The following is a 72,089-nucleotide window of genomic DNA, read 5'->3' as shown; positions in this document are numbered from 1 at the left end:
TTCATAGCGAAATTTTTAAATTCTAATTTTAAATTTGAAATCGTACTTCTTAGATATTAAAAATCAATTGATCAAATAAATATAGTGTGTTTATTGGGGCAGAAGTCATGAAGTTAACTGTGCATCCACCCGTGTTGAGTAGAGAACGTTTAATCGATAATAAAACACCTTATAAAGCAGTTAAATACAGTTTGACTTAAGAAAATTTTAGTGAATATTTAAAAAAACATTTTTGCAAGATTTTTGCAACATGCAAGATCGTTTGACACACATGAAATTTTCACAAAAAATTTACATTTTTTTATACTAAAATTTGAACATAACAAACCTTTACCAATACTTATTTCTACCTATATTATTACAACTGTGCTAACTTTTATGTATATGTTTGATTTTTTAAGTTGGATGCGGTACTCAAGCCCACAGAGTCGAGTTCTTTTAATGTCGTTACAAGTAGACTTTATTATAATTCCGATACCAAGTGACTTCCTTTCAATGTTAAGTCTATTGAAATTTATCTTTGATCTGCTTCACTTTGATGTGTGTACAAAACGCACATTTTGATGACTTATTTTGTGGCTATAATAATGTAGGTAAATTATAAATACCGATATTAATTTATTATTGGTTCATTTTTACTTATTATGTTGGCAATTAAAGAAGCTAATGAAATGTTTGTCTAAAAATATATGGACCTGTACTTTAACCACAAGTAAGATTGCGTTACAAAATGATATTTGTGAACACAATTAAGAAAGTTTTTGTTAAATATAAAAAACTGTATATGAAAACATATTTACGCATAAGCCGAGAAACCTACTTTGTACGATAAAACATTATTATTTCCTAAAGATACGGATTTTTTTAATATATTGTATTCATACTTAAGTTTCTAAAGAACGAGGTACACATTTTTGCTTCTTGTAAAACGTTTTTTCTTGCCTATGGCTTTTTATAGACTTCCATGACACCTACAACATAAAAGATCATTAAAAACCCCTGTATAAGCAGATGGTGTATTGTAAGCTTTAATTACTACGTCCCTTCAAGGGAGCTTGTTCGGAATACTGTTTAAAAATTTACCGTTTCGAGTGATTGTATGGTTTTTGATGAATACCTTTGAAGAAGTCTTGTCTAGTAGAGTATATTAATGCATTCGGGAACTCTGGTTTTCTAGTATTAAGTTCATCCCGGGTTTTTAGATTGGAAGAGATTATTTTAGTAGATAATATAATGTAAATATCTGAAGTCACGTAATTAAACAGCCTATTATATTTTTTCGTGTATGATAACCATAAGAATGAATTGAATGAAAAATATGATGAGAGAATAATATTATTTGTATATTTTAGGTACCTAAGCAACGTAAGGCGTAAAGGCGTAAAGGGTACAAAGACAATGTTAAAAACAAAACTGTGTTACCATCATCCATACATACACATAAATACATGTAAAATATATAAAAAAATACGCATAAATCTTGTTTATCTACTCGTATATTGCTCGCTTGCACGTTTTCAAATTAAACAATAACAACGGCAACCCATTTTGACGTAAAAATATTACGTGTTGATAGCCACTTTGTATTTTTATACCAAAACAAATGCCTGCAACCGTTGTCCATCGATACATCAATGGGAATAAAACCGAACAAGTGCGATTCAGACTCTCTACACAGGGTTCCGTAAGTTCTGCAAAAAATGTTCATCCATGCAATATAATTATGCCGCGCCAACCATTGCTCATTTTTTGATTATTAATTATTATAGAATAGAGGTAACAGTACACGTCATTTCTGAGAATTTCTTGCGATACTGCTTACAGACGGACAGATAGACAGCAAGACAGCGAAGTCTCAGTAAAATGGTCCCGTTTTGCCTTTGGGTACGGAACCCTAAAAGTATATTCACCGGTAAAAGTTTTGGTAACAACAAAAATTCTATTTTAATCTCAAAACGTGTGCACTACGCAGTAACCCTTGGTGTCGTATTTCACATGAAACCTATCGATGCATTGACACGATTAATTTATCATGTAACAACTGGCGACGGTTCATGCGATATTGAAAAAAATTGTTAAATTGTGTTTGATAAAAAATAGATAGGTACATAAAAAAAGGTCTCTATATTAGACATTGGGAACCTTAATTTAGTGCAGTTATCAGTATCGTATTATTAGTATACCAAGTATCAACTAATATAATTAAAATATGAGAAATATTATAGAGAATAAATTATTCATCTTTGTAAGGAAATTGATATAAGGATTAATATGGGCATCGTTAAAATGTTAGACTAATCGTCTCATCATCGTCTTAACTTCGCAAGCACCTGAGTTTATTAAACAAATGATATTACTTACTCATTTTCACAAAGTTAGGTCTAATTAGGCAAAAGGCACATCACGAATACTATAATATTATGTTTTTGTGCAGGGAACTTGTTCCCTGTGTGGTGTAAGGAAAATGACGGTTTAAAGTTAGTGTATTTTTTATATAACTGAAAATTAAATTTCGTTAAAAGAACACATTTTTAGATGAAAGTTTTATAGATACTCAGGATTTTACGCAGCGTTAGCGTAAAATAAATTCAGATTTTGTTTAATTATACCTTGTGTTCTTGTGTTGTATTTTCCGAACATTGTACGTTTATTTTTCATTTATATAAATCCCGAACATTTTTGTTTAATTCCGATGTGAAGTAATTCGAGAATATAGAAGAATATTCAATAAAGAATGCATTTCATACTAGCTTGAAAATCTTTTCATGTGGCAGGAATAAATTATTCCACGTCATTAGGTAGGAATACAATATATTTCCGTATTCTTGCTTGTCATCCAGATTGTCTATACTAGGTTTTATAAAAGGATAAATCCCTCATATTGTTTTCTTAAGCGAATGCATGAATGCAAATTCAGATGATTGGCTCCGTTTTTATTGGACTTTCTCTTGAATGCTGAACACTAATCGTTAAGATATAAATTATGACATGGATATCTCTACTAATATGATGATTGGGAAAGTAGGTACCTCTATATGTTTATATGTACGTAAATCTTCTAAAAACAAAGGCACTTTTTGCCAAGGAAACAATGTAAGAAAAGTTGGTACTCATAAATATGCCGATTAGAATGTTGTTATAGGTCATAGATCTTCTTCAAGACACAACAATGAATAAATAGTGTTTTTGGTTCACACATAAACGTGTCCCGAGGTGAAAAATCACATCATTATTTACACAAGCATGAAAAGAAATAGCCTTGATAAGAGGAAAAATACCCAAATGTCGAAGTACAAATAGCTTCGTTACTTTGATTTACAGGTTTTGTGCGTCGAAATACAACGTATCTCGAATAAATATATTTCGGACTGTGCTATTTTTATGAGAATAGCCGCCTGATGTACAATAAAATATTTTTATTTTACTAGTTATTGTGATTTTGAGACTTAACGGCCTAGTGGGCTTTCGTGTTTTATATTCCTGCTAAAACAATTTAATGGTACGTTGGAAATATTTTTTAGAACTATGAAATTTGAGCTTTTAACTGATTGGTTAGGCATAACAAAGCAGACATTTGGAAAAGTATAAATATATTTGTTTAGACGTTAACTCAGTGATGCAAAAATTGTAAGAACTATCCATACTAATATTATAAATGCGAAAGTAACTCTGTCTGTCTGTCTGTCTGTTACTCAATCACGCCTAAACTACTGAACCAATTTGCATGAAATTTGGTATGGAGATATTTTGATACCCGAGAAAGGACATAGGCTACCTTTTATTGCGAAATATGTACCACGGGCGAAGCCGGGGCAGATCTCTAGTTTATAATAAAACTAGCGGTCCGCCCCGGCTTCGCCCGTGGTACATATGAAAAATAGATGTTGGCCGATTCTCAGACTTACCCGATATGCACAGAAAATTTCATGAGAATCGGTCCACCCGTTTCGGAGGAGTATGCAGACTAACATTGTGACACGAGAATTTTATATATAAGATAAAATACCAACGTAAAGTAAAGAATGAGAAGCGAAATAGATTAAGATCGATACATTGATATAATAATATTATACTCATACTTGATGATATGGCTTAACTATTAAATGCTTCAATAAAAATGTTCGTCATACAGTTTCCATAATTCTCCCGTCGCGTCCCACAAAATTATCGGTTGTTAAAAGCCGGCCAAAATACGCCGGAAAAAAATCACGCATAAATAGTCGTTATTTATTACAGCTCAATGAATCGTTGTGTTTTATATGATAAATGATGAACAGCGACTGGTCTCGTCTGATCCCATCCCTGCCGCGTCATTTGTAATGATAAATTGTATATGGAAAGCTGGGAATAATGTAATATGTATTAACGTTATTTACCGTTGCGTCTCTAAGGGTTAAGATAACAAATGGTTGTAGTGTTGTGAGTTAGAATTTTGTTTTATCCTCTGTTCTGTGTGGACGAGGGTTATTAAGTAGCCGGTATGATTATATTGCGAGCTAATTCAAGTCTTATCTGGTTCTATTTAAATGATTCGGTGAAAACGGTCGCAGGTTTCAAGTGAGCTAGCAGAAAATATGTAGGACAAACGAATAAGCTGGGAAATATAGTGTTCTATTATTTGATAAGCTTTTCTGTGTAAGTGTAATTTGTGTTCAAAAAAATACACGCGTTTTGAAAATATTTTAAGGATTTAGAAATGTTTTTTTTCTTAGCCGTATGGGCTAAAAGATGTTCAAGTGCGTACATTAGCAGTATAGCAGCCAATAATGTTTTTTGCATAACGATGGGATCGCGAAGTACTTATGTAACTGAGACTGTAGGATAAAAAACTACACAAACTATTTTATATATGTATTTTATAATGAAATATCAACCTTTACAAACGCACAAATACTGAGGGTATACATATACTATGTACTTCATTTAGCCTAATGAATATAACTTCATAGTCCGACAACTTAAAACACACTAAAATAACTTGTATCATCCAGAGTACATTAACGTCACACATTACTTACGTAAGTAACATTACATTACATTCAACCGTACTTAGCCCAGCCGTTTACGCACACGCGTAAAATAAATCTCCAAGTCAATAAAAACCCTTGCCACAGTAAATTAGCCGAAATAGTCATTAGACAGTCTACACTGCTCACAATTTCGCAAACTCCACCTAACCGAGGTTTGACGACTGACGAGTGTAGGACAAAGTTAAATGGAAAAGTTTTGTAGGCGTTACGCCCTTTGGGAATTAACCTTCTGGTGGCTTTTTAAAAGTTTCTCTCTATATAAGAAATCATGGGTAATACGAGCACGGAAGCTAGCGTGGTTGCTGAGTGGATTTTTAAGCCATTTCTATTTATTACTTTAAGTAGTACTTGAGAGTAAATACGGTTGGATTTAAGAACTGGTTTACGTGCATTTCTTTAGTTTAAAATAATTAAAGGGATAATTTGCTTTGACTCATATTTATAAAATTAAAACATACATTTAATGGCACTGACCTGGACACGACATATTATGACGATATCCTCCCAAAGTTGTGGTATATGTTCAGAATAATTAGGTACTTACCTACTTAATAACTTTTCATGATTTGAATAAATTTCACTCCGTTTTTTTGAAAAATAGCATGTATATTTATAATTTAATTTGGAGAACGTATAATTCACCTACTCTGAGATCTGAATCGTCGATGAGGCGCAGCGGCTTCAGTTTGACAATCAGAGTGAACTATAGACATGACACGTGTTTTATTTTCATTCTACCCTCAATTTTTTTGTGAAAAAAAACAAGGTCATTCCTTGTTTTCTTTCACCCATAGATAATAATTAATAATAATTACAAAATCGTGAAGAATCATAATAATATATTGATGCCATAATCGTAACAGAATTAAAAAAAAATCCTAAATTAATTTTAACCAAAATAGATGTCATCTATAAACGATGTAGGTATATGATGCCAAATATAAAAAGCATGAAATGAATCCCTGATTATTTTTATTTACTTGTGATAAATAATAGAATAAAGACGAGAAAAAAGGAATACAATAGGTATAAACATTAATATGAAAACATGTGAGAGACAGATAAGTTTGACTCAAAGTGGCTTATTCGAGCTGAAGTGGTTGTTACGTATATTTTCTAAGAAACACATCCTTTGATAAAATGTAATACCAATATAACACATTCTGTCCAAGTCGTTGAGCAAGATAAATCTTAAACAGTATTACAATGTGGATCACGTATGAATCTAAGATCGACCAAAAAGCAATGTGACAGGGAAAAATATTGTACTCCAGTCTCCAGCCAGTATACGAGTATATTAAAATTCACTTGACTCCCACATATGAGAATATTTCGTGACTTTTGTGACATTTAAATATACAATGAAGTCTATTTTATTAATAAGCTCCTATTTCTAATAACAGTGATTTATCCTTGTTAAAAGGCAATTATAAATTTAGTCTGTCTTTTAAATGTTTATTTTGAGTTATTTATTTATTTATTTATTTATTTGGTAATCCAACAGCTTTACATTTAACAAAACCACTATTTTGCTGATTTACTGAACAAATAGCCAATAAGGATTACAACATAATATCATTCTCAAGAATAGACTATAAACTAGTAACAATAATATTAATAAAAAACATAACATACTGAGTGTGTGTGTGTGAGAGTATGTGTGTGTGAGTGTGTGTGAGGGTGTGTGTATGTGTACGTGTGCGTGCGTGTAGGTGTGTGCGTGTGTGCTAGTGCTTGTTTAAAAAACCATTTATTTTAGATATTTCATTAGCAAAGCGTTGTTTAGAGAGTAGGAAAATGTCAGCACTTGTGTACTCTGCGTTGTATACACGCATAATGCGATTTAACACACCGTTTCGTGCATAATTAGTATTAACTTTAGGGATGTAAAATAAGTTAGTCTGGCGCGTACGAAAACCGGGTACATTCAATTGCATCGATTCAAGCAATTCTGAGCAGTCAATGTGGTTATTCCATAATGCGTGAAGCAACATTAGATCACTTCGTTTACGTCGTATTTCTAGCGGTTCTATTTCGTAGCGGACACAAGCTTCGTCATAGCTGTCAAAATAAGTAAAGTTTTTAAAGCTTAAAAACCTGAGAAACCTTTTTTGTATTGATTCTATTCTATCTATGTATACGGCGTAGCTGGGAGACCAAATACTCGACGCGTAGTCGAGTATGCTTCGAATATAGGCCGAATATAGAGATTTTATACAATTTATGCTATTAAAATCTTTACATGATCGCTTTATGAAACCAAGTTGTTTATAGGCTTTATTTACAATGATGTCAATATGTTCCGACATAATCAATTTTGAATCTAGCGATACGCCTAGATCACGTACACAGTTCACTTCTTTTATCAAAACATCGTTTATTTTATATTCAAAGTTTATTGGATATTTTTTCCTACTAAAAGTGATTTTTTGGCATTTATTAACATTTACACTTATACGATTCTTAATATAATATGCTGCCAGTCTATCTAAGTCACCTTGAATTAGGCGGCAGTGTTCGACGGATTCAATTCCGTAGTAAATTTTTTTGTCATCAGCGTACATTAAGTAGCGCACGTGTTGTATGCAGGTAAATATGTCAAATAAGTAGGCATTGTACAGCAATGGCCCGAGAATAGATCCTTGGGGTACCCCAGATACTATGCCCACAAAGTCACTCCTAGCAGAACCCAAAACTACCGCCTGTGTTCTGTTTATTATGTAAGAACAAATCCATCTGTGTAGGTCACCTCTTATACCAAGTGCGTAAAGTTTATTTTGAAGAATAATGTGATCGACACAATCGAAAGCTTTTTCAAAGTCCGTGTAGATTACGTCTACTTGCCGTCCATTGTTCATTTCATCAAAAGTATAATTAATTAAAACGGATAAGTTAGTGACAGTGGAACGTTTTTTCATAAAGCCATGCTGCTGAGGTGGTATAAATTTATAGACAAGTGGTGAGATGCGTTTATGAATAACGATCTCGAAAATTTTACCTAACGAATTCAGGATAGATATAGGCCTGTAGTTTACAATCTGGTTTCTTGGTCCACTCTTATGTATTGGAACTATAAGTGCCTCTTTCCACTTGGCGGGAAACTCTCCATACCGGTTGACAGACAAATTAAAAATAATAGACAAAGGAAAGCATAAAGAATCAGCACATTTTTTTAAGAACACTGGGGGTATTCCATCACTACCAGCGCCTTTATTTGTTTTGAGACTTTTTAAAATATGTTTAATTTCAGTTGCGTCTATATTAATTTGAGAAATCAATTCATTGTTCAAGCAAGACGATGGAAGGAGGTAATTTTCATATGAGTTAGCAGGGTTTTTAAAAACGCTTTCGAAATGCTGGCTAAAAGCAGAACATACTTCAGTCGCGTTGTTGTAGCTGCTATTCATATAGGTCATAGTATTGGGGTAACCTTTATTATTCTGTCTAAGTGATTTTATGTGCGTCCAGAAGCTTTTTGGGTCTTTACTAATATACTCTTGCATGCGGTCTACATAATGTTTGTAGCATTTCTTTTGCAACATTTTTTGCCTAGAACGAAGCAAACAAAATTCATCAAAATCTAAAGGGTTCCCGTGCTGTTTCCATTTTTTGTGAGCCTTTAATTTATCCCGCACAACATGAATAAGTGGCTTACTGTACCAGTTAGGGAATTTAAGTGCTGTTTTTCCCTTGGTCTTAGGTGTAAAAAGGGTGATTTGAGCATAAAGTCTCTGATAAAATACATCTACTATTTCGTTTATATTATTACCAACCAAAATTTTAGACCAGTCAGTTTTAGACAAATTAACGTTTATCATAGTAAAATTAGACCGATAGAAGTTGTACCGCGGCTTGCAGGCTTTCTTCATGCATTTTAAGGTTAAATCTTTAGTGTCGATTTCTAAGCACGGATGATATGAGTCCTCAGGTACGAGTGGTTGTGAAGCTCTAAGGACCTCGACTTGAAAATTGCAAAATATTAGATCAAGAGTATTGTGCGCGATATTGGTAAAAAAATTAAACTGTTTCAGTCCGGATAGGTTACATAAGTCTAAAAAATCGCTACAAGCCATTTGTAAGTCTACTGAACCCCTTTTCAATTGAGTACAACCGTGTTCGGACCATTTTACATGCGGAAAGTTAAAATCCCCAAGTAATAATACATTATCATTCGGGTTATCAAGTAAGAAGTTGGAGAGTAATGAGGTGAAAGCCGCGACAGTTCTAGCTTGGTTTTTATCAGGAGGTATGTAAACGGCACCAATATGAAGGCATCGACGATTTTCAGATCCCAAAATGTTTGAGGGTATAGTAATCCATAGCGATTCACAATCGTCGGTAGACTTCACAGACTTTTCTTGAGCGAACATAGATTTTTTACAGCAGATCATAACGCCACCTCCAGTTTTTTTGCCAGAAAGATTCAGGTCACGATCATATCTAAAAATGTCATAGCGATCATCACATAACTCTCCATTATAAATACTGCGTATTTTTATACACCAATAATTAACAACTAAACAAAGAAGATTTGAATCGCAAATAAAGCTGATTGTGATGATCATTATAACAACTATCCTAGTCAATAAAATGCAAAAAATACGTCTAGTGTCTACATTAGGTAACCCATACTCTCGAAATCTTTTTTTCTGTGTTCTTTAATAAGCACGGTATAATTGTAGAATAGAAAAAAAAACATAGTAATTGAAATTATTTATTTATAATAATTATATTGAAAGCATATTTATTGTATCTATAATATCCATAAATTCATACTAATTTGCTTTTAAATGGTACAAATCAAATTATTGAAATCATCCCCAAGACATTTTCTAATTTAAATAACTCCTCGCAAAAGAAATATTTAATTTGCGAAGGTAGAAATAAATTATTCCGTTATCGATTCGTGTTTAATAAAGGAACCGACGTGGGCAGAGATTGCAAACCATATTTAGAATAAAAATTTCGCAGAGGAGTCGGTATTAAGGTGTTATTAAATGTGACACATATCAAACGTAATAAGTACGATACTTTTGCGTTCACAACAAAGAATACGAAGAATTATAGGTAAGTAATTGGGTACTGATTTGTTTTTGTTAGTTAATAAAAGGACAATTTTTGGATATATTATTTTAACGTTCGTTGGTGAAAAAGTTTGGAGATCTTGATGTATGGAGACCAAACTTAATACTTTATAATAATATTGGAAAGAAGTTGCCTAAAAATACAAGTCTTACAATTGTTATTACTTCGTTTTTAATCATCCTTAAATATTTTTATAACTTTATATTTTTCAAATTATTTGAAAATGGATTAAGAGCATGAAGCAATTATATTTCTCATCTATTTTAAAGACCGGAGTATTGCGTGAAACATTTTTAAAAGCAAATGGCTGATTAGATTTCTCAGTCTCAATAGGATTTGATTAATTTTCTTTCCACTTGACGTTTTAAATAGAAGCGACTATTAAACAATTAAACATACATAAAAAAGAATAATATGGAAATAAACTTTTAATTTTACAACCAAGTGACGACGACATTTTACCAATGTAAATCTCAGCGAAATTTTCTCTGAAAAACTTTAAAAAACTAGCCGTAAAATGTCAGTGCGCTACCAAGATTGCAAATTATATGATTTCCTTATTTGATTTGTGTATTTTTCAGGGAAAGGAGAATCGGGAAAACGGAATCTGGTCTAAGACTCCACTATAATATTGAATCATCTGATACAAGTAGATTTTTATCAAAGGACGTCTACTCTTAGGTATATTGTATATTGTATTATTAATTATTATTAATCACAATACAATTAAAATACAATAAACAAATAAAACAATTGATGTATTATTAATGATTACTTAAACATTAGGATATACCACTATCTTCCAATCTTATGTATTCAGGTAGGAATAGTTAGCATCACAATGTTCATGTGACAGCTGCGTCCATCAACCCCCGGAAAGAAGTCAGATCTGTCACCAATCACGGCTCATTTGACCGTCATGTGCTAAAATGGTGCACTGCGGTACATTCCTGTAATCATAGTGGTTACATAGTTGTGCGTTTCATTTTCACATATCCACATTAATTTATGGGTAGTCAATTTAAATCGTTGCTACATTGATAGATGTAATTTTATTATTTAAACGGCTTTGTTTGTTATGTTGTATTAAATGTTTGTATTGGAAACTGATTGGTTATTTTGATGAAATACATATAATAAAGTCAATGTAAATGTGGGAAATTGTCAAGTGACTAATACTATTATTTATTAAAACTTATATTTATATCTTAAACTGAAAGTATTCAGATAATGAAATAAATTATATACATCTTCTAGTCCTATAGTTTTAAAACGTACAAGCAATAATGTAGGTATAACTACGTAATAAAAACAATCTTGAAGTTAGTACCGATATACAAAATTAATTCACAAATGTAAAATTATTCGTAGCAATCAAACCGAGCCTACGGAAATCTAAAAACAAAAGTTGGTAAAGCAAATAAAGCGTGTTTTCGCCTCTCACAATCTGATTACGGGCCATTTTATTTTATCAAATAAATCCACAAAATGTACGTACCAATTCGCACCTCGGAATGCTTTGACGAATTACATTTGTTCCAACTTGGAATGAGTTCGAGTTATCTCAGCTTTGTGAGATGCAATTTAATTTTATACTCCCAGATTTGGTAGGATTATAATCCATTATAATGCGTTGCGTTTTAGATTCATTTGTTTTATTTGAAATGATTTATAATACAGGGGTCGTAGTAGCTATACCGTAATGATATAGCGCATAATGTTTAAAAAAATATTATGGAGATAATAATATCTGATACCTATGTTTTCTCTTAAATATTTATCAATTATTTAATTACAAAAAATATTATCGTCATTACTCACATAAAAATATCAGCAAATAATATTAATGAAAATAATCGATATGTTCCTACTCATAATATCATCACAACAATAAAATTAATAAGTAACTAATCAGCAACAAAATCTCTGCTTAAGTGAGTTAATCCTTGGATTTCACCCTTAAATCATAACTCAGAGCTTTATCCAGCAAAATATATTCTAAAAGCATCTAACCGCATATTTGTTTTACATGAGAGAGAGTGGATCAAGTCGTTTAATACGCCTGCCCTCCTCAGATAGCTTTTAGTACAAATATAAAACACGTTTTAGCATTCCCATAAACTTTTACGATGATCCGAAACACACATTTTTATATCATTCCCTTACTTGTATAAAAATCATATTCCATTTTTACTCAATCTATATGAAGTAGGCTAGATGTTGCCGCAAAATAATAAAAATTATAATAACGTGCCTCTTATAACTTCGTATAAAAGTCTAAGCTTTATAAAAGGATGTAACATAAAAGAAGATACTCGTTATTACAATAATTATATCACAAAAGTTATTATTTTCAGTGAATCCAATAAAATTCGGAAATCACAAAAAAGCTACTGATCTTTTTGTATCGTTAAAGTATAAATACATTTGATATAAAGTCTAAACACTACTGCACTACAAATATGTAACTACAACTCAAAGACTAAGTACCCACAGTATACAACATAAAGATAGAATACACACACATATTCTCATATCCACTAAATACTAATCCCAGTGGGCTAGCAGTGAAGATTAAGGTTTAAACCCTTAATGATGATGCAATAGCTTGGACTCCGTAGAGTAATAACTTCTTTAGGGATAAGGGGACACAGGAGCCTTGCACGTTTTATGGTAAACCCACCTACGCAACTTACCTAGTAGTTTCTTATTACAGAAAAGCCATCTATTTCAATTCAGAAACTATTCGCGAATTCGGTGGGCATACCATTATGCGCAGCTTGATTTTTTAAATAAATTTTACACTTAAATGGTTGTTTTCACTACAGCTGCAGCTAATGGCATATTCTTCTTTTATTTTATTTTATTTACTAGACGCACATAACATTCAATAACAAATGCAAAATAAATCAGTTCAGTCAGTAGTTTATTCGTGATATTTTAAAAGAAATGAGACAACACATTATAATATTTTTAGTACGGATTCAATACAATATGTTTTCAATCTTAATGGAATAAACACTTATCTCTCGTTACGAGCGAAGAAAACTAACAGTTCACAAATTTTCACATAATAATCACAAGTATGATAGTATACCATATCTGGTTGTTTGAAGCATTAGTAGTTCCCGCATGCGTCTCAATTCCCGCCCAATTCTGCTCCACTAAACATGAAGAATACCAATTCCACTCCAAGAATTAGAGCGATATGTTACATTGGAACATTGAAACTCTATACGCAGCCTTCGTAATATACGGCTGACTTAAAATTCCGTCTGCTTCCACCCATTACCGTCACCCACGTAACTGACGCAGATAAAACGAACGTGACATATAAAAACGAATAAATATAAGAAAAATGAATTGTCTATACACTAAGTGGGAAGTAATGGATCGACTTTGAAAGTCAATTTGTAACGCACAGGAGTTTTAACAATGCGAAGTTGGCAGCGACAAATTTCAATTATGCTGGATATTTTATGTTTGAAGTTACGCGTAATGTTTACCTACCTTTGTAACAATATTTTAAGTCGCCTAATGAGGGCTGATTTTAATGCTCATTTTTCGTATTAGAATTTTGTGTAAAAAGCTTCTTATTTCTTGACATATTTTCAAAATTGTTTTTGATCGCTAAGTGGTAATTAGTCGCTTAGTATTTGATACCTTCAAGTTGTTATTTAGGAGATCCATTTTTAGGTTGTGTGTGAGATTAATTCTATTTTTTTTAATTCAATTTAGTTTGACGCAACATTTTATTTTGGAAATATCGTTTGTGAAAGTGTGATTGTAAAAGAGCGCCAATTCGTACAATCACGTTCAAAAACACAAAATAAAAAACAAAACAAAACTACCTACATTCAATTAAGAAAAATAATACAAAATTGTTTTCACTTCAGTATTTGCGTTATTACTAAGAACAACAGTTCCAACCAAAGAAGTAGCCTTAATTAATTCATTACAATGTTCAACGTGCTATTTATTTTCACAAGTAATTGAAATAATATTCAGCAATAAACAAGAAATGAGCTCGCAACTTATCTATTGAAACATTTCGCGCGTTAATTTCTATCTAGTTTAATTAAAAATAATTTCTCCTTCCAGTGGACACCGTCGACACGAATAAAATTTATAAACAAGGATTTAGGCGGCCTAGACTTGATAAGGGTATTTAGAATTTGGCAAAGCGAAACTTTTTTCTTTTTTACTTGTTCCATATAACTATTTGTAGCAGTTTACCGGTAAAAAATTTTGATCAATTGTAATAGCGTTTCAGAGCTGAACTACCAAAAATTATTTTTTATAATATTATCACTAATGCGCACTCCAATAAAGGGATCGATTAGGTATCGATTTGTACAAAGAAGAATGAACATGAAGCATAATATAAAGAGAATCCACCGAATTTGCCAAACAATATTTTAATTCTTTTATCCTTCGACGTATTATAGTTCTAAATTTAGGTCATGTCTGTTCCGACCATGTACATCTGTGGGTCGCGTAATTAATGTGCCGTGATTACAAAGTATCCATTTGAGTGTAACTAGTGGTTTTAATTTAGCAGATGTCTTGTAATTCTTTGAGTAATGGTGTCATTTGTGCGAAATGAGTTATTTCTAGTATAAATTAACCAAACATTCAAAGACAGTGAAATTATTATGTTTTCTAAATATACATATTATATAATGTGAAATTATAATGAGTGGACCAGATAATCTATTCACTTAATATTACATTCATACACTTCCCTGTTTGAATTTCAACTTTGATTATACCTACTTACTCTATTCTAACTTTTCCTCTTCCATTTGCAGGAAAAGTAAGAATAGAAGTCTAATATTACACACGGGTCATAATAAAAGACAAAAATATGCTACAACAAATATTCAAGCGTAAAACTGCATTTACCCATAAAGAAAATTCTGGAAAGTCAAGAAATTTTCCTTAACACATACAAAGCGGGCACTCGAGCTGCCATACGATGCGATTCCGCAGTTTAATGGCTCTCAATACCCAAGATAATGGTTACTGCGAATAGCTATTCGCAGAACACTGAAATAAAATATAAATTTGCTGAATAGCAGTCTCCAGGCTCAGCATACGCAAAGCTGGATTTAGTATCAACAAAACAAACAGCCATAAAATTGAATATTGAAATTTTAAATCGATGGCGACTTGCTTTCGTAATATTATTTTCTACCAAGAGAGCTATATGCACTTTTGATAATTGTTTTCGACATCTATTGCGTAACAATAGTTCACTATTATATTGTCAAAATAAATAGGAATGTACTGAACCATGATATAATAATATCTAGGGAAAAATAATGTTACTGAATAAAATTTTATAAAACGCACATTAATAAAATCCTTTTATTTTAAGATTAGTCATTTATTCATACCCTGAGATATTCCTTTAATGATTATCTCTGTACCATCTTGATTATCTATATCATTGTAAAGTAATACTTTCAGACTTCCTTTCCGCTTGTTAGTTTCACAAAGGGATTCTTATGCAACTTATTAAATAGTCAATATTATAACAGCGTTTAATGCATTATAAATAAGCTGTAATTATTGAAGATTCTTAGTTTAAATTATAGCGTAATTTTGATTTATACGTCTACTTTATTTAATTTTATGAAAGGTATTGTAATTTGCAAATTGATAAAATAATAATTATTTCAAAGTAAAATATCAAGATACTTTTATTTTTTTACTTTACCACAGTTTTTTCCAATAAACACTTTATTAGATTAAATCTGTCTAAATAACAAATACATAATTACTTTGAAACAAACCAGCTGTTCCTTAAAAACTAAGTTCCTTAGTTTAAAACTAATTAATTTAATTGTGTCGAAGTTGTAAAATATTTTGTTCAATTTTTATTTCACAAACTAGCAGTCCGCCCCGGCTTCACCCGTGGTACATATTTACGTTTTCTCTACGTAAGAACCATCCTCGTACTTCAAGGAATATAATAAAAAAAGAATTAACGAAATCGGTTCAGCCGTTCTCAAGTTATGCGCTTACCAACACATTTTGGGATTCATTTTTATATTATAGACTAGCTGTGCCCGCGACTTCGTCCGCGTGGAATAGTGACTGCATAGTAGTTACTACTTAACACACAATTATTGAGAAAACACGTCTTGAAACACGTACTACCATAAATAACTAAATTATAAGTACTTACAGATTATTTTACAGTTAAGAAATAAAAAATAATTTGGAAAATCCAAAAGTGCACGCCTCATAATTTTTTTTTATAAATATTTATTAATTATTATTTTTGTTTATTTAATAACAATTAAACCACATCGAATCAGACCCTGAAAAATGAAAGGGTTCTATTCCTGAGCATACTCAAGCGTAAGAGAAAAAAAAAGACTCGATTAGTAAAGTATTTCGGTCGCTATCGTGTTAACAAGAAAAAGGATCCGCACATACAGACACACGGACGTCCAAGACAGAACTTTTTTAAACTGTTTTTTAACTAGTTTAAATAACAAAAATGACATCAAAAATATCATGAACGTTAAAAATAGTGTTTTTTCTTAATATGTGTGTGTATGTATTATCTTACAAGTGCAATGTATGATACATAAAGACATTTTAAGTTTGAAAAATCAGATGTTTTGCGCGAAGTGACAGTAGTACCCACCTCAACGCTTCGCTTATGAGGCGTGCAAAATAATAACACAAAATAACTGTTAGTAAAATTAAAACTAAACTGAGCTATAAAACTTTGTTACAGAAGAGTTCAAAATTTCCAGGGTGTGGCTATCCTCTCGCTCCCATGTCCCCCTCTTCTTTCACAGCCTTTCAACCCTTCCCTTTCCATCCCTAGTAAATGGCAGAACCAATTTTGATGTAAATAATATTATCTAATTGTACCTATATGTACACGTCATATCCTATCGTTTGATGCTCCATTTGGTTTATTTATCTGACCACTGTCACCCCTAAAGTGCCCTATATGTAATAAACGGATGAACCGATTTCGATAAAACATTACTAATTGTAATTCACCCGTTATGCACATTCATTTGATATATCACTTAGGTAGGTACTATCACAATATTTGACAACATTCGTTTCTTTCATTCCCACTTATACCTATACAGTAAAGTAAAAAAAGTAGTCAAATTTTATCAAAATCGGTTCATCCATTTATTTGATATAGAAGGTATAAAAGTGGTAGATAATAAAAAAAGTGAATTTTGACTCAAGTGACATATGAAATGGAAGGGCATGACGTGTAAAGTATAATTAGATATATTTAATCAAAATCGGTTCATCCATTTACTATACCCATATACAGGGTGTAATCGTTAAGTGTGCACAGGCGATTTTTCCGTAAGTATTACAGATAACAAAAAACTTTAAACTGATATCGAAAGTACTTAACCTAATGAGTAAAATGGCCGTAATAAATTTTTAAAAATAAATCGAGAAATATCAAAAAATTATCTTTAAAAGTTTAAACCCTCCCATACATTAAGTATGAAATATGAATATCCCGTATACATTTAATATGAAAGATTTTTAGCTTTCTTTTTCTTTTTTGGTTTTCTGCTTTAATTACTTCGCAAATTTGAAGTGGCGTTTTCCACGCTTTTTCCGGACATTTTCACGCATTTTCCGGGGATTTTCCGAGCATTTTCCGGGCATTTTCCAGGCATTTTCCACGCTTTTTCCGGACATTTCCACCCATTTTCCCGATATTTTCCAGACATTTCCCTGGCATTTTCCGGTTATTTTCCGGGAATTTCCAGACATTTTCCTGGAATTTCCAGGCATTTTCCGGGGATTTTCCGAGCATTTCCCGGATGTTGCCCAGACATTTTCCGGACATTTCCCTGGCATTTTCCGAGAATTTTCCACGCATTTCCCAGGCATTTTCCGGACATTTCTCAGGCATTTTCCGGGGATTTTCCAGGCATTTTCCGGATATTTTCCGGATATTTTCCGGGAATTTTCCAGGCATTTCCCTGACATAGCCTGTAAATGACTGGAAAATCCCCGGGAAAAGCCTGGGAAATTCCCGGAAAATAACCGGAAAATGCCTGGGAAATGCTCGGAAAATGCGTGGAAATTTCCGGAAGAACCGTGGAAAATCCCTGGAAAATGCCAGGAAAATATCCGGAAAATGCGTGAAAATGTCCGGAAAATATCCGGAAAATGCCTGGAAAATCCCCGGAAAATGCATGAGAAATGTCCGGAAAATGCCTGGGAAATAAGTGCAAAATCCCCGGAAAATGCCAGGGAAATGTCCGGAAAATGTCCGGGAAACATCCGGAAAATCCCCGGGAAATTCTCGGAAAATCCCCGGAAAATGCCTGGGAAATTCCCAGAAAATGTCTGGAAAAACCCGGAAAATAACCGGAAAATGCCAGGGAAATGTCTGGAAAATATCCGGAAAATCCCCGGAAAAAGCCTGGAAAATGTCCGGAAAATGCTCGGAAAATCCCCGGAAAATATCCGGAAAATATAATTAGATAAGTAAAGTATAATTAGATATATTTAATCAAAATCGGTTCATCCATTTACTATACCCATATACAGGGTGTAATCGTTAAGTGTGCACAGGCGATTTTTCCGTAAGTATTACAGATAACAAAAAACTTTAAACTGATATCGAAAGTACTTAACCTAATGAGTAAAATGGCCGTAATAAATTTTTAAAAATAAATCGAGAAATATCAAAAAATTATCTTTAAAAGTTTAAACCCTCCCATACATTAAGTATGAAATATGAATATCCCGTATACATTTAATATGAAAGATTTTTAGCTTTCTTTTTCTTTTTTGGTTTTCTGCTTTAATTACTTCGCAAATTTGAAGTGGCGTTTTCCACGCTTTTTCCGGACATTTTCACGCATTTTCCGGGGATTTTCCGAGCATTTTCCGGGCATTTTCCAGGCATTTTCCACGCTTTTTCCGGACATTTCCACCCATTTTCCGGATATTTTCCAGACATTTCCCTGGCATTTTCCGGTTATTTTCCGGGAATTTCCAGACGTTTTCCTGGAATTTCCAGGCATTTTCCGGGGATTTTCCGAGCATTTCCCGGATGTTGCCCAGACATTTTCCGGACATTTCCCTGGCATTTTCCGAGAATTTTCCACGCATTTCCCAGGCATTTTCCGGACATTTCTCAGGCATTTTCCGGGGATTTTCCAGGCATTTTCCGGATATTTTCCGGGAATTTTCCAGGCATTTCCCTGACATAGCCTGTAAATGACTGGAAAATCCCCGGGAAAAGCCTGGGAAATTCCCGGAAAATAACCGGAAAATGCCTGGGAAATGCTCGGAAAATGCGTGGAAATTTCCGGAAGAACCGTGGAAAATCCCTGGAAAATGCCAGGAAAATATCCGGAAAATGCGTGAAAATGTCCGGAAAATATCCGGAAAATGCCTGGAAAATCCCCGGATATGCATGAGAAATGTCCGGAAAATGCCTGGGAAATAAGTGCAAAATCCCCGGAAAATGCCAGGGAAATGTCCGGAAAATGTCCGGGAAACATCCGGAAAATCCCCGGGAAATTCTCGGAAAATCCCCGGAAAATGCCTGGGAAATTCCCAGAAAATGTCTGGAAAAACCCGGAAAATAACCGGAAAATGCCAGGGAAATGTCTGGAAAATATCCGGAAAATCCCCGGAAAAAGCCTGGAAAATGTCCGGAAAATGCTCGGAAAATCCCCGGAAAATATCCGGAAAATGCGTGAAAATGTCCGGAAAAAGCGTGGAAAATGCCACTTCAAATTTGCGAAGTAATTAAAGCAGAAAACCAAAAAAGAAAAAGAAAGCTAAAAATCTTTCATATTAAATGTATACGGGATATTCATATTTCATACTTAATGTATGGGAGGGTTTAAACTTTTAAAGATAATTTTTTGATATTTCTCGATTTATTTTTAAAAATTTATTACGGCCATTTTACTCATTAGGTTAAGTTCTTTCGATATCAGTTTAAAGTTTTTTGTTATCTGTAATACTTACGGAAAAATCGCCTGTGCACACTTAACGATTACACCCTGTATATAGGTATAGTAAATGGATGAACCGATTTTGATTAAATATGTCTAATTATACTTTACACGTCATGCCCTTTCATTTCATATGTCACTTGAGTCAAAATTCACTTTTTTTATTATCTACCACTTTTATACCTATATCAAATAAATGGATGAACCGATTTTGGTAAAATTTGACTTATTTTTACTGATTGGTCGTTCACTTTCATTTAATATATCACTAAAGTATATTCGACAACTTTAATTATTTTCATTCCCACTTTTACCCCTATATACCTAGTTACAATAAATGGATGAACCGATTTTGAAACAGTTTATTTAAGAACCAGCGTCGGAAAATATGCTGCCTAAAAAAGAAACATCATCTTATTCGGATTACCTGCTAGCGAGCTACGGTGGCACAAACACACACACACACAGCGGTCAAACACTTATCACCCATATTTTTGCATCGGGGGTTAAAAATATAATATAATACGACATAATTTAAAGGACTTAGTTATGTATAAAATTGTTTATATGTGTATAAAATGTTTATGTATAAAATTTACCTAGAAATACCCCTCCCCCCTACTACCTCAGCTTACCCCCCCAACCCTTGGGGACTTTCGATATGATCACTTGGACATAACTGTAGCGTATAACAGATAACTTACGTTTTATCGTACACTGTATGTGTACCAATTACCATAGAATGCCTTAGCAAATGTTCGCCGTGAGTACTTAAATGGTCATAACTTTTTTATTTATGAACCGATTGACATGAAATAAACACTAAATGTTAAATGAAGATTACCACAATATATTAGTGAAAACCGCATCGAAATCGGATAAGCCGTTTCTGAGATTAGCGTGTTCAAACATACAGACAAACAGACAAACAGACAAACAGACAAACAGACAAACAGACAAAAAATTTATAACTACAGTTTTGGGTTTGGGATCGATTTAATAATAACCCCTGCTAATTTTTTTTTACATATTTTCATTGTACAGACACCACTTTTCTAGAATTTTATTATATGTATTGATGATGATTGATGATGATGATGATGATTGATGAAGAAGAAGTGTTACGGTTTAAAACTCACTTTTATTAGCTTCACATGTATGTTTGTTTGCACTGTATTTAAAACAGTCGGTTTTAAATAGTCTCGATTTTAATTTTTAAAACACTTCTTCTGGTCAGACTGACCGGTTGGCTTGGTTGGTAGTAGCCCTGCCTTCCAAGCCAGAGGTCGTGGGTTCGATTCCCACCCGGGGCATAATATATTTGTGTGATGAACACAGATGTTTGCTCTGTGTCTGGGTGTTAATTATCTACTATTGTATAAGTATTTATTTAAAAATTATATTTGTATGTTTATCAGCCATCTGGTTTCCATAACACAAGCGAAAGCTTAGTATGGGATCAGATTGTGCCGTGTGTGAAAATTGTCCTGAAAAATATTTATTTATTTATTTATTATTTATTTAATTCAAACCGTACACTTAGCAAGGATCGGTGACAATATAATAATATAATGAGATTAAAGCGTGTTTTTAATGTTTTCAAACTATATTAACTGTTAAACACACTTTTCAGTTTTAGTTCACCTTATCTTGGCACAGAATAAAGTAGCAATGAATGCGTATGTATGAGGTGGTTGCGGCACGCTCGAAGTCATAATGGAGTGTTGCGGCTGTATTTTAAAACTGTCATAATGGGAAACGTCTGAATTAACAAAAAAAATTCTTGTAAGTAAATATTTTCTCTCATTTTATTTAGCGGTTAGCCTAAATGTTTCGAACACTTGAACGTTGCTATACAGACACAATACTTGGCATCTTGGTGGTGACATAATAATTGTTAGCTGTGGTCTACCTTATATTTCTTCGCAGTTGGTATGTTGAGTATTTTTATATAATATATTGGCAGAATTAGTTAACCCTTAAATTGATTTCGTCCGTTTTAAAGGACATAGTATTTACACACATGCTGGCGCTGTTACAGTAGACCTAGGCATTTCCAATTGGTATATTGGGAAGGTACTAGCTATTTCCTTCGCGTTCATGCAGGTTTCGTTAGCGAAGCGAAGTACAGTCGCGAATGGTGACCATTTGAAATTTGCAAAAAATGGATCTTTTGACTCTCCTGATGAAATTGGTAATAACTGTAAGTATTTTGGCTATTTTGCTTATAATGTTATATTATTAGTTAGAATACGATTGTAAGTATAGTATTTTGACATAATTTTTACATATTTTACAATATTTGGAATAATAATCTTAGTTTATTTATGATGTCCTATAAAACGGACGTTGACAACTTGGAGTATACACTAGGGTATTCTTCACATGTCCTATGTAACGGACGTTGCCAATAAGACCCTCCATTTTCAACGTCTTCATTTTGATATATTTTACTCAATTTTTATTATGTTTTACAGGAGCATGACTTGGCAATCAATAAAAAATTCCCTCACTACCTCTGGCCGAAGCTGAAGAGTCTAATATTGAGTTGAGATGACGATTTCGAAGGAAATGTAGACCTACGGGAGTGATTTCACTATGATAACAATGTTAACCATTTACCCCCAGCACCATGCCTCCGGAATAATACGACATATTGATTTGAGACACAATGAAGACCCAAAAATTCAGAATTTTTACCATCAACAAAATATTATTGCTGCAGAATTACAGCCATTACATGCGGTGCCAGATGAATCTTACCTACTTCTCAGTAGTTCTTCAGCCACAGCATCATGTTACTTACCAGAAATACCACCCAATGTTTGAAAATTTAAATAATAATACCTTACAAATTAAAAAACTGGCAGCAAATGGATAATATTATGTCAAAGTATCCAAAAAAAAGCGAATTAAATTTCGTGTTTGTTTTCGTACTTCAGGCATGGTATATACGACTTCTTTGCATACGATGAAGCAAACACATTTCAATCTGTACAATTTAGTGAATGGGAAGAGGACTTTCTTGGTGTATTAGATAAGTTTTTAAGCTATGAAATACTATTTCTATTCCCATTCTTAGCATATGCTTAGCCTAAGAATATTCTTAGGCTGTAATTTTTGGTAGTGTCGTTTTTTAAAATCCATTATTTTTAACGATATCGTTAAAGTTTTAACCAATATTTTAAGACAGATGTTTGAAAAGCTTATACTAGATCGTCCATTATTATAATTAGATAACAATTTTGAATTACAGAGCTGAAAATGTGCATTGTATTCATGTACCACGGTTGCAGGAATAATGTGCAATGTCCGTTATATGTGACGGTTCGAACATGTACATATAATTGGCAATGTCCGTTTTATGTGACATAGTGAAAACCATAGAAAAAAATAAAATTTTTAATTTTTTTTTCATTTTCCTCTTTTCTATCCTAATTCCAACACATCCTCCAAATTTCGACATTATACACACAAGTTATCTAGGGTTGACAATTTAAGGGTTAAAAAAAACATTAAGATATCAAACATCAAACACAGTAAAATACCATTTGTGTTACGTTTGCTTATAAAAATATTGGTGAATTAACTCTTGTTTGTGCCTAAATAGATGAAAAATAATCATCAGAAACTATTCATCTATCTGTAAATTTCTTATTTGTAATATCATCTTTAATAACATTAAAAAACAACAAGTTTCACTATTAATAGCCAATTTAAATTTGGACCAGTTTCCTTAATTACCCCAACAAGATCCCCGGAACAATAGGTGTCGCTGTAGTTCTAAATGGAATGGAATGGCATTATCTGTGGAATAATTCTACTCCTGGCCTGCACTGCGAGTCCTGGACGTAATTAATTATACTCTATGTAGGCAGTTTGGTTTTACAGCGACGGTAAATTACTCCTCATGTACGTATAAGTATTTTAAGACTCATGCTATATTTGTTGTAGCGTTATCTGGTTAGTTGTTTAGAGATTAAAACAAATCGATTACTTGAAAAGTATCTAATAAGTAGAAGATAATGCTTCCTTAAATTCAAGCGTAGGTAATTACAATGGGTATAATTTTTCTTTGTCTTCTTTCTTCTAAGAATAATTCACTTTTGCCCGCAAAGTGAAGGATATTTTAAAGAATCGCACTTGAATATCTACAAAAACATGTGTGAATATTTTTCCACCCTCAAGTAAATTGTTCTCAATTATTTATTATATGAAGAGCTCATTTTTGCACTCAATGAATGGTAAACGCTTTGCGGGTTAAGCATCGTTACGTACGGTCAATGTATTGATGGGTCACTTCATATGATTTCACGTGTATGTATTTCAAAGGCATGTTGAAGTAAATTCCACCTGTTGTTAAACATCTCTTATATATGGCAGCTAAACCTACTCAATTCTTTAACTGCTGTTGAATAAAACGAACGATAAAAGACGAATTAAACTTTTATAAAAAGTAGTAGATAGATATAATTAGTACTTAGTAGTCCAAGAAAACACCAACAGCATATAGACTATATTTATAGTCTTAATTGCATACAAAAACAGAAAATACAAATTTCATATTATGAACAGAACATTTGATGCAAAAGGGCGGCTCTAGGTATTGCTTCTAGCAATTTCTTGCAACTAACATACAACTACACATATTAGACCAACAGTGAAAGCAATCTAATTGTTTATTGAACTAGATACAACTACTTTCAAATTCTATTCTACACATTGATTGAATCACATGAAAGACAAATCCCTGTTTGTCTTGCTGACGAGTTGTTTGCGTAGTGAACGAGCTTTATAGAATAAGGAATGAATGTTATAAATAAATTTGTTAACAACTAAGATATTGTCTATTTGTTTATTTATTGTATGGATAATTTAAAATGTATTCGTATTGAAAACAATGCAAATATTGAAATCATGTTATTTTTAGCTTGTGTCCTTTTAGCGTACACCTACGTCTATTTTTGTTAGCAATAGTTTTTATTTGATCATTGAATAAATTCTGAAACGCTTTTTAAATACGTAGAAGGTAATATTATTATATTATGTACTTAAACCTTACTCTTGAACCTCTCTATCTATTAAAAACACATCAAAATCTGTTGCGTAATATTAAAGATACACACAGACAGCGGTAAGCGACTTTGTTTTATGCTATGTAGTGATAGTATAATATGTGAGCTTCTTCACAATTGTAGAACTGAACATATTCACAAAGAAATTTTCCTTACAAGATAAACAATAGTTTTACACGCTTTTCATACTATTATTACACTATTATTCTAAGTTCATGTCGAGATAAAGCCGGGTCGTTGGATGGATGGACCAGTAACCCGGGACCTCGACGAGACGGATTATCGGACCAAACCAAGATTAATTACTGTGGACTCTAATGCAGATGGATACTTTAGTTTTTCGATAAGAAATATTAAGTGTCGGAACGGATATATTGGCTGGTTAATCGGGATAAGAGGTCGGTTAGTTTCTTTTGGGTGTTCGGTGTAGTGTTGTTTCGATTTATTTTTTGTTTACGAGTAGGATTTTGTTTAGGTTTAGTGTGGTTACTGGTTAATAGGTACTTCCTTGTATAGTTAGATTAATTCGGGAGATGAATCTAGTGAGATAAATTACATTGCGACAGAATAAATACAGTTCATGACATAAAAAAACATGTAGGTAACGATTAGATTTTTTTCTTTTTTTAGGGACCATTTTTACCAAAGATATTTCAAGGCTGACTGATAGATACGATCAGCAAAATAAAAGGAAATTAATTATGAATCGTGAAACTGACCACCATTTTTTATGTAAAGTAGGTAAGCTAAAAGTTTTCCAAAAATCATCGTCAATATTGATACATTTCACTAGTTACTTATATTATTTTGATATCCAAATTTGTTCTTAATAAGAGCCATGGATAAAATATCTATGGATCTATACGCCAATCATTTGTTATAAGAAAAAATACATTTATTCAGAGTCGTTTAAGCGTGAAATAGGGCCACATCACGTCACCACAATGACGATATTGAGACAACAAGGGTCTGGAATGGCTGAAATGGTAATTAAATTTTGGAAACTTTTATTTGCCCCTGATTTGCACATTGGATTGTTAAAACAGGTTTTACATACGTGGGCTCTAATTGGATGAATACAGATTGATATGTACAATATGATAATTATTTACAAGCCTATTTAGAAGGACAAACATTATTCATTCAATGTTTCTCAATCACTATACATATACTCGTATAAGAAAACGGTTAAGATTATAATCGTTATATCCTACTTATATAAATGCGAAAGTTTCTGAGGATGGATGGATGTTTGTTGTTCTTTCACGCAAAGACTGCTGAACTGATTACAATAAAAATTGGTATGTAGATAGCTGAAGACACAGAATATGACATAGTCTACTTTTTATCCTGGAAATTCCACAAGAACGGGAACTATGCATGTTTTTCTTTGAAGACGTGGGCGAAGCCGCAGGCGGAAATCTAGTTCGTCATAATTCTTGTACGTAATATCATCATCTCATTATTTTACGTAGTAATATTAATAAATATTTGAATTAAACCACATAATTATGTTTTAAGAATCTAATCTTATTCACGGTTATATGTCACTTATGTATAGATTAACTCGAGCGTTATAGTAATTCAGAAATCACGATAAAATGTGAGTTACGTCCATTTTGCTCATCTAAAAACCAATTTCAGAACCCATCACGCACATAAACACTTTAAGAAACCCCGAAGTAATATATTGCGTCAGTTTATATAAGATAATTGTATTGGGTTTGCGTTTAAGAGTGTAGATTTTTAGCTTTTTGTATAAAAAAAAAATTTATTAAAAGTGTTATAACGTTCTTTATAAATATATTGTCCTGCAAAACACATACATTAACTTGTAATATAACATTATCTCATACAAACTCTCTCCAAAGCCATCATATTCCAAAATGAATGCATACTAATATTATAAATGTGAAAGTAACTCTGTCTGTCTGTCTGTTACTCAATCACGCCTTAACTACTGAACCAATTTGCATGAAATTTGGTATAGAGATAGTTTGATACCCGAGAAAGGACATAGGATAGGTTTTATCCCGGAAATCCTACGGGAACGGGTTTTTCTTTGAAAACGCGGGCGAAGCCGAGGGCGGAAAGCTAGTTTCTAATAAAAATAAAATAAAATATATTGTAAATAATTTAATTTAAGAAACAAAGTTCGTTCTTACTTAACTATTATGAAGGGAATATCGTACATAAAACACACGTCTTTACGTAGACTAGGATTAGTTATATGGTTCTATTAAAATATTTGTGTAAGACACTCGCGTACATCAACGTCTTACCCCCCATTACACCACTAATCGCATAAGATTCTGCGCTGATGCCTCTAATTAATAGCTTACGTATTCCTTACTCTGAGACGGTGTAATAAAGTTCAAATGTAAATAACGTATGTAAGGATTTTGATAGGGAATTTGTTAACCCCGTTTGTGTGTGTTTTTCTTGGATCGACAGATAACGTATTTGTGTATGTACATTTGGGTGATAAATAACACCTTATTTTTCCGCGAAATTGGGATAATACAACACAATATCCTTTATTTGACATAGGCATAGAGAAGAAAATAAAAAGAAAAGATAGAATAATATTCTTTAACAATTTTACCTATGGTTGAGAGCTTATTTGGAACTTGATATGGTTTATCAAGTTTAATTACTTGCGATATTTTTTTATCTATTATTTTTCATTCTCTTATTATTATTTAAATGTGTACCTATTCAAGGAATTAATATTATGAAGAGCACAATCATAAAGTATATTCTGTATAAAATTAGTAACACAATAATCTCCGTATTCTATAAAAGAGCCATCTAGAGGAAAACAGGAGAACCAATTAATTTTCACATTTTCCCTGTTTCCTTTCGAAAGAGCTTCCATAAGAACACATCGAGTAAATTTAAATGTGGTTACCTTACTTTGATGTAGATGTCTCTTATTTTTAAAATATATCTTAATTGGGAGTAACATAGTAACATATTTTCAAGTGCTTAGTGCTTAAATGATGCAAATGTCTAAGTTGTAAAGCAAATTAATACCTGCTTATGATTAAAAGCGTTTAAAATCAAAATTTTAGTAGGATACCTACGGGTTGTATTTCCCTTCATTATCATGTATAATATTATTTATTTTAAGTCCAAATTATTTTGGTTTGATTCGAAATATAAACAAAGTTAATAGAGCTTTTGACAATTAGGAATAAATAATAATGTAGCTTTCTGTTAGTGAAATATTTTTTTTTAACCCTTAACTAGAGTCGTGAACAATTGTTACGTGTGTATAGTCGTGGGTCCATTAGACCCATGTATTTTTAAATGGTCATAATTACTTATTTATGCATTTATTTATGTAAATTTAAATAAAATATGATATTTTAGTTTATGAAGAATATATATTATAAAAATCAACAATTAGAACTTTTATTTACTTAACATAATTTCACTTATAAAATCAGTCGTTGTTTTCTTATACAACAAAAAGGCGTCTTACAAAAATTAAAAATCTCAACGAAATTTTTATTTTTTTAAATCAATTTTTTTTATCTAACTAAAAAAAGTATGTTGCTTCCTAGAAAAAACAAAAACAAACTAAAAACTCTTATATATAAAAAAATAGCAATCCCTAATTACGTGCAAGATTTACAAATTATATTTGCTCAAGTCATGCATATAGGCTCCCTGCATTTAGTGCATAAATGTACAGTTTTTGCTCTTTTGCCAGGCAAACAGAATGAACATCGCTTCCTTTTATTTTTATCTAACAACAAAATCTACATCATCATCGGAAAACTCATTATCTGATTTATTTTCTGCAATACGGGTAGGTGTTGAGTTTTCATCGGAGTCTTCATCATTTCTTAACAATTCTTCATTTAACCATTGTTCTAACATCTCTTCGTTATCAACACATATACTTCTGGGATTCTACATAGCGATAAACTATATAAAAATACAATAATAAATTTAATAACGAAAATAAAAAAGATACGTATCTATAGTCGTGGGTCCAGTGGACCCCTGTAAAGGTCAGTACCTACCTAAGGAGTACCGAGCCGAACACGTCTGTCTCACAGGATACGCTCCGGCGTACTATAGGAAGGTACTGAGCAGTGGGAGGTTCTGAGGTAAGTGCCGTGGATTAAACGAGACTTTAAAAACTCAACCTGGGTCCATTGGACCCACGACTCTAGTTAAGGGTTAAATTAGGACAGTAGTTTTTAGTGAATTCATTACAAATAAACTATCCAACCTTTCCTCTTTACTAACATAAACATTAAAACTTGATTAAAACTACTTTTTTACATCTCTTGCTGCTTCTTATACTTTTTACTTTTACATTAACAACTTGGTCTCAATTGCGTTGAATCGAAAACCTTGCATCGCTTCATTCATGGATTTCACCTTCATCCATTGAAGCATCCACCGACCTTCTGTCGGCGATATCATATTGATGATAAGCGCAAGCATGCGCGCTATGTGCCGCGCATGCGTACCAACCTCAAATATTGTGTACGAGTAGTTTTTTCCTCTAAGAACTTGTCAAGCTTCAGTAATATGCTTCTATAACTTCCCCTTTTTGAATTGCACGTAGATAAATAGTGTTATCATAAAATTGGTTTAACCCTAAATTTTCATACAGCAATTCGTGTGCAAAATGTTTCTATTGATTTAGTGTGTTTTACGGAGTCGTGTTATAATTAGCGATCATATTAAATTTCAAGTAAAGTGAATAACTAGTGACTTGGCTTCCATCAACAGGTAGGTTTTTTGTTTACTTATTGTCGTTTGGCTGATATAATATGTATAATATGTACGGTGCAATGTACTGCTACTCCAGACGCCGCGTGGGCGTATCATCTCGCAGACGATGCTAAATAATATCTAGTTCAAAGAACGCATCTTGTTTCGTGCTTGACCCCTGGTAGTACAGACACTTTCGATCGATATAATAATATCGTATAAATAGCTCAATTATTCTTGTTTCGAATGTCTTTCTTTTCTATGATCAAAAGCTGTGCTTATTTCTACGACTATTAGCTGGAAATTGTTGTATCGATTCGTTACTTTGCTATAATACATGCCTCAAAAGCCTAAATGTAAAATATCCTAACTTTAGGTACATGTAAGTAGTTGGAATATTTTGCCAGTTTCTAAACATTACCAATTTGGAATACAGACTATGTAGTTACAGATTAAAATAAAGATAGCAATCTTACAAGTATTTTCCTTAGAAAATTTGATAATTCAATATTCAGATCAGGATCTTATACTTTAGACATAGACGATAGATTAGCAATTAACTATAGCAACGCTAAAATATTATCTATCTTTACAATATTGTAGGGGTGGTGAAAGTACATAAAATCAATATTAGCTTATTGAGAGCAGTTTTCGGGTCGCTGCTCGCGTCCCATATACCAACAAGAATATTAATGATGGCTTCACACAACATGTCACAGATTTTAACGAACTGCTTAAACTAGACTGTGGACTACAAATGTATGAATGAAAATAAAAGAAGTTATGATGAAGAAGCAAGTTTTGATTTGAACATAAAAATTCACTGAAAAGAACTGAATATTAGACATATAATCAATCTTTTTTTTAACATCAACAAAACCTGATTGGCAATTTATACAACAAAATTACATCAAACTGTCAAAAATAGGCACAGCCACAGCGACAAACCAGCAAAATATAAGACATTCGTGGTTGGTCTTCTACCATAATATGGTTTCCCATATTTTGAAATCGTTAATGATAATGCACGTAGGTATACAAAGTCTGCCTTATTATAGTTATAAATTTAAACCGTAATACAACACGGCTATAGTCTAAAAATAGGATAGAACTTCTGAAATTTCACTAGGCTATATTCAGGATAAAAACGATATCCAACCACGCAATTGACAAGTTGCGTGGGCGGCTACGTTTCAAGATCTGAGTAATAATAAATAACTATCAAATAACACTATGATAACAAGTTTGAGGACGCTAAACTTAGAACTATAATGTAGTTAGAACTTATGGTATAAGTTACGACAAACTTTAATAGAAAATATTGTGTTCTTATACCTTTCAGAATTATTAGATACTAGCGGTCTGCACCGGCTTCGCCCGTGGTACATGTTTATGTTTTCTTTCCATAAGAACCATCCTCATACTTCAAGGAATATTATAGAAAAAAAGAATTATCGAAATCGGTCCACACGTTCACGCGTGATGCCGTGACCAAGGAAAATGGGTTTCATTTTTATAAAATATATAGATTATACGTATATTCTTGCTTGTTACGTTTTTTTATGCTTTTAATTTTCATATATTATTTAGGATGTACATTCCATAAATCGTATTAAGTATCTACATGAAGGTTTTTATCTTTCATTATACTTCTATTTTCGGTCAGCTGCTCGAGTAATAATAATAATATAACAGAATAGTAACACAGTATAACTTTTCAGGCACTATTGAATCGTCATAACATAGTTTTACCATTTACCACCGATTCGGAAAGCATAGATTCTACGGAGAAGAAGAAACAATAACCTCCGTAGTTGCTCTTTTAAATCATGTAAATTTTACATAATATGTACCTACCTATATAATTATTTATCATAATAATGATGCCAAAGGAATTTAAAACATTATTACTTATGATAAATAAATGATTTGATTTGAGATATTGAATAACTGTGAACATCTAAATAATATATGTTATAATATATGTTCTTTTAAAAGGTATTTTAATTTTATATCCGTAAGTAATATAACAACTACGACATTGGGGCCTTCAAGAAAAGAGCTTATTTGTCCATAAAAGGCCAGCAAAGCACCTGTAACACTTCTAGTGTAACAAGTGTTTATGGGCGGTGGTGACCACGTAACACCAGGTGGCCCACCTGCCCCTTTGCTTGCTCTGACATAAAAAAAATAGTTCTGCATGCATTAAATATTGTGAAATCACTATTATATAAGTTTTAGTCCAGTCTCAGCCGTACAAACATAATATATTTCTTAAAGATTAAATCCCATATTATTAATTTTAGTAAAATTGTATAATATAACATTACAGTACAGTACAATACAGAAGCAACGTTTTTAATCAAATTTATGTTTAACAAAAGATTGATATCTAGGTTTCTAGGTATATTGAAAATATATTGTGTAGATAACGAGGTAGGAGAGACGTCTGACTCTATTCATAGTAAAATTATTGTTCGACGTATTTCGTATGAAAATATTATAATATGTTAATGAGATATGCCAAATAGGTTTTCAGGGGAAATATAAATGAAAGATAAAACTGGCACTAAAATAGGGAAAAATTATTTATCTGTTCAGACGTGAAATAGCAACAAACATTAATTATAGTTGTAACATGTAACTTTAAACACATAATAATTTTTAAATTAATATCATATAAGTTAATGTTAAATTAGTTCTCACAAAGTAAATAACAAATTTCTCGAAACTTTTCTTATAATAAAGTAAGATAAAAGGAGATTTCTTTACTACAAGCGACACTGTTACTTGGTGTGTAGTCCAAGTCATAAGATTTGACTTTCTTATAAATTTCTGATAATATTATTATTCACATGCTTATTGTAAATGAATATAAAAGGGGTATTATGGTAGTGTAGGGGTAGTGGAAATCGCTAAATCTCTACCTTGTGCACATTAAAACATCGATAACTTGCAAACGACGATTTAAAGAAGTTAACTAAATTTAAATTAACTTAGGTATTGTAAAATAATGCAAGAAGTCATTAACAAAGATATTACTTACAAACTAGAGCGTAGCCATACGCCAGGTAAAAAGCTCTCAAAACGGATGCTTGATGGAGGATGGAAATGAATTTTTTTTTTTCATAAAAAAAATTGTAAGTCATAATAATATGAAAACTTAATATTATTCTAAATGCTGCGGGATAAGACTGTCAGAAAATAAAATTATCTCTACAGAAAATATAAAACAGTAACATATTTTCCTCTGTAAAAATATAGTACACGATTATTAACTAAGACATGACAGATTATAATTTTACTTAGACCAGCGCATTTCCATTTCACGTAGTCTAGAATTCCCATTTCTGCCAGTCGCTGTTGGGGGCTCGCCTGAGGCGGTCGTGTTTTATGTTAATAAAATAATTCAAACAGTGATAAAAATGGATTTAACAAAAACTAGACATTTCAGTCTGGATGAAGTAAGTTACGTTTGAATTTTTTGGATATCGCATCTAATTTTGAAAAAAAAAAATTTTAATAAATTACCATCGCGTTGCCGAAATTTTAAAATAATTGCAAGATTATTGGCAAACTAAAGTTTTATCACAATAAGGATACAATTTTATATAATTTAAACATTTTTGCCTTAAAATTTTTGCAATATTAATTACCTACCTATACAATATAATAAAACGTTTGAAAGTTAATTATCTTCTCTCATTTATTTGTCTTTCTAATTACAAATTGAAATTTGAATATAAAAAACTGCCTATCAAAAATATTAATTATATTTTAGTAGATCCTTCAAAGCTCCAGTAATGATTACCATTATTTTCTACCTGACCTATTTCAAGAAAGAAAGAAATTAAATATTTCAAGTTTAAAACGTTAAAAGCCTTTTAGATCTGCTGAAGTTCCATTAAAACATTTTATAATACTTTCTTGAAGCGTTATTACTCCATCGCAAGCTTTTAGTTATTTCCACGTATATTTCCGCTTTCCGGTGTTATAGGTAATATTATGTGAACAATTGTTTCGTTGAAAAACAGGTGAAGTGCACTAATGGAAAAGTAGAATTGTGTCTTATTTCTCCGTCGTGTCTTAAATTGAAAAAATAAAATGCAATTTTATTTTTAAATTTATTTGTTAATTTAAAGTAGTGAATGTTTGTTACATTCCGAATTAGGCATTGGATAATTTTATATTTTGACAAAATACAAGTTTGTTGCATGCAATTCAACATAATCTCGCAAGTAAATAATGTAACAAATATCCGTACAATTTCAACGTAAAATATTTTATCTAATTTTAGATAACCATTTATCATTTTAATAAAAAAGTTATTAAGATTTTCCTGGAATACTAGCTGACACAGCAAACTTTGCTCTGCCAGTACACCCTTATGACTTAGTGGTATAAAAAATATATGACGATACATTTTCAAACCCAACAAATATAATTGTAAAGTTTCTGAAATATGGGTCAAGCCGTTTCCCACGAATATAGCACCTAACACTGTGACACAAGAATGTTATATCTATGTATAATGCAATAAAGCATATTAACATAAACTGTACATAACATAAACCTTTCATACTTTCTTTGAAAATGCTTTACTAAAATTGAATTATCTTCTAGGCGTCAATGCGAAGTGGAGCGCTAGCAGCAATGGAGGCAGAGCCCGACCTCAGCACGTTCGAGAACAAGTCCGGATTAGCCGAAGACATGAAATTCCTCGCGTCAATGCCGGAGCTGTGTGACGTCACGTTCTTAGTTGGAGATACCAGAGAGCCCGTGTGTGCTGTTAAGGCGGTATTAGCAGCGAGGAGCCGGTAAGATCTCAATAATACCACCAATACACAGTAATAAGGGCAGAGTCCGAACTCGGCACGTTTGAGAACCAGTCTGTAGCGGAACATTCTCGCTTCAATGACGGAATTCTGTGACGTTACGTTCTTAGTCAGTTATACCAGAGAGCCAGTGTGTGCTGTAAAGGGGGTATTAGCCATGTATTAGCAGATAGGAGCCGGTAAGATCTCAATAATAACATCAATTCACGTTACTGTGAGCGTAATACCTTATACTGATGCGCCAGATATAATCTCATACATATTATTAGGTGTTTTGCGCCACGTATAAGCTTAGGTGTTCATACATGCTTGAATGAACATGTAAATGAAAGGACTGTTTGATAATATTTGAGTGTTGTATTGTTGCTCTAATTTATTGAAAATAGTAAACAATTCGTAGCGTAGGAGAAATAAGAATTACCTTCTTGACCAAACTAGTTGTCTTTTCATGGGCGGAACAATTTACGTAAAAACTTTCTTAAAAATGTTATTTTCGCATTTATTAACCAATTTAACAGGAGTCATAAGAGACATTGAAATGTATTGCTATCTCAATACCGTTTAATACTATGAAATTGCAAAAATTGAATTAAAGATACCTAATTTATCAATAAGAACCCAGGGGCATTGTACCCAAGATCTACAGAAAATATTGACATACATTTTATGCTATGCACATAGAGAAAACTTTTATACTTTACAGAAAGCTTTCACGATCGCATTTTCTTAAAAATTATTCGTTCCAGTCTCTCAATGGCAAGAAAAATATGAACAAAGTCTTCGATAATGCAGACTTAATAGACATAATGATGTACGATGCATTATTATAAAAGCATTAATAGACGAGTAAAGAGAAATTTCCAAGTATCAGCTTTTATATTGAGAAAAAAAAAACAAATTCTGCTAACTCTTACTTATTGTGAATATTATCAAGTAAGGTTTCAGAGAATATTATTTTTTTTGTTTTTTACAAGCTTGAAATACAGAACAATAATTTATAACGTAAAAAGAGTTTAAAGAGATTCACTGACTTCGCAAGAATGCCTTTGTAAATATTTTAGTCCTAAATATTTGAAATATTTATGTCTCATACCACGAAATTAACAAAGTTTGAACAAAAGAATTCTTATACAAAGTTTGGAATAACAATATTTTAATTAACACGCTGGAGCTTATAATGATTATACTAATAAGTAATAGCTGTTTTATACATATCGATTTACTTCAAAGACTAGAAAGGCTTAGTTGATAAAAAGTTTGACTAATGTGCCGTAAAATAGGGTTTCGATCGCATTACAGGAACGATATTGTATTTTTGTTGAGATTATTGTGTCGATTTACAGAAGAATGTTCTCGTGTGGATATAATTCAAGTTGTAGTTTAATGTTGGGTTTGATGGAGTGTGGCTTAATAAATTAAAATAATATTATTGAAAAGAATTGCTCCTTAGTAGTGAGATGCATCAATTTGAAAATTATGTACAATTCAAATATGCTTGTGACATTACAAAATTCTAACAGGGTATTCCAAAAAATGTTGTACCAAGCACCAAGCCCGCAGAGGAAGAAAGAGTCAGCGCCGCGTGAAAACAAGCTGCGACTTTTCCTGAAGCGATCTTCAGAACCCCTCCTCAACCTACAAAACGCCGCTCAACAGGTAATTCTATACCATCAAAGCTTCAACATTCCATTAGAACTAGTAGATCGTACCTACCTGAATTATTGAGAAAATGACTGAACCGTGTAATTGATTTGTACCTCCCAGTAATTCAATTTCCAACCTCTGCTTCGTGCGAGCTTGTCGTATAGTGAGCTAACTTCGAACTTGCCAATAGCATTAATAACATTAGCATACAACCCATCATAACCCGTAGACATAATCAATACTTAAAATATCCTTCATTCGTTCCATCAAAAGAATTTCTAGTCTGTTATACAGTATATCATTATCTTTAACAAGATTATCTTTGTTGAATTCATCTTCAATTTGCTCGGGCTTTGTGTATTTTCTACAGCTCTACAATAAATATAATTCGGTATAAAGGTATTTTCTGTTAGGTTAAAGATATTTAAACAAAATATAGAGGTTGATAATACTTATTATAGGCGTTTTTAACACTTTAATATGTTCACTGCAGAGATCAACTTTCGCGCAACAATTGGCTCCAATACAAGAGGTAAAATCAAAATTGACGATGTCGTAGGTGATTTTTGGATCGATGATTTTTTCGGTGTTTATTCTGTACAGTTTTTCGATTTCAACACATCGTAGTTCTTTTATATAATTACAATATCAATTTGTTTATAATGATGATGTTTTTATTACACTTTTGCATGTTATCTTTTTGTCTTTCGATTTGCAAATTTGCTATTGGTGTTGAACAATTCTCGATTTGATCACAGCTGCTTCGGTTTATATTTATATTTTCAGTCGGCACTAATTGAATGCTCTCATGCTTTAGTAATTTGCGCGTTTGGACTGATTACTTCTTAATAAATATACCTACCTTAATTTTATAATTACTATTTTGGCTAAGCTTTCACAAATGTTTTGCACAATACTTCTATTTTTTGTCTCAAAAAATATAATACTGTATCGTATTTTGTAGTAGCAATTATTTAATTATTATATTCCTATAATTTATACCTACTACCTAATAAAATACATAATGTATTAAGTCTTTATCTTTTTTAATTAAATTAATCAATTATTAGGTACTTAGAGTCAGAGTCATAAGAAAATTAGGTGAAATATTAAGTAAAAAAAACTACAAATTCCTTCTAAAACCCTACTTATTCACCGCTATGAATACCTTAATTTGTAAATACCACCGTATGAAAAAGTTTAATTTCGTTATAACAGCCATCGTCACAACAACATCAAACCCTGATCATCGAAGAATTTGAGCCAGATGTCTTCCGTCAGCTGATCGAGTACATCCATACGGGCTGCGTTACTTTGCAGCCAAGAACATTGCTTGGTAAGTCACTAAAAATGTTTTGTTTTGTTAAACGATGATGATATTCTGTTTTATATTTACTGATATAATGGAGTACGTCCAGGTGTTTTATTTTATGACTAGCTTACCGTCCGCGGCTTCGCCCACTTTGTCTTAAACCTAATAAATTATATACTACAATCTTCCTCTTGAATCACTCTATCTATTAAAAAAACCCGCGTAGTTTTAAAGATTTAAGCTTACAAAGGGACATAGGGACAGAGAAAGCGACTTTGTTTTATACTATGTAGTGATAAATCATAACTTATAGGCCGATAAGCTTTTTAAAAAAAGCTATCTAATAAGATATATAAATATATAGTACCTCCTCCTGTTTTGAAGTTGTTCCATCAATCTTATTTTTATATATATTATCATGTACATAATTAACTGTATCTTGAAAGGGGAAGTATGTATGTACTTTACCTAAAAAAGTTAAGGTTCGACTTCAAACCGTATATTGATTGAATAAAACCATCTCGTATCTAGTGCTTTCTGATGTAACCTTTTTCACGAGTGGCATAGAATAGAAAATCGCGTTTTAAGACGTTTTCAGGATTTATTTATCATGTTCTTAATCTCGATGTTCGAACACTTCAAAGCGAGAGCGGCTTAGCGATGTTACATGTCTTGTCCGTTGCATAAAGATCGTTACTTTAAAGTTTAAACTACCTTCATAATATATTCTTAATTATTCTCTACAGTAGCTACATAAATATATTTTCTAGTCTATTGGTACCAATATTTGACATTTAGAATATCTATTTCCGAGATATACCGAGTTTACTGGACTAGTTATAATAATACCAAGAATTCTCTATCGAGAAACCAATTCCATATTTGTTTGAATAAGACTTCGAAATTGATTACTCCTTATCTCGTGGACGGTGCTCGAAATACAATTAAATTGTGTCAGATCGATCTCGTTATTCCAATATTATTATTGAAACAATAACGCGCAAACATTCAATTACAAGTTATGAAGCAGTTGTATTTGCAATCAGAAATCAAGTTTGCCGGCGCACGGCTTTTGTCAATTTACTTGAACAAACAAATGTAATGTAAGGGTATAGTTATTTGCATGTTCATATCTTGTTTCTTTACTCTCTGCGTCAACTATTTTCTCTAAGTAATTTAGCTCTATCTTTAACGTAGAGAAGACTTTTTCCTTATGGTATACGTTTGGTAGTTAGGTGGCTTGGCTGTGTTTTATTTAAATTGAACAGGCAGTTAGATGAACATTATGAAAACTTTATTTCCCTTGATGACTAATGTTTTAATTAAGATTTTTACTTTGATGTTTTTACGTTTTAGACCCGATTTTGTAGTTATTCCGTGTTTTGTTAAAAGATGGCAAATGTTGTTCTATTGAACGATGTTGTATAATTCTATGGGTCTGTACAATTTATTATCTGTTTGTTACCGGAATTAAATATAATAATAAAAAATAATAATAATAATTATTGTTGTTCTATTGAACGATGTTGTATAATTGTTGTTCTATTTAACGATGTTGTATAATAAATTGTTGTTCTATTTAACGATGTTTTATAATAAATTGTTGTTCTATTGAACGATGTTGTATAAATGTTGTTCTATTGAATGATGTAGACCAACTACTTTAAGTAGTTAACGTCTACAGACTGTAAAGCCTGTTTATAAATACTTACCAGTTTCCTCTTTTTTTGAAATCCCTTTAACGCTACGTTAAACATCTATTAATTTCAAATCCTTGTTTTTGATGGTTCCAACAGAAAGCGTTAAGAAAATAGAATTGATTCGGTCATTCCAAGAACCAAAACTCAATTTCCGTTTTAAAAGCTTTAAGAGGGTAATATTTTTGGTTATGAAACCAATTTGATGAAAACTAAATGCAAGTAATAGAAAAAAAGATTTCTATGTTGATTGTTTTGTTGGGTTTTTTGTTTCGATAAAAAAACAAACCTTTGTGTTTAAATTTGTTTTATATTTATACAGGATTACTTGTAAAACACCAGCAACCTCGCAGGACAAGAAGCTAACATCATAAGTAACAACATTTGTTCTACGACTATTGGCATAACGCAATAAATAACCTATTTTTAAATGATTTTTTAAGCTTTTATTGTACTCTCCTAATATTTGTAAGTCTATGTTCTATTCATTATCGAAAGGACGACGCGCCGTCAAGTTCAAAGGCGCTAGCGCCGCTCCGCCCCTACCTTCCCCCTCTCGTTCGCTTCTTGTTTACGTAATTTTTGGGATGCGCGTAGAGTTTATAATATTCAAACGGAAAATTAAATGAATATTTATTTTTGTAAGAAAATAAAATCTAAGAAATTATCAAAAGTCGTAGAACAAAATAAGTTGTTACTTATGATGTTAGCTATCTTGTCCTGCGAGGTTGCTGGTGTTTTACAAGTAACCCTGTATATATCATGGATTTCTAGGAACCAATGATTTAATAATATTCGCGGCTTCGTTATAAAAATAAAGTTTTTATTAATAGAATTCACTGAAGTTCATCTGTCTGGAAAACTTTTAATGAAAATTTTATGTGTACCCATTTGTGAAATAAATATTTCATTGTGATTTATTTTAACAATAATATAATTATTCGTATAAGTATTTAAAGCATATATACCTGGGAACGAAAATAAAAAAGTGGGTTTGCATTAACCGCACGCATCAAAAGTTTTTATGCGGGTGGCTCTCTTAGTCTCGGGTGAATTCCTACATCACGTTAATAAAGTCCCAGACGAGTGTATTAAGATTAAAAATATCTTACAAGTATAATACTAAACCTTATTTGACTTAAATAATTACTAATTAGAAACCCTATCACGTCTAAGTCTCTTAATTACGAACTGTTTATCACTCCAATATTCAGGATAAACATTATGTTGTGTTCTGCTTGAATATGAAGCAAACAATTCCCTTTATTGGTTTGTGTTCATTCACACATGTTCAGCGGTTCTATCAAAATAAACAGTGCGTTAAATTGAAATTCAAAATTGCTTGTAAATGCCTATTGACCGGAAGCAGTTCGGTGATGTTTGTTTATGTAAATTCATATGTGACTTGATTTAAATATGTTTCATTTTATTAAACAATAGCTGTATTATAGAATCGAATATGTGTGTTGTTCATGTAGTGATAATAATACGGAAAAATCAATGATATAAAGACTCTATAGACGTCCATATTTGAAAGTAAATTAGAGTTTAGGAAGACATGCTCCATAATAAGTTTTATTATGATAATATTATATTCCTCAATATATTGCTGTCATAATATATTGCTGATTTTATTACAATATGAGACATATTTGTAATAGTTTATTTATTTTAATAGTTATCTTTAAGTTCATACCAAATTATGTATATAGCACATTTACTATACCCGGCGCGGCGAATGATGATCCCTATGACACTGACAATTATTCTCAAGAGACAAACTTGTAATGGCGTCACCATTAAATTAGAAATGTATTGGAAGCGTCTAAAAATGGCATTTATTTATTTTTACGTAGCTTTATGCCATAACAATGATATTCTGTTGGAATTATAACAATTCTTAACATTTACGAGAAATTATATCAATCTGACTTTACGTTTACGTCCTACAAAATTTACATCGTTGGCATTTATCGACTAGTGCGGAAAGTATCGATAAACAAATTTCGATAATGGAAACGAGATCACCTTATTTTCCATGCTTAAGCTTCAGTTCATTCACTATTGAATGGAACAGAAGTTCGCAGCATAATTATTAATTAATTACCGTTCGCGTTAATTTACTTACTTACCTATGATAATATAAGTTTTTTAGACAAATTAAATGGCTTCCATTTTCACGATAAAATAATATACACTGTGTTATTTAATAATATACACGGGTTAAAAATTACGTGAAAATGATAAGGCGCATTTTTATGTTTTGGAAAACTTTCGTTTTACTTTAACCTACTTAATCTATGCAAAAAAATTAAATTAATACAACAACAACAACATAAAAGACGTTAAAAATTTTAGTTAAAAATTCATTTTATAATATTTATAAAAACATGTTTACCGACGTGGATGAATGCAAACCACGCCTTTGCCTATAAAATAGTAAAGTATCGACACGACCCATCATACGAGCAATCACTAAGACGAACTGTCATAGGGATCATCATTCGCCGCGCCGGGTATAGTGTAAATTAATGATCATATAACATCGCACTCATAAAGTTATGTAAAGTGGATAATATCCATGAATAATTATAATAACTAATGGTCCGGATTTTATTGTCTGCCTCGAAGTTATATCGAATATTAATATAGCTCTATGTTTGTGTTAATTACCAAATCATTACCAAGTGTTAGTATACACACCATACCATATTGAAATATCGTCTACTATTTTAATTATTTCAGTCTTAATAACATCAACACTATCTTTGGTGATCATACTTCATCGAACTTTTGTATTATATTCACAGCCATAAAACTTATTATAAACTAGGTTTCCGCCCGCGGCTTCGCCCGCGCAGTCAAAGAAAAACCCGCATAGTTCCCGTTCCCGTGGGATTTCCGGGATTGCGTCATTTTCCCAGGATAAAAAGTAGCCTATGTCCTTTCTCGGGTATCAAAATATCTCCATACCAAATTTCATGAAAATTGGTTCAGTATTTTAGGCGTGATTTAGTAACAGACAGACAGACAGACAGAGTTACTTTCGCATTTATAATATAAGTATGGATTTTCGTATATAGTACTGCCAAATATGGTTTGGTAGATGCTATCTATGCTATATGCTGGATTATTTAGTTGAATAGTACTAAAATAATATTTAATGCTCAAATAGTTTAATAAACTAGTTCACCTTTAGATTGAAATACAATGCACTCACTAAGTAAATCATTGCAATAATGTTTATAGAAAGATATGGAATATCGTAATAATAAAAATGCTTTTATACCTTCGGATATGAAATCCAATCACGATCGTATGTAATAAAATATTATTATAACATTAAGAGGCTTGGATCCGCCGAAATGTTTATGACCTTTCATAGGTTATATCAAGCCTATTATGTTATGCTATAATTTGATATTATGTAGAAATAAAAATGTTTGATTGCGCTACATTTATTGATTTCTTAGTATTTTGTATTTGTGGTTTCGAATCGTTAATCTTAATTAATTAATTTATAGGCTAGCCATTTATTAAGGCTGGTAAATAATCTACAACCTTGATAAACGATTCCACTAAGCCTCTTAGGAATGAATCTATATTCGGTATTATTTACATAATTAGAAAAGTAATCTTTATATACAAGTCTAACACCCAACCACAATATACTTTAGATTAAATTACGTTCATGAAATCGAAGTAATAAAAACGAGTCGTTTAATTTTGTCCAAAGTTAATCGTGTCATGATCCATAATTGCGAATAAAGAACGTAATTCTCCAGCTAAAAGCGTTTACGAAATCGTGTCTCGAATCTTGAAAAATCTTAATCAAAAAATTCCAGACTCCATTATGGATAAAAGAATTCAATCTTGAGGGCCATCGATCCAATCTGCCCACTAATCTATTTAAATATCGACTGAAGTATTCATAATTGAATATCTTGTGCACTAAATAGATAGCAGTTAATTTATTTACTTCAGTCGCTTTTGCGGCAAATATAATTACAATATTATGCATGTTTTAATTGATGTTGCGGTACGTGTTTATGAAACATGCATAAAGTTTATTATTTATTTTACAAAAGTAAAATAAATAATAAACTGTACAGTTGGGATTTATTTATTCAATAATTATTAGTTTGAAAAAATTTCTGATGAAAGAAATGAGTACCAAAGAGTAGCTAGTTCCGACGTGATAGAAAGACAAATAAATAAACAAACACAATTTCGTATTTTTATATTAAAAGTAAGGACTGGTTAGGATAATATTGGATCATATACCTTGTTATTAAGGCCAACAGTCGATGTTTCTTGCGACTAAGTAAGGATAGAATTTTTAATAGCTTTCCGCTTTCCATAATTTTAATCTCAGTAGTATGATGTCTACGTTTATATATTTATAGATTTCGTTATACATAGGTAGGTGTTTCCAGACATTTTAGCATTAATTGCTTCCAAACGCTTAAAAGCTTCCATAATGGTGCTTATTAGTAAGGCAATTGCCTTAGTCTATTAAGGATATACGAAGGAATTTTCCAGGGAAACATTACAACATAAATACATATAAAAGAGGTCTTTTTATTAGAGAAACTTACACCAAGAACACGAACCAATCAGTAAATCAAAAGACTAAAGATCTTTCAAACTTTACTACGTAAAAGTTTTTCAATTCCGTCGTAGGTCCTTCTCCTTCTTGGATATACTTTCAGCGGACAATTTATAAGAAAAGTGGCACTTTCTGAGAGTTTTCATTAAACTCCGTTCATTTTTTTTAATAAAATTCGTAATCAATCTCGATTGCTCATCCCCTATAGATTTTTATTAACCGACTTCAAAAAAGGAGGAGGTTCTCAATTCAACAGTATGTAGAGTGCGGGTTGCGGGGGTAATGAAACACGTGTATCTTCCTCGAGTGATTTATTATAACTGAACTTATAATACACTACAGTACAAGACAAGAAGCTTATATCTAATACACTACACCACAGGGGTAGGAGATAAAAAAAAAATGTTATACTAATTTTTTTTTTTGTTAAGTAAGTAACAAATATGAGATTAAAAGAAAATTCCTAATTTTTATACAATTTTGTTCGATTTTTGTGTACAATTTCTTCTTTATTGTTCTTCAAAATTATAACATTAGGTTCCTTATCTTCAATAACAATAAATGGACCATTATACAAAGTATCTAATTTATTTGCAGTTTCATTTTTTAACAATACTAAATCACCTTTCTTATATCGGACTTGATTTATGTTTTTATCATATACAGATTTTCGCACTTGTTTACTTTTTAACAAATTGTTTTGTGCGTCTCTATGTGCTACTTGCAAACGATACCTTAATTCTAAACTATAATTATCTGGGTTATATAAAGGTTCTATGCTAGTACTTAGTCTACTCGGAATTTCACTTGGTTTTCCAAAAACTAATTCATACGGGGTATATTTTGTAGAGGAATGTACAGTATTATTAAAATTAAAACACCAAAAGGGTAGCCAATGGCTCCACGTTTCAGGGTAATTATTGCATTGTATTCTTAAGAATGAACCTAAATGTTTATGTGCATTTTCGAGTGAACCAATCGACTCGTGATGGTAGGAGGTTGAGTTTAATTTTTCAATTTCTAAAAGTTTACAGACCTCTATCATAGTAGACGACATAAACTCAGTGCCTTTATCTGTTGCTATAATTTTTGGGATTCCGAACCTTAAAATAAATTGATTAACAAATGCTCTAGCAACGGTGACCGTTTCCTTATTTTTAAGAGGATAAGCCTCAACAAACTTACTTAATTCACACTGTAACGTAAGTATATAATTATTACCGTCTACATCTTGATCCAATGGACCAACTAAGTCTAAAAATACTTTCTCGAAAGCAAACGAAGCTGTGGTTGTTATAACCATCGGCTCTTTGGTATTTCGGGAATACTTAGATTTTTGACATTTTTCGCATTTAGTTACAAAATCTCTTATGTCTTTTTCCATTTCTGGCCAGAAATATTTTTTCTTAATATTATTTATCATTCTACGAATGCCTGCGTGGCCACTAGTGGGCAGTAAGTGATAGTCATTAATAATAAATTGTTTATCATTTTCATTATCAATTCTTTCTACACCTCGTAATATACATATCCGTGGACCGGTCCATATATCTTTACTTTTTATTTCTTCTATTAGTTCTTTTATAAATAACGCGTTATTATTTGTTTTTATTATACATATTTCGTCGACATTAATATTTTTACTTAATTCACTTAATTTCTTCACAAAAACGGCTCGCGTGTATTGTGCTTTGAAATCAAGATTAATGTATAAAATTTTCTTATTTTGGGAGAAAGCAAAACACTCGGTTTCTACATCTATACCCATTCGATTTCTAATCCTATTTAACTCTTTTCCTTCTATTAAAATCATCTCTATCGCACCACTCGGAACTCGCAATAATTCCACGATTCTCGGTTGATCAGGCCGATAGTCTGTGTCATTATTGGTAGTTGGAGTGTCACTCTTTTCTTTAACTTCTTCTAGTTTCTTTTTCTGTGCTCTAGTCATTACGTTAATTATTTTATCGTTGATACATTTCAATTCGTTTGAGTTTATTGTAATTCTAGACAACGCGTCTGCTACGGCGTTTTCTTTACCTTTAATATACACAACGTTAAAATCATATTCTTCTAATGTTAACCTAAATTTTAATAATCTACTCGATGGATCTTTAATTCCGAATAAATACAATAATGGTTTATGGTCCGTCATGATTGTGAACTTTTTACCTAAGAGATACGGCCTAAAATATTTAACTCCCCACACTATCGCAAGTAATTCTTTTTGTATAGTTGGGTAATTTTTTTCAGCTTTGTTTAAAGGCCGACTTGCATAAGCGACTGGTCTTTTATCTTTATTGCAAAGTACTGCTCCTACTGCAATGCCAGAAGCATCAGTTTGTAAGATGAACTCGTTTTCGTCTGAAAAGTCTGGATATTGTAAAATGGGGGGTGATACTAACGCTTTTTTCATGATTTTAAACGAGTTTTCGCATTGTTCAGACCATATAAAAGGGGATGTCCCTTTACGACACAAATTATTTAAAGGGATAGTTATTTCCGCGAAATTCTTTATAAATTTTCGGTAATAGTTACAAAACGCAACAAAACGTTTTACTTCTTCTGTATTTTTTGGTGTTGGGTAATTTTCAACAATTTTTATTTTAGTTTTATCTGGACTAATTCCATCTGCTGACACTGTGTGTCCTAAATATAATAATTCCTTTTTCAAAAAATTACATTTGATGGGATTTAATTTTAAGTTAACTTTTCTAAGTCTCTCAAAAACATCTATTAAATTTTTATTATGACCTTCTAAATTACGTCCAAAAATTACAAGGTCATCAAGATAAACAAAACATTTCTCATACGTTAGACCTGACATGGCTATAGTCATTAACCTTGAAAAAGAACTTGGACTGGTTTTAAGACCCATTGGCATTCGTTTCATCTGGTATTGTCCAGTATTGGTTGTAAAGGCAGTAATCTTACGTGATTCGGGGTTCAAGGTCGTTTGGTAATAAGATTGACTAAGGTCTAAATGGGTAAAATACACGGCACCAGCAAGGGACTCTAAGATATCAGTGATATTCGGTAGCGGAAATTTATCATCTTGTATAACTTCATTTAATTTACGGTAATCTATCACTAATCTCCACTTTTTGCTATCATCATTTGACTTTTTAGGAACAAGTAAAATGGGGCTAGACCACTCACTTTGAGCTTCTTCTATAATATCATCCTGTAACATTTTCTCAATTTGCCTATTTATTTCAGGTTTTTGACTATGTGGTAACCTGTATGGTTTTGTATAAACGGGGCTAGCATTCGGTTTTAAATAAATATTATGTTCATATGAATTAGTAGTTGTAAGCTTATCACCCGGTAAGTGAAAGATATCATTGTATTTAGTACAAATTGCTTGTATAGTCTCACGCTCGGTAGGATGTAAGTGATCCAATTTTAATAATTCTAACAAAATATTAGCTCTCTCTGCGTTTGATTTACATTTATTAAACTGACATATTTGGTAATCGTTTAACGAGTGTAGGTCTGGTTGAAAGGTCGGTATAGTAATTGATTCTTCTTGAGTATTTAATATTTTAATGGGAATAACGTTATTTACTGGCTTCACTATTAGAGCTGCTAAAAATAGACCCTCTTGTAATTGTTGTGGTAAAACAACACAGTCATTATTTAATTTATTATTCATAATTGGTATGTAGTGAATGGACTCGCTTCTCGCAGGAATAGTTAAGTAGTTATGTGAAGTAGTAGGTGACGCATATAGTGGTATAATATTTTTGCATTGGTTATGTAGAATTAATATATCGTTTTCTAGATTAATATGTGAATTAAATTTCGATAAGAAATCTAAACCGAGGATTCCATCTGATTTACACGGTAAATGATCGAACAAATAAAATTTATGATTAAATCTACTATTTTGAGTACGCAAAGTAAGATAAACATATCCTTTTGAGCATATTTTTCCACCGATACCATTTATTATAATGTTATCTTCATACAAAGTAGTATGTTCTAATAAGGCGTTCTTAGAAATAGCAGAAATGGACGCGCCGGTATCAAGTAACCATGAATACTTGGAATTGTTTATGTCGAAATGGACGTACCTAACATTTTTATTGCAGGTTAAAATGTTATAACATTTAGGACCGAAAAAACTGGTTTTTGGTCTCTATTTCTTCGTTATTTGTTTGACGGTTCGCGCTCCCTTCGGCTGAGAAAATTTTGTGTTGGTTGTTCCTACCTCGACTACCTCTACCACGATAATATCCTGAAGCATTATGATTATTGCCAAATTTTGGAAAATTATTACCTCTTCCGCGTATATATCCACCACGGGGATTGCCATTATAATTTTGCCGATAATAATAATTATTATTATAAACTTGACCTCGAGAATTGCCACGGAAATTGAAACCTTTATTATAATAATTATTCTGCCCTCTTCTAGTGAAATTATTATTATATCTCTTGTTTGACTTACCCCTGGCGCTGAAAATACCTCCGGAAGTCGAGGGCTGCCCCAGCTCCTCGTCCTCCGCCGCACGCACCGCATCTTTCAACTCGGAAAAGTTCCGCGCTGAAATGATAGTGCTCAAGCGTTTATTTCTTAATCCATCAGAGAATCTTTTAATAGCAATTTTTTCGTTTATAGGTCTCAGTATTTCGCAGGTCTTTTCGTTACCGTTAGCCTGTGCAATAGTGAGGTCTATAAATAATTCAGATAGTTTATTTCCATAATCACAAATTGACATATCATTTTGACTCAAATTATTTAATTGATATAGTATTGCATTGGCGGACTTTTTTGTAAGTAAATAAGTTTTTAAATCTTGTAAAAGGCTTGCTACATCATCATATTTGCATTTTAGTTTTAGTTTAGCGGTTTTAGTTAATCTAGTTTTCAAAACAAAAGATATTAACATTCTTTCTTGGTCTGTGTCCTTTAGGCAATCGCTATATAATTCTACCGCGTCTATGATTTTTTCTGTCGTACTTTCTGAACCATCCATAACAGGTATCAAGGATGTTGCAGTTTTGATTTCAAACTTCTCCATGTTTGAAGTAGTTGTTTCTACGTTACCTTGAAAATCATATGATAGAATCTTATCGTAAATAACGTTTATTCTCTCCTTCAAGACCTCATAAACGTATTCAGCTAATTCTAACGAGGTTTTTCGCTCAGAAAATATACTAATAATAGTTTTATAAGATGAATATAATTCCTTAGCTCTTAATATATTATCCTTAACTTTACTTTTATATTGTAACCTTCTAGATGGGCCTAACTTCCTCAAAGTAATTTGAATATCAGATAATTCATTAAAAATCCTTTCTAAATCTTTTTCCATATAAAACGAAATTAAAACATACTTACATAAAAATGGTTTACCTAGTAGTTTGGTCCTTACATGAATGCATTACGGCCAATATATTTTCCATGTGACATTCCGAAATACTTAGGCTGTAAGATACAAGAAACATAAAATTATGACAAAAATAACAATTACATTGGCATTGTAATATAATTATTAATTATTTTTAATCCGACACTTATAGTTCCTATTATGTCGATAGTAGATGACGCAACACAGTTCGTTGTTTTTATTACTTTTGCTTACTAAATGATTCACTAAAAAGAAAGCACTTAATATACGATATATGTTTTTCACTAGGGCTCACTAACACGGAAATCACTTTTTCTTTTTTTTTACACGGATTCGTTTACTTCTTCACGTTCTCGCTTTCCCGACAACCGCAAACGCATTCTTCTTATAAATTGTGCTTCAATTTGTTTCTCGATCCATTTCTTTTGTCTGTCCTTCAGCTTTTTCCATATAAATATGACAATTATAACAGCGAAAATTGTCAAAGCCGTCGCCAATAATATATTATTTATCTGGATATGGGATTCGACCGCAGAATTACTTCCTTGGGATGCATTTTGTGCAATTATCACCTCCTCATGTCCGGTTTTAGAATAACTCTTGCCCATTTTTGAAGTGTACGTGACTGGTTATGGAGAATGTTCCTTGCGTTATCTCCATTTTCATTACTTCAATATTATAAATGCTCTAACTTAGAGCACTGAGGCACACAGGAATCCGCTGAATTGCATAATTCGCCCGATACGCGACACCCGGCAACTTACACCGCGGCGCTCGCGCATGGCAGGGTCGCCATGTAGAGTGCGGGTTGCGGGGGTAATGAAACACGTGTATCTTCCTCGAGTGATTTATTATAACTGAACTTATAATACACTACAGTACAAGACAAGAAGCTTATATCTAATACACTACAAGTATTTTTTTTTATATTTGTTACGCGATTACTCCGGCAATTATAAACTGATTTGAATAATTCTTTTTTTATTTGGTAGGTCATACGTCAGAGGTGGTCCCATTGTCACCAGGTCAGGATCTGATGATGGGATCCCGGGAAAATCGAGGGAAACCCTCAAATTTTGTAGGCATATACACTGTTTTTCAGAAATTATTTAAATTTGTACATATAGGTATAGTCTTGAAGTCGGTTTTTGTTTTTTTTCTAAAAATTTACTTTATTGATGGAAATATATCAAATAATTGCACTTTTCAAGTGGACCCCTTTCTTTGATATAACAGTTGACAAGATTTAAACGAATTTTTTTTCTTTATTGAATGAATCAGGTCAATTTATCACAATTTTGTGGTATCTGATAGCTTGTTTGATATAAAACTAAGATAAGACGATCTTTAATTTGATACCCTAATAGAGTAGGGTTTCTTATCTTATAATGAAAATGGCTTATAAATCCAGATAATAAGGTAAATAATAAGCTTTATCAGAAAATATGTCGAACACAAAATGGTCTGGATTAATTTGCTAAATAATTAATAATTATGCTAGTCAAACACAAATATCTCATGTATGTGATGTTGGAACACTCGGCAAACTTTCCTCCTGCAAATTCATTATAATGTTAGAGAATTTTAATTAACTTTCTCGTATCAAGATAATACAGTCAAGCTATATTAAGAGTACTCGTGTATTGACAATGAACAAGAAAGATGAATTAATAACCTTTTAATATTTAATATCTATTACTGAATCACTTTATTTATTATTAATTTCGCTTTGTTGGTTTTTTCTCAGAGAGCGTTGTGTAAAAAATGTTTCTTTCGTTTTATCTTGACTTTGAAAAAATAATGTAATTAGTGTAGCGTTAAAGAAGTAAAACAAGTACAATTTTTATGAAGTCATGTTTTTCTACGACCGCTATTTTTATAGGTATCTGTTAAACGTATTTGTTTAACCTCAGCTGTGTTTATGTAATAAAATTGGTAGAACTTGAATAAAGACAGTATAATAACTCTTTCGGCAATATATTGTTATACTTATAAGTATACTTTAGGCGTCTTTAAACATAAGGATACGAGGAATAAAAAAAAAGGATAAGTTTCACATTGTACGGTAAAATATGATAATATGAAAGATGTAATATTAATGGTGATATCCTGTCATCTTGACTATAATTTATGAGCAAGGGCTCAGATTATACGAATATTAAACGATAAGGTATAATGGATAACAAATTAAATAAGGTATCTGATAGATAATTGGTCGCTAGGTTGTAATAATAGTCCATTGAATGAATCCCTCCAAGGGGGGTCTAGAGTGCGTGAGTTAGTAACGTAAGATGTTTCTTCGGAAACATGTCAAGAGTCCCTAGGTAATAAACATACTAAAACCCCGGGCCACTAGGAGGAGCCCCGGAGTGGGGGGAGGGGGGAAATGGGTCCATTTTTTCATTTTTCGCTTAAATCTCAAAAACGGTACATGTTAGAGAAAAACTTTCAAGGAAAAGTTGAAAGGCCATAAAACTATCTACAAGTTGTACCTAAATCATTTTTTCCTATATCCTACCGTTTCTGAGTTATACGCAGTAAAACATGATTTTGGCTCAAACAATTTCCACATCAATCGATAAAAAAATATTTCTTTCTTCCAAAAAACTCAAATGTGCAACTTGTGACCGGTTCTGATAGATTGCTCTTAATTAGGTCTATAATTGGTAAAATAAACACATTCCTCCATGGAAGCCTTTAGGAGGAATCGATTGTCAAAATATTATATTAGGGCAGTTTGAGTTACTGAACTGATCTTTTTATTTTTTTTTCTTCCAAAAAACTCAAAAGTGCAACTTGTGACTGGTACAGATAGATTGCTCATAATTAGGTCTATCATTGCTAAAAATACCAGATTCCAACACGGAGGCGTTTACGAGGAATTGAATTTTATCAGGGTAGTTACGATATATTATGAACTTTTTATTTTTTTCTTCCAAAAAGCTCAAAAGTGCAACTTGTGACCGGTACAGATAGATTGCTCATAATTAGGTCTATCATTGATAAAAATACCAGATTCCACCATGGAGGCGTTTACGGGGAATTGAATTTTATTAGGGTAGTTAGTTAAAAAGTTCATGTATCGTAACTACCCTAATAAAATTCAATACCTCCTAAACGCCTCCATGGTGGAATCTGGTTTTTTTATCAATGATAGACCTTATTATGAGCAATCTATCGGTACTGGTCACAAGTTGCACTTTTGAGTTTTTTTGGAAGAAAAAAAATAAAAAGTTCAAGTATCGTATCTACCCTAATAAAATTCAATTCCCCGTAAACGCCTCCGTGGTGGAATCTAGTATTTTTATCAATGATAGACCTTATTATGAGCAATCTATCTGTACCAGTCACAAGTTGCACTTTTGAGTTTTTTGGAAGAAAAAAATAAAAAGATCAAGTTCAGTAACTCAAACTACCCTAATATAGTATTTTGACAATCGATTCCTCCTAAAGGCTTCCATGGAGGAATGTGTTTATTTAACCAATTATAGACCTAATTAAGAGCAATCTAATAGTACCGGTCACAAGTTGCACTTTTGAGTTTTTTGGAAGAAAAAAATAAAAAGATCAAGTTCAGTAACTCAAACTACCCTAATATAGTATTTTGACAATCGATTCCTCCTAAAGGCTTCCATGGAGGAATGTGTTTATTTTACCAATTATAGACCTAATTAAGAGCAATCTATCAGTATCAGTCACAAGTTGCACTTTTGAGTTTTTTTGGAGAAAAAAAATAAAAAGTTCAAGTATCGTATCTACCCTAATAAAATTCAATTCCCCGTAAACGCCTCCGTGGTGGAATCTGGTATTTTTATCAATGATAGACCTAATTATGAGCAATCTATCTGTACCAGTCACAAGTTGCACTTTTGAGTTTTTTGGAAGAAAAAAATAAAAAGATCAAGTTCAGTAACTCAAACTACCATAATATAATATTTTGACAATCGATTCCTCCTAAAGGCTTCCATGGAGGAATGTGTTTATTTTACCAATTATAGACCTAATTAAGAGCAATCTATCAGTACCGGTCACAAGTTGCACATTTGAGTTTTTTGGAAGAAAGAAATATTTTTTGATCAATTGATGTGGAAATTGTTTGAGCCAAAATCATGTTTTACTGCGTATAACTCAGAAACGGTAGGATATAGGAAAAAATGATTCAGGTACAACTTGTAGATAATTTTATGGCCTTTCAACTTTTCATTGAAAGTTTTTCTCTTACATGTACCGTTTTTGAGATTTAAGCGAAAAATGAAAAAATTGACCCATTTCCCCCCTCCCCCCACTCCGGGGCTCCTCCTAGTGGCCCGGGGTTTTAGTATGTTTATTACCTAGGGACTCTTGACATGTTTCCGAAGAAACATCTTACGTTACTAACTCACGCACTCTAGAACTTTTTATTCAATGGACTATAAGTTGTTTATTTAAGGATAGTGTTGTGCTCATGTAAGCTTTAACTGCCCCCCTAGTCAAGTGGCTTTCTGATAGCGTAGCGACGTTATCTACAGCCTACGTCAATCTCATACATTCGTAGCCTATTCTATTGAACGCTACGCTATCAGAAAGCCACTTGACTAGGGGGGCTGGTCTCTTTTATCCTGTTAATAATATTGAATGTTGAGGATGGATGCCTGATACATGAATATGAATAGATTTGCTGACCTATTTTTGATGTAATATAAACCTATTATTAAGTTCAATCGATATAAATGTTTTATTATTTGATTCTTTGTGCAATTGTTTAAAACCTAGCCCACGTTATGGATAAATGTTATCCTCTTTTTCAAACATCCATAGCTTATTATGTTATATTATATCTACTGTGATGCTTCAAAGCCCAAATCATAATTTACGATAGAAATACAATACTATTTTCTGAGTTATAAGGTATTTTCTTGGATTTGCCATCACTGAAAGTGTAAAGGGAAACATAAAAGGGAACCGAAATAAAAGTGAAGGTTTCTTACCGGCATAATCTTTATTTTAGTATTCGGTCGTGCGAAATGTCCATTGTGAAATCGTGTGTAAAAAAAATTGGCAAAGGCCAAAGGTCGCGAATATATTATTTTCGTATAAGTTTATTCTATTATTAGTTTTCTGTAACTATAATATAATAGAAACGAAAATCGCATTTATTTTATATTGAGGGGTAATATTGTATTTGTTTAACATGTCATTGAAATATAGCAAAACCAACGAAATAAACATTAATAGAAAGCCTACTTCTAATCATAGACACTTCATTTCTTAATTTTTAATAAAAATAATTATAGGTACCTACTTGTATTTTAATCTTATCTGTGAAGTTGTATAACTTTAGTGGAAATAAACGGTGGACAATTTTATTACTACAAAGGCAATTTTATTATTACAAAAGGTATTTTTTTACAAGAATGCACTCTAAATTGCACTAACAGTATTACGTGCTTCAAAGCGTAGACCTTTATTGCGTTTCTTTCATCTTTCTTGGACTTTTTATTTTATTAGGGCTTCTTTATTAGTAGCAGTGTTTATTTTCGTATCGATGAATTTAGTATTCGTAATTTAATTTTTTTAGGGCTTTACTTTACGATCTACTTAAAACTAGGTACATAGTAATCTCTGAGTTCTGTAATTAAAACTTTGAATTGACTTTAATTGAAAACTTTGTAATCATTCCATTTCATGCTTGTTTAAAATATTTTCAAGAATTTCTCTGAACTTATGTAGAAGCGTTTTCGTCTGGGCTGTTAAACTTTTTGCACTTTAATGTTTCCTAAATTAGATTATTAGAATTATTATTGTTTAGAACCTGATGTAGGTATTGGCGTTATTCTAAATATTATCACACTTGATGTCTAATTATTAATTACGTTTAAGATCCGTTAATAACTTCTTCACATATTATTAACTGTAAAATACGTATGTACTCTTATAGCCGTTGAATTGTAATTGACACTTTACTACCTTCACGTTAAATCAAACAAGGAAAAATACTAATACAACTTTTATTTATTTCCAAGAAAACGATAACATTTTTTATTAATCTGTTTCAGGTGTAATGAACGCAGCTGACTACTACGGTTTGGACGAATTGAGACGCGCGTGCGCAGGCTTCGTGCAGTGCTGTATCACGGTTGATACTGTTTGTGCACTGCTTGCGTCTGCTGAGAGATACATACAGTATAAGTGTACTAAATCATTGGTGCAAAAGGTAAGGGCAATATGATATTGGCTTTGTGATTTTATTATCTCTTTTTAATGTATGGGTGTGCCGCGTGTCCACGGGTGCGCTCATGTGTCTTGGAGAATTAACTCGTAACAATGAGTTATTGGTAGATATACTCTCCTCCCCAATGTAAACAAAATACATGTATGTATTTATTGATGAAGAATGCGTGATTTCTTAACAAGTTATAGAACATGAGCATGATCCTTATCGATGAGAAACATAAATTAAGCAGTCGGTTTTCTATTTTGTGGTAAAAAAATTATTTGTTAAAAAATTGGGTATTTATGAGCCTCTCCCAGGACGAAAAATTTATCCTATTTCATAGCAGATCACTAAATTATTTAAGAAGACATTAATTCTTGGTATTATTTTGCAGAGTATTTCACTGTATTGAATTGTTTACTAGTGTAAAGCAAAACTTAAGACTTATCCTATAATTTCAGGTTCTGGAGTTTGTTGATGAACATGGAAATGAAGTACTCAACTTGGGTTCATTCACTCTTTTGCCACAACACGTTGTGAGATTGATCCTTGCGAGGGATGAACTGAAGGCTGATGAATTTACTAAATTTCAAGTAAGTAACCATGTTGTCTATATAAAAATATAATTATATACATGAAGGGACTTCTAAAGTACCTCTCATATTGATAAATAAATAGCGCTTCATATTTTTGGCATCATGTACAAATGATTGTTACAGAAAATATATATTATATAGTTCCACCATGTATTATATAGGGTGTAATCGTTAAGTGTGTACAGGCGATTATTCCGTAACTATTACAGATAACAAAAAACTTTAAACTGATATCGAAAGTACTTAACCTTATGAGTAAAATGGCCATAATAAAATTAAAAAAAATAAAACGAAAAATATCTAAAAAATTATCTTTAAACCCTCCCATACATTTAGTATGAGATATGAATATCCCATGTACATTTAATATGAAAGATTTTAGCTTTTTCTTTCTTTTTATGGTTTTCTACTTTAATTACCTACTTACCAAATTTGAAGAGAAGTTCATTTAGAAACTGTAAATAGAGCTCCTCATTGAATTGCATAATGAGGACGTCACTTCGAAAATCTGCTATGAATACAAAATGTATGGGAAATCAAATGCATGGGAGCGTTTAATATTTTTGGATATTTCTCGTTATAACTCTGTGTCTGCATACGGTGGCTATCCACCGGTATTGAAACATTTATCCGTATTAAAAACTTACGTATCAAAATCAAATAAATATTATATCAAAACATTATTGTCGTGGATAGTATTAAAGCATGTTGAAATAAACTTGCATTAGAAAATAAACAAGTGCTATAAAATTCGAACATAAAGAATAAATTCACAAATCAATGCTCACATGTAACAACTATATGTACATAAATGAAGCTTTGGCTTGACCTGTTATTTTATTTTTACAGGCTGCTCTTATGTGGAGTAAGAAGTATTTTGATACGAACCCTAACATGGTTTTAAAGGATGTGATTGGAAATTTCCTCGAGTACATACAATTCCATAAGATTCCCGCCAACGTTTTAATGCGAGAAGTCCATCCACTTGGTTTGGTTCCGTACTCGATTATTATGAATGCGTTGGCTTATCAGGTGCGTATTATTCTTTGATCTTTATTATAATTGAATTATTTTATTTGAATATTGATTTAATTTTATTTTGTAGAGCAAACCTGCAATTATTTACTAATCGGTTTATTATAATATCAAACAAGTTTGCTTTATAAAAAATAATACTATATCTACTCTACTACTCTCTACTCTTAGCATTTATAGTAGAAAACATATCGCATGTTGAAAACACTAATGTTGCAGGCAGACCCGGCCAGCGTAGATCCTGGCAAACTTTCTCCAGCGCGAGTTCGCCGTGCCGGTCGCTCTATGTCCGTACAGTCTTCTCTTGACCCCTACGGCTCCAACACCACCCTCTCCTCCACCGGCTCGAGCGATGTGCCGTCGTCAGACTCGCGGCACAACTAACGCGAGGGGAACGTCCCCCGTCCCGCGCCCGATCCTACCCCTGGACCTTCCACATCTACCCAACAAGAGAAACCAGAGAAACTGGGCCTTTTCTCCTCTATCAAACGTGCTGCCAGCAAGAAATTTGGCGATCGACGTTCCCCAACGCCGAAAACAAGAGAACCAAGATCAAAATCTGATTCAATCAAACATGCCGCTCTAACTAGACAAGTTTCAGAAACAGTTGCGGCATCCGGAGATCCTACATTTGAACGGTGTAAGCCGAGGAAACGAGACAGTGAAACTGAATTTCCAGTGCGTAAATCTACTTCAGAAATATCAGAGAGTTTTCCATTTGTACGTCGTGCTTTAGCAGAAATTGAAAATGGCTTGAACTATTTTAGAAAATCTATTACATCTGAAGTCACTGAACTAAGAGCACCATTAGCTAGAGCCGAGCCAGTTGTTGTTGTGGCGGCTGCTGAAGATGAACCGCCTCCATCACCGCCTCCAATGGGATTAAAAGAACGTCGTGGTTCACGCGGTTCCCCTTGTGCTAATCTTCCACCGTTAACACTTCCTCCTACTACGCCTGATCCTTCTCCCGGTCGTCTGTCTCCCAACCGTTTATCGCCACAACCCAAAGAACCAATGACTGCGCCTTTAATGAATCCCCCTCGACGTTCTCGCACTCGTTCAGAAATGCATCCCGATCCGCCGCCTCGATCTCCTGATATTCCCCGACCTGCTTCTGTGTCCCCAAAACATACATTCGCGTTTAAAATAGTATTGAAGAAGGTGGAAAGTACACCGAATACTTCGTTTGATAGACCGGAACAATGAGAGTACCTCCTCTAAGCGCGGCCGCTGATAGGCGGTGGAGTACTCGAGGTTCTGACGCGCTTTTCTCCATTTTAGAAGAAGCTAGCCTAGATTAGTTTTGCAAGTTCATTTCTGGGAACTATGAACAACGGTCTTGTGAGTTTACGGAAAATGACATTACGCGGGAAAATGCTTAGGTTAGGTAAGTATGAAGTAACTAAAGGAAAAGGAAATGTACTGAAAACTTTGTGTTACATATAAGTGAATTCTGTCTGTATTTTCATTTATTTATTCATAAGATAATGTGGTAGATAAATGATTTCGGTTTAAATATGTATTTTTTTGATTAAAAATATTATTTAAATTGTCTCTTTAAAAATATATTTGTGGATGCTACGGATATGAAAGAATATGGTGTAGGTATTATGTAATTTAAGAATGTCTAGTAGGTATGTCCTTTATGTATATAATATTATGATGGAAAAATATTTATATTAGTGTGACGATGTTGTATGTAATGTATTCTGAACTTCTTTTCTTCCTTTTGTTAAAAACTAACATCCCTGAATCATTATGCAAAACACATAATAGTTATGTATTCCGATTTAACGATGTATTTACAAGGCTATTTTCAGTACACGTTATGCCATGATCAATACGAGTAGTATATTTTATAGTAGATAATATTTAATTTTATTCTTATTACATTTGTCTGTATTTGGCATGATAACATTCACATAAAATTATCATTCCACGAATAGACTTTAATAGAAATAAAAGGGATTTATTGACGAGCGTAGCCCAAGACAGAACGCGATGGCGTCGCACTGTAGACGCCCTCTGCCCCACATAGGGGCCACAGGACATTAACCCCTCGTCTGTTGACAATCTCCAGGAGATCGATGTCAAAAGTATTCCATCTGTGTACCCCGCTCCTGGAGATTGATTATACCGTGACGTACCTTCTGACGTATTTTTTACAATTGTATATCGTAAACTATATCTTTCCTACTCAAACTAACACAAAATATCAAGAGAAGAACAAGGATGGCATACATCCACATGTTTAAATAACAAAAACGTAGCTACGAGCGGCTCTAGCGCTTTAAAAAGTTACCGTCCACAGTCTCGAATTCGCGCGCATCGACGACAGCGTCATTGGGTTTAGTCATCGATTTTAGGAATGTTTTACAAAGGCATCATGTGTCTTTTAATGTTTTGAACGATTTGTAAATGAACACTATGCTTTATCATGACATCTGTCATCAAATAAATGTAACAGAATTCATCCTGTCAGGTATCCAAAGTTCAAGAGGTACTTTTTTCAAGTGCTTTTTTTGTTGTTTCATTTCTCGTAAAATAAACACTTCTTACAGCCAAAACTCTTTTGTAGTCAAGTATAAGAACCGAACTTTAATATAAGTTAATAACCTAAGCCACTTGAATTGAAGAATAATTAACGGTCCCTATTTTTTGCCCGGCGCTCGGCCGCTCGGAATGGCTAATGTTTTTGTAAGCCTTGTATTTAAAAAAAAGGTATAGGAATGAATGGTTTTTATTGTTTAATGAGTTTGTATATGTATTATTGTAAATACAATAAAACCTTTTTGTATGAATAATTGTTTATTTATTTATTTTTAACGAGTTTTGTACAATGAACTAAAAAAAATTGCTCACCCTGATTTCAAGCTAGAATTACTTATTTATTGCAAAGTAATTTATGACTAAGATATTTTTTATATATTAGCTTGTTTCATAACGATTCGAACGACATTAGTTATACAAAGTAGCTCCCTACAAAATTTTAGAGATATCGTCATTTTAATAACTCGCGCCGTTCTCGCGCGACCACCCAGAATTGCCTACACAGTTTGCGAAACCGTGCAAAATGGCCGCAACACACGAAAGGTTAAGTCAAGTATTGATATGAAAATTTCTGGCTTGAAGCGAGTTTCAGCTTGATATAATTTCCGAACTACATTTTTGTACATAACATTGCTTTTTATGTATATTATGTGTGAAATGTGCCTGTATGAATAAACATAATATGACTATCACTAAGACTTTCAAATCCATTTCTTCACAAATAATTATGGAGTGATTGAACAATCTAAATGTATTTTCGATGTTATACAATTAATAATGTTAAAGTATTTTTATAAAAGTGTATAAGTATGTAAGACGTTACACGGTTATTCTTCGATAAGAGTTTACTTATAATATCATCTTTAACTTGCATCATTGCACAGATTAGAGACAGAGAGAAAAATTACGAAATACTTCACACTTGGCAGTATATTTAAATATAGGGAAAAAATATGCAGACAATCGGAATAAAATATAAGTATAATATAAATAGTACTCTTCTTCTGACTACTATTTTCAATTTGTTACATAGAAATGTTTTCGTCATTATTTCATTCCTAGAAGTAAACTTTTATCGAAATCGAATAACGACACAAGCCAATCTAGTCAATAAGAAACTGTAATATCTGTTACTTACTAATAGGCAAATGTTGTTCATTTAATTAATGCAATCTTCTTTTAACAGCACATTTTAATAATATTTTACGACTACACTTACTGTGCGATACATATAGGACTAGGAATAATATGTTTGTCTTCTATACGCAAAAGGTTGTTTACAGAAGCATTTGCATTCGATTCAGTTTGTTTTTAAAGGAATGTCTAAGTAAATGTAAGTAAGAATGGTTGTAGAAATGTGATATTCATTATTTTATGATCAACGAGGACATCTAGAATGTTCCAAATAATATACTGTTATATTTTCGTTTCAATGGTAACGATATAATCCATACACTTATAATCTTCTTATATATATAAAAATGAATTGCAAAATGTGTTGGTAAGCGCATAACTCGAGAACGGCTGAATCGATTTCGATACTTAATTCTTTTTTTATTATATTCCTTGAAGTACGAGGATGGTTCTTATGTAGAGAAAACGTAAATATTATGTACCACGGGCGAAGCCGGGGCGGACCGCTAGTATAATATAAAAATGAATCCCAAAATGTGTTGGTAAGCGCATAACTCGAGAACGGCGAACCGATTTCGATAATTCTTTTTTTATTATATTCCTTGAAGTACGAGGATGGTTCTTATGTAGAGAAAACGTAAATATTATGTACCTACCACGGGCAAAGCCGGGGCGGGGCGGACCGTTAGTATAATATAATGTTATAAATGCGAAAGTAACTCTGTCTGTCTGTTACTCAATCACGCCTAAACTACTGAACCATTTTGCATGAAATTTGGTATGGATTGATACCCTAGAAAGGACATAAGCTACCTTTTATTGTGAAATATGTACCACGGGCGAAGCCGGGGCGGACCTCTAGTTAGGTATATGTTCATAAAACCAAATCGTCTTATTATCACAATAATTGTTAAGCTAACTGTTGTTTAACGTTAACAAAACATTTATTCCTAGTCTGTTTAATAAATAAACCTCTATATTAAGTTAAGTAAATTTGTGGTATTTCTCAAGCTCAATATTAATTAATGTAACTTGTTTAATATCTGAATGTGTAAATGTTATATGTGTCATGGATGTATTGGTGTTTTGACAGGTACGTATCACTTTGCTATTTGTTGTAATTTAATTACGTGTTTTATAAATATATTGTGTAAATAAAATGTGATGAAAAATATTATTTGTTTTTCTTTCACCCAGTCCATGATTACTATAGTACTACCACAGTTATGCTACGTCGGTATAGGTAAGTTAGGTTTTCCACCAATATTGTGCGAGGGAAATTCGATACATTCCTCGCACATTATTGGTGGAAAAAAACCCTAATGTACATTATTGGGCTCTTCACCAATTTCCAAAAGGTATTTGTAACTATTATAATACTTCTTTTAAACAATATAGAACTATTTATACGGAGAACCATTAACTAATAGGATATATATTATTAGTCTCTATAATATCTTCATTCGTATTTGCTTCTAGGACTTGATACTTACCTAAATTTATATCACACTAATTTACCTATCTACTAATATTGCACTTTGCGAATAAACATAAAAATTGCTCTTTTTTAAAATTTGCTGTAGGTTTACAAGAAGATACAGGATGACTTCATAAACAGCCGCCGGAAGGTTGAAAAGTTGCTTTCTTTGGGACGAATCAGTTCTGAAATTCAGCGAATTAAATAAATTAAAGATACGAACGCTTCTGCGGCTATGAAGTTGAAAGAAAATAGCACTTGAAGAGATATAAAAATTAATTCAATTCGTCTGAAGCATTTTATATTGAGGCAGTCTTTCATGATTGAATAACTTATTTATGTATCTTTTTCTTTGCATTACTTCAGGCTCAGTTGGATAGTATTAATATAGGTTATAATTTTAATTTGATTCCATTAATACTTCATCGATGGATTGTTTATTCAAAATAGATACAAGATTTTCTTCCAGGACACTATTATCAATTAGGGATATTAAAAATAGTTGACCACGTTTTCTCAGACCTACACTATTACACACAAAAATCGATTACGGAGGATTTTGTTTGAAAATACTGCGAAACAATAATTTTAAATTTAAATAAATAAATTACAATACATAACAAGAGTCTAATCTATGATAGTAACGTGGTTTAATGCATTGTAATTTATACAAAACGAATGTAGTTTGGCAAGAAATCCCATTACATTTGAGCTTTCACTTCAATTGGAATATATAATGTTAATTACATACAGTTTACCCGACAATAACTCAGACGACAAAGGACTGGGTTCCAGGGATTATCTTAGATACGTTATAAATGTGTCTGTCTGTACCCTGATACCATCTGTGTCTGGATTTACTGGAATTGACACCCATCTCTGGATATTTTATGATTTTGACTAAAGAGGTCTTTTAAATTTTATTATGTTTAGTAAGACTGAATTCTATACAATATATTGAAGAAGACTGCTGCATATTTATTATGCGACTATACTCAAAGGATTGTTGGTATTATATGTATCTAATCCTAACTTTCAGCCGCAGCTTCGCTCGCTTTCTCAAAACTAATAAATTATATACTAAAACCTTTCTCTTGGATCACTCTATCAAATAAAAAACTGTATCAAATCCGTTGTGTAGTTTTAAAGATCTTAGTATACATAAGTACATAGGTACAGACAGACGCGGGAAGCGACTTTTGCTTTATACTATGAAGTGATGTTTTTTATCTTTGTTCAATTTATATTCGATTATATTTAGAGGAGAATAAAATTCATTCGCGAAGTTGAAACTAAAAGAATCTGTGATATAATATTTGTTAAGGACATTCGAGAGGTTTGGTTTAGTTCAATTATGGTTTTATTATTTCATTTATTTATATTATTCTTGAAATATATTATAGAAATTGAATAAAAAATATCTTCATCGTTTTTCAAAGTAAATATGAATATCATAATAGCATACATGTTTGTTTTATAAAATAAATGTAGGTTACTAATATTTTTTTCAATATATTTGATTTGATATTGAATAAAATAAATAATATTTAAATCTTCGTAGATGTTTATTAAATATTCTAATTTCTTGAAATTCCCTAACCATGAACTCCCTATTTGTATACTTTCAAATTATTGAGACAGCGTGGAAATCTTTATAAATTTGCAGAAAATCGGTGCGATGCTAGTGATTTATCTACGTCAGAGTGTTTTCAGTGTGATTGATACAGCGTTAGAAAATTGTTTTGCTTGAAACTTATTTTTTATTTTATTTATTTATTATTTACTACAATAATACAATTCATTATAAATTAAATTAAACTGACACAAACATAATCTCTTTAGAGATTTACCGCGCGCCAGCGCCGTCGACATAGAAAATAAAGATTCGATAATATAATATTGACAAACAAAAATACATATTAGTTATTACAGACATTGATTCACAAAACTAACAAAAATATCCCGCAACATCTAAGTACAATACATCTTTTATTCAATTATCATAAGAAATAACAAACGTGGGTAGAAACAAAAAAAAATAATAATCTACATCTTATCGCAACTGCGGTCTGCACTCTGCACCCACAGGGTGTTGATTTTCGCTTACAGAATTAATTAATTGATAAATTGATTTACATTTTTTACATACACAATTATATGTCACTAGATAATGTATGTGTGTATTTTATGTATACAGGGTGTAATCGTTAAGTGTGCACAAGCGATTATTCCGTAACTATTGCAGATATCAAAAAACTTTAAACTGATATCGAAAGTACTTAACCGAATGAGTAAAATGGCCATAATAAATTTTTAAAAATAAAACGAGAAATAACCAAAAATGTTACATTAAACGCTCCCATACAATTTATTTCCCATACATTTTGTATTCATAGTAGATTTTCGAAGTGACGTCCTTATTGTGCAATACAATGAGGAGGTCTATTTACAGTTTCTAAATGAACTTCCCTCCAAATTTGCGAAGTAATTAAAGCAGAAAACCAAAAAAACAAAAAAAAAGCTAAAATCTTTCATATTAAATGTATAGGTTGATCCAAAAGTAATGATAATTGGGTATTTCCTGTGCACATAAAAATATAAAATAAATGTTTTATGCTTGCTCATGTAATCACTAAGTTATCACAAAAAAATTATATCTACAGGCCACGTTTCCAAGTATTAACATTAATTTTAATGTGAACAGTGCGAGCCAGAATGTTTCCCGACGAAAAGAAGAAACAACGTTTCGACATTTAGAGGGTGAATTTCTAAATTTTTAATGAGATCAGGATAATTTTTTGTCACGATTTGTGACCATGGGCGTTACCTGGGTTCACCATGTTTATGCTGAAACCAAGAAACAATCAATGGCCTGGATGCGAGCTTCCAAAGTGACGGTGAAGATTTTCAAAGTGAAAATTAGTGGGAAAGATTAAAGCCGTAGTTTTTTGGGACGCTGAAGAAATGTGGAATATTTTAAGAAGGTAGCCACTACTACACAGGGCTCTTACTACACAGACCAAATTAAAAGATTGCGGGTAGGTTAGTAAGAAAAAGAGACATGGCAAACTTCGGTCTTGAATGTTGGTTCACCAAGACAACGCACCAGATCACAAAGCGTCAGTTGCGATGGCTGCCAATCAAAAATCGGCATTGAAAATGCTTGAACACCCACCCTGTTTGTAAGATCTAGCTCCTAGTTAATTCTATCTCTTACCTCGGCACAAGAAACACCGTCGATACAAGAAATTTTAAGACGACAGCGAAGTGATGGCCGATTTTGAGGGGTTTTTGTAGATGAAGTCAAAGTTTTTTTTTCTAAGTTAAGGAAAAAAAATATCGAAGTATATTATCTAGTTAGAAGACTATCTAGAGAAATACATAATTATTTTAACTGTAATGACCTTGTTTAATATTGATTATCATTACTTTTGGATCAACCCATGTACATGGGATATTCATATCTCATACTAAATGTATGGGAGGGTTTAAAGTTAATTTTTTAGATATTTCTCGTATTATTTTTAAAAATTTATTATGGCCATTTTACTCATTAGGTTAAGTACTTTCGATATCAGTTTAAAGTTTTTTTGATATCTGTAATAGTTACGGAATAATCGCCTGTGCACACTTAACGATTACACCCTGTATATATACACATATTCAAATACAAATTATGGCGTTAGTCTAAGATAAGTATACATAATAATTTAGTCATGGTCGTACTTATGAATATTTACCAATAATTAATTGTTCATAGTAGTTTTTTAGTTTTATTTTAATATTTTTATCTGTTAGTGTATCTTTAAGTGTTTTAGGTAGTCTATTTATTAAGTTAGGGATTACGTAGTTTAATGTTCTTTTTCCATAAAGGTTATTATAGCTTGGTAACTGAAGAACTGAGAGGTCCGCCCTACGAGCTGAATAATTAATAAATATTTAATAATAATAATTAATAATTAATAATTAATAATATTAAAATATTACATTAAATTTTGTTATAAAAACATGTGGCTAGAGGGGGGTCAAAAATTGATTTTTAAACAAAATTTGCAGATTATGGACATTAACTGTAAATGGAATATTACGAGTTTATAAACACGATTTCAAGATAGTTGTATTGTAGGTAGGTACCTATAATCAGCTCATGAAAAACGCACCATGATTTTTTCACAAAAATACTATGTATTGGCTATTGCTTAATTCCTAGAAGAATTATTATTTTATACTTTTTAGTTGTAGTTAAGTATCTACCTTGAAAGTGTGTTTTTTAGTTTTTCAAACTATATTTATTTGTGAAGTTTTTAATTCAAGATCCTTTCACAGTCAGCCAGTGAAATTGGATGCATACTGGAGCTATTGCATTTTGTTAGGTTACTATAAGTTCTCATCCATATGTCGACTCTGAAATGATAAAAATGAAAAAAAAAACTGTACATACATTTTCTCGTAGTCTACTACGTAGCTCTCTAGAGCTGACAATAACATTAGGCAAACCTCGGTATATTAAAATATATTATTTTAGTATAGGTTAAAGCTAGGTATTTTTTCAGGATGCCGAGATCATTAAGAGCACAATATAAACAACATAGACTAACACATTTCATATCTTTTAACCCATTGACCACCGAGCGCCCCGATCGGGGCGCGACACAATAGATTTTCTATTGTGTCTTTATTATCGTCGGAAAATCGTTCCGGGTCAAACTTTTCTGGCTCAGGGAGGTATTGAGCATCACGGTGTATTGCCCATGCTGGGATAGCAATCACTTCTCCTTTACGAATCTAACAACGTTATAGAAAAAACAATATAATATCTGTTACTATTTACAAAAAAAGATAATCTCATACGATATTGCAATAATGAGAACTTACAATATAATCCTAAGTGGCTTCCTTGTTAGGTTTTCCCAAATTATAGTCCTGTGTGCAAATTCAGTCCAACGACGCAACGGGAAGCCACAACCTCACAACCTCTGCAATTAATCAAATAGATGAATGAAAATTAATCAAATTTGAACAAATTTTTCCACAAACACACATTAATTGTAGGTATAGCGTAGATACCCTATATACAGAAAAAGAAAAAAAAAATGTGTGCGTGTACTAGAGTACACACGTAAGAAGTGAAACTTCTTTATGTCCTTATTTTTCAAAAAATAATTTACTATATACAATATTAAAGAAATACGTTAGTCACACGCTCGTCGCTACCTACTTAAATATTTACACCGGCCGCTGCTGCAACTCGCTCGCTTCGCTCGCTCGGCTCGTGCGGTAGTTCAAAAGTTAACCTAAGATGCTCGTCGCTTCGCTCCTCGCTACCTATTTACATATTTACACCGGCTGCTGCTGCAACTCGCTCGCTTCGCTCGCTCGGCTCGTGCGGTAGTTCAAAAGTTAACCTAAGATGCTCGTCGCTTCGCTCCTCGTTACCTATTTGAATATTTACGCCGGCCACTGCCGCGACTCGCTCGCTTGGCTCGTGCGGTAGTTCAAAAGTTAACCTAAGATGCTCGTCGCTTCGCTCCTCGCTACCTATTTAAATATTTACACCGGCCGCTGCTGCAACTCGCTCGCTTCGCTCGCTCGGCTCGTGCGGTAGTTCAAAAGTTAACCTAAGATGCTCGTCGCTTCGCTCCTCGCTACCTATTTGAATATTTACGCCGGCCACTGCCGTTTTCAGCTTATAAAGGATTTCGACTTAGGCGGATTTTGATTGGACAGAGAGTTTGAGGTTTATTCTTATAAATTTTGAATTCATAAAATTATAATTGAACACCTGACACCAATCAAGCAAACACGTGTTTACGTGAGTCATAGATTTATTATCGTATACTCCTAAAATGTTTTCTAAGAAACAATTGTGTACTTACATTGTCGGCACGTTCTTAAAGTCGGTAACTTATTTTTGTTCGAACAATAGAGGTAATAAATTCCTAATGATCAAGTTGTAAAGGTTGTAAAATAAAAAATATTCTATATTAAAACGTATATAATATAATATGTGCGTCATTAATTTCTGACTGTTTCGAAATTTGGTGCAAAATAAAATACCTAGTGTGTAAATAAAATTTGTAAAAAATCAATAAAATAAAACAATTGAGTAAAGATCTATATATTTTCTTTCTTTCTTTCTTCTTTCTAAAGATCTATAGGCATATTATGTATGTATTTATACAAGATATGTATATATATTTATACAGGGAACTTCTCAACGTGTTATCTATGAAATTATACTTTTACTCAATTGTTTAATTTTATTTACACACTGTTTTATTTTGCACCAAATCTCGAAACAGTCAGAAATTAATGACGCACATAGTACATAATATATACATATTAAGACAGAGATGAAAAATAAATAACATGATCACGCCCACGTGTTGGTGTTTTAAAAAATTCAATCAAAAACTGAGAATAACTGTAAATATTTTAGAATTAGAAAAATAAATATGTACCACAATAACATTCAAGTATTAGAAAAAATTTATACATAATTCCACCCACGTGTTAGTGTATCCATACATACTATAATAAAATTGAAAAAATTGAAAAATACAATCAAAAAGTGAGGTTAATTTTAAATAACTTAGAAAAATAAATACCATAATTACACCTAAGTAAAATGTCACGAGTACGGCGTAACGCAAAAATGTCACGCGCGCGGCGTAACGCAAAAAATGTCTCACAAAATTTTTGTCCACCCCCGATAAAGAAGTTTCACTTCAAAAAGGAGTTACGAAACTGTTGAGGTTTTTTTTCTAAAGAATGCCATGTTTCCAGTGATAACCTTTATCTACACTAATATTATAAAGAGGAAAACTTTGTTTGTTTGATTGTAATGAATAGGCTCATAAACTACTGGACCGATTTTAAAAATTCTTTCACCATCCGAAAGTTAAAGTTAAAAAAAAAACAATATTATCACGCTAAGACCGTAAGAGAAGCGGAGCCACGCGGGTGAAACCGAGCGGCACAGCTAGTTTATTATAAAATTTAAGCATTCAAGACCTGCACGATAATTATTTATTTTAAATTATAAATTTCGGAATCTCTCCCATACTCTCCTGTCCCATCCTTTCATCCTCCCCTGGGCCATCCTCCCCACTCCCATCCTCCCCACACTCATCCTCCCCACTACCATCCTCCCAACTCCCATCCTCCCCACTTCCATCCTCCCCACGTCCATTCTCCCCACTTCCATCCTACCAACTCCCATCCTCACCACTCCCATCCTCCCCACGTCCATCCTCCCCACTTCCATCCTCCCAACTCCCATCCTCACCACTCCCATCCTCCCCTACTTCCATCCTCCCCACGTCCATCCTCCCCACTCCCATCCTCCCCACGTCCATCCTCCCCACGTCCATCCTCCCCACTTCCATCCTTCCCACACTCAACCTCCCCACTTCCATCCTCCCGACTTCCATCCTCCCCACTCCCATCCTCCCCACTTCCTTCCTCCCCACACTCATCATCTCCACTCCGTCACCATCCGAAAGTTAAAGTTAAAAAAAAATCAATATTATCACGCTAAGACCAACAGGAGCGGAGCCACGCGGGTGAAACCGAGCGGCACAGCTAGTTTATTATAAAATTTAAGCATTCAAGACCTGCACGATAATTATTTATTTTAAATTATAAATTTCGGAATCTCTCCCATACTCTCCTGTCCCATCCTTTCATCCTCCCCTGGGCCATCCTCCCCACTCTCATCCTCCCCACACTCATCCTCCCCACTACCATCCTCCCAACTCCCATCCTCCCCACGTCCATCCTCCCCACTTCCATCCTCCCCACTTCCATCCTCACCACGTCCATCCTCCCCACTTCCATCCTTCCCACACTCAACCTCCCCACTTCCATCCTCTCCACTTCCATCCTCCCCTCTCCCATCTCCCCACTCCCATCCTTCCCACACTCATCCTCCCCACTCCCATCCTCCCCACACTCATCATCCCCACTCCCACTCTCCCCACTCCCAACCTTCTCACACTCACCCTCCCCACTTCCATCCTCCCCCCTTCCATCTCCCCACTCCCATCCTCCTCACTCCCATCCTCCCCACACTCATCATCCCCACTTCGATCCAATAAATATTATTTTATATCTGATATTTAAAAAATCCAATAAATATTATTTTATAGCATTCCGAGATTTACTTATACCAGGCATATGAAATGAAGGACTCTATTAGACTGGGGTAGAAGCCTTTAAAAATAATGAAAAGATAAAAAAAATCGCAGTCGGATGAAACCCATTAGAAAAGGAGGGGAATATGATAAAAATGTAAGGAAAAATAAATTACGGTCAATCCGAGTTCGGGAAGCGGGAGGGGGGAGCTTTTAAGAGAAAAAAATGGTTTCTCTCGATTTCCGACAAAACTACAAGTCCTATAGAAAAAAGTTCAATGGCAAAGTTGTAGGTAATTAAAAGTTCTACAACTTTTGTATTCACAATTTTTTCACATAACCTAAAAATTTAGGTGAAAAATTCAAAAAACCAAGTTTTTGGTCTTTTATTTTTATCTACTTCAAAATTAATTTTTTTTCTACGAAATTTGGTGGAAACTTACTTTATTATGTCCCAAATACACTGTAATTTATTTGATTGAAAATATTTATTTTTTCGCCTTATTTTGAATTAATACCAAAAAAACAACCTAATTTTCAATCGAAAAGTCACCCGTCAAAATATCAGCTTTTTTCAAAAACTTGGGGTGGCTTTTATTCTTTGAAATCTCTACTTTCATATGGTGTAAAAAAAATAAACACCACCATAGTAAATGTTCTCAGGAAATGCATACAAACAGTGTAATAATGAACTTTTACTAAATCAGGCACACTTCTTGAACTCTATATCTTCTCTTGTATCGGCTTTTCGGTAATATTTCAAAAGAAAAATAATTATCTGTTCTAAGTTTAATATTTTGCAGCATATTCAAAAGCAAAATGATGTCGATAAAAACATTTCAGGTAGTTCGAGAAGTGTGCCTGATTTAGTAAAAGCTAATTTTCACACTGTTTGTATGCATTTCCTGAGAACATTTACTATGGTGGTGTTTATTTTTTTTACACCATATGAAAGTAGAGATTTCAAAGAAGAAAAGCCACCCCAAGTTTTTGAAAAAAGCTGATATTTTGACGGGTGACTTTTCGATTGAAAATTAGGTTGTTTTTTTGGTATTAGTTCAAAATAAGGCGAAAAAATAAATATTTTCAATCAAATAAATTACAGTGTATTTGGGACATAATAAAGTAAGTTTCCACCAAATTTCGTAGAAAAAAAATTAATTTTGAAGTAGATAAAAATAAAAGACCAAAAACTTGGTTTTTTGAATTTTTCACCTAAATTTTTAGGTTATGTGAAAAAATTGTGAATACAAAAGTTGTAGAACTTTTAATTACCTACAACTTTGCCATTGAACTTTTTTCTATAGGACTTGTAGTTTTGTCGGAAATCGAGAGAAACCATTTTTTTCTCTTAAAAGCTCCCCCCTCCCGCTTCCCGAACTCGGATTGACCGTAATTTATTTTTCCTTACATTTTTATCATATTCCCCTCCTTTTCTAATGGGTTTCATCCGACTGCGATTTTTTTTTGTTTCAAAAATTATCTACTCTAGTCTATATGCGTAATAAAGTGGTACGAATTACTTCCAATTTCATTGAGACTGTTACTCACTATGTGAAAATTATTTCAACATACAAAAAAGAACAAGTTGATTATTCA

General features: G+C 32.5%; 1 protein-coding gene across 2 annotated transcripts; it reads left to right on the top strand.

Annotated features, from left to right (window-relative positions):
- The first annotated feature begins 33,264 nt into the window (after positions 1–33,264).
- On the top strand, positions 33,265–57,581 carry gprs (speckle type BTB/POZ protein). 2 transcript variants are annotated; one of them, XM_089702347.1, is made up of 9 exons: positions 33,265–33,380; positions 34,540–34,733; positions 36,272–36,407; positions 36,889–36,927; positions 37,614–37,731; positions 55,406–55,563; positions 56,025–56,156; positions 57,009–57,191; positions 57,414–57,581. In XM_089702347.1, exons 1-9 carry the CDS (start codon positions 33,342–33,344, stop codon positions 57,576–57,578), a joined length of 1,164 nt encoding a protein of 387 aa, XP_089558473.1. In that variant the 5' UTR covers positions 33,265–33,341; the 3' UTR covers positions 57,579–57,581. The 2 variants fall into 2 exon arrangements, with proteins under 2 accessions (XP_089558473.1, XP_089558474.1); XM_089702348.1 differs by lacking the exon at positions 36,889–36,927.
- The last annotated feature ends 14,508 nt before the right edge of the window (positions 57,582–72,089 follow it).

Source organism: Colias philodice, chromosome 13 (assembly GCF_061535455.1).
Source record: "Colias philodice isolate Cphi_HAF_F1 chromosome 13, ilColPhil1 Martin Lab GWU primary, whole genome shotgun sequence".
NCBI lineage: Eukaryota > Metazoa > Arthropoda > Insecta > Lepidoptera > Pieridae > Colias > Colias philodice.
The sequence above is the reverse complement of the archived record's forward strand: the minus strand, read 5'-3'. Positions and strand labels throughout refer to the sequence as shown.

What these genes read in the sequence shown, in the direction of transcription:
- gprs (XM_089702347.1), top strand. Translation starts at nt 33,342, where the DNA reads ATGGATTTAACAAAAACTAGACATTTCAGTCTGGATGAA. An exon ending in GTATTAGCAGCGAGGAGCCG is followed by an intron (nt 34,734 to 36,271) that starts GTAAGATCTCAA and finishes AAATTCTAACAG; the next exon opens with GGTATTCCAAAAAATGTTGT. An exon ending in CTAAATCATTGGTGCAAAAG is followed by an intron (nt 55,564 to 56,024) that starts GTAAGGGCAATA and finishes CTATAATTTCAG; the next exon opens with GTTCTGGAGTTTGTTGATGA.